Here is a 72089-nt window from a genome sequence, read left to right on the forward strand (position 1 = left end):
AAATGTTCAAAGTGAAAGGTAAGTGTTCTGCATTCTGACATATGAATTATTTGTTCATTGTAATCTGAATTATCTACACATATATGTTGGTTTATGTGTAAACCTATTAATTACATATATGTAAATATTTAAGTTACATATATGTAAAACAAGATTGTAAATGTGTAGTTAGTTAACTTACACATATGCAAAGCAAAGGTCTACAAGTGATAGGTTGTTTATTTTTAGTTTAGTTATCTTAAAACCAGTTTTCTTACATTCATGACAGTGTTTGCAATTTTTTGTTTCAGGCTTTTGATCTATTTGAGGCTTTCATATTGTTTTGGGAAGAAAAATAAATAGGGAAGTGAAAATGGTAGGTAATATGTAGGTTGAAAAAATCTGTTTAAATTTTGAACTTACGCGTATGTAAACATGTAGTTTTTTTTACATGCATGTATGTAAACATTTATTTACATATGTGTGAATGTAAATTTGAATTATGTCTTTGAGTTGATGACAATATATATAAAAAGTTGTAGATAGTACAACCGAAAATATTCATATGTATATATATGTAAATAAGTAAAAGTTCTAGAATACAATACGAATACTACACCCGCATTTATTAATTATTATGAATGTAAAAATGCTAAAAAAACATTATTGATCAGGATACGTACATATCTATACATAAATATTGAAAAGTTTGACTGTTTACTTACATATATGTAAATAATATAATATATAAACATGTAAAAGACTTGCATATATTATATGCTAATATACCAAAATTAATCAATATGATATTGAAACAGTTTAAAGAAAAAATAGTTTGAACATTTTTTTCGTAAAAATTAATGGTGGAGTGTTATAAAGGAGAGAGAATTAATAGTTAATTAATTAATTAACAAGAGAGAGAAACTAATTGAAAGATTACCATTTTACCCTTTTCATTTATTTTTAGATTATAAAAGATGTGTGGTCAATATTAGTTCTGTGAGTTCTGATAAAAAATGGGGTTCTGCAAAGAATCATTCCATATATATATATATATATATATATATATATATATATATATATTCGAATGTGGTTTGTGAAGTACTTAAATTCTGTTTAGTTTTGTTCAATGTTTGGTTTAACCCAAAAAATTCCAAACGAATAAAAGGACCAAATGATTGAATAAACCGAAAAGAACCGATGGACACCTCTAACGGTTTTAAATTGTTTTAATTATTTTTATCGTAATTTCATTCAAATTTAATATGTGAAGGGAATTTAATGTTCAAAAAATTGTCGAGGGACTTTTGTGAGACGAAACATATTCATATGCAAAAAATTGTTGAGGGGTTTTTATAAAAAAAATAAGAAAGTATGTTACTTTTTTATGATATTTCCCCTATTTTATAACATTGAATCCGAGCACCGAAAGTGTGTGTATATATTATTAAATAAAATCGAATATAATTAGGTTTAGAAATGATAATATGATATCTAAAGCACAAACTTGAATTTTTTAATTCTTGTTTATATAAAAGTAACTGCCTCAGTTTTGGTGGGATTGTTCTTTCCTGAAGGAGTAGTAGTTGGGATTTTTGTTTTATGCTGGATATTTATTTATAAAAGTTTCTAATTGATAGGGAAAAACCAAAACGAGTAATTGTTTATTGGATTAATTTGTATGATAAAAATATTCAAGATACATATTTTAAATAGCTTTTTTTATCTTGTAAAATCTATCATCTAAAGTGATTAGACTATGATCATTGATGGAAGATTATAAACAAGGTGGATAACATTATCTTAAGTAAAATTCAGTTTCAAAAACAGATTCTTTAAAGTTGCTTAGTAAATGTTTAAAAACATAAAAATTGAATAAACAGTTGAGACTTTATATATAATCAAACTATTTAAAATTTTGTCACTGACTCACTAGCACTTTGACATGGGTCGTGTTTATGCTAATAGGGGGGACATGGGTTGTGTTTGTGCTAACAGGGGGCATGTCAAAGTATCAGAACTATTGTTTTTCAACTTTGAAAGCCTCTTTTGTCCAGACACAGGGCCGTCCCAGTCAGCCTCCCTTTTCCTTGTTTGTTTCCCTTTGTAAGTTTGCCACTCTTTCTCCTCTTCCATCCTCCTTCAAAGTTCCTCCGGCACCAGTTGTGGTCTTCCATATTCTTGTCTACTCCTCCTTCACGCTCTCTTCATTGTTTTTGTCCTATGTGAGTTGATTGGTGTTAGAGGTGAACAAAATTTGGGTTGGGGAGATTTAATCTAGTGGTGTTTACGCTCCAGTTCACCCGGTTTTGAAAAAAAAATACTAATAGCATAATTCTTGAGTCCCTTTCAATTTAAACTCATACTTATTCTTGGTTTCTAAAGCAAGTTTCATAGCACTAGACCAAACAACATAATTCTCAGTCCCTTTCAATTTAATACTAACAATAGTCCATGCACTTGAGTCACTAGGATGCAAATATAAGGGATCACTGATATCAAGAGCTATTTTAGAGCTTTGATACCATGTAAAATGGTATGAAATCAACACAACACAAGAAACAGCGACAAAACATGTGACAAAACTTTATTGATTTAACCCAAACCAAATAACCCCCAAACCAAACCCTCGATCGTACAATATGTAAGATCTATAACAACTGATACAGAATACAGGATCAACTGATAAGAATATCAGTTGATCATAGAAAGAATGAAGAACAATACAAGATCCAATCTGGATCAACAATACAACAAGATGATGAACAACGAAGGATACAGAGAGAACAACTAAGACCAATAATTGCTCAAATGAAACCCTAAGGATCTTTTATATCTGATCTCAACATGAGTTTCACTTCAACCCTTCAAGTATCTGCACTCCAAACTTTAGCCCTTCACTTTTATCAATATACCCCTCAAACCTTTACTCTGCACACTTATAACCCGTGTTAGTTATAACAATAATATAACAATATGTAACAAACTTTATAACACGTATCAACATGTTTCACTCATGAATTAGCATATTGTCACACAGTATTTTAACACGCCCCCTTAATTCATGTGGCAAACATGTCGTAAATTCCAAGTTTTTCACAAAGAGAATGATGTTGAACTGCACTCAATCTATTTTATAAAAATGTCTGCAATCTGCTCATCAGTGTGAACCTTTTCAGGTTCAACAACACCAACAACAATTTTTTCTTTCATAAAATGCAAGTCTATTTCAAAATGTTTTGTTCTTTCGTGAAATACAGGGTTAAGAGAAATAGAAATAGCAGATTTGTTGTCACAGTATAACTTAACATGTAGATTGTACTTAACTTGTAACTCAGTTAAGACATTTAAGATCCACATTATTTCACAGGTGGCTGAGCACATTGCTCTATACTCAGCCTCTGCTGTAGATCTTGATGTAACACTTTGTTTCTTACTTTTCTAAGAAACAAGTGTATGACCCAAGAATATACCAAATCCAGTAATAGACCTTCTTGTTCTTGTGCACTTAGCCCAGTCAGAATCAACAAATCCTGACAAGACCATATCATCTGATTTCCTAAAACTAATGCCACTACCTGGAGAGCGTTTTAAATATCTCAATAATCTCAATGCAATATTGAGATGAGACTGACAAGGACTATGCATGTATTGACTCAAGAATTGAACTGCATAACTTATATCTAGTCTAGTTAAAGACAAGAGTAAATTGCCATTTTTGTCCTTGTGGTTTGGTCCAAATTGCCATTTTAGTCCAAATAGTTTATTTTTTCTTCTCTGGGTCCCTGACTTTTCCATTTTCTTGCCATTTTGATCACATTGCGTAACTTAGTCTAAAAATCTGGTTATAACCAGGGGTATTTTTGGCATAACCATTGTGTAGTGATAATCAGGGGTAGTTTACAATATAATTTATAAACTTCATAATAATTTAATGCCAAAAATACCCCTGATTATAACCTGTTTTTTAGACTAAGTTAGGCAATGTGATCAAAATGACAAGAAAAAGGAAAAGTCAGGGACCCAAGGGAGAAAAAAACTATTTGGACTAAAATGGCAATTTGGACAAAAATGCAGGGACTAAAATGGCAATTTACTCTAAAGACAAATATACCCGTTTACCAATTAATCTTTGAAAACCATTTATGTTTTGCAAAACCTGATGTTCCTTAACAGTTTTATTTTTCACCAAAAAACTTTGTTCAATTGGAGTTGTAAAAGGTTTACAACCCAGATATCCGAATTCATATAACAACTCAAGACAATATTTTCTGTGACAAACATATACTTCCATTAGAATACAGAATTTCTAAACCAAGAAAATATCAAAGTGAACCTAAATCTTTTATTTGAAAGTTTTCACTTAAACACCTTTTAATTCTATCTATTTCTGCTTTATTGTTTCCAGTAACAACAATATCATCTACATAAACCAATAAAACTATAAACACATCTTTATCAGATAACAAAGACAATGAGTGATCACATACACTCTGAACAAATCCCATACTAATTAACATTGTAGTTAGTTTTTCATTCCACTGCCTTGGAGCTTGTTTTAACCCATAGAGTGACTTAACTAACTTACGCACTTTTGTGTTATCTTCTGAAAAATAACCCTGAGGTAAAGTCATGTAAACATCTTCTGTTAATGTACCGTACAAAAAAGCATTGTTTATATCCAACTTATATACAGGCCAGTTACTATTAACAGCAAGTTTAAGTATAATCCTAACAGTTACCATTTTCACAACCGAAGAAAAAGTTTCTCCAAAATCAATTCCTTCCCTTTGATTAAAACCTTTGACCACTAATCTGGCCTTATATCTCTCTACCTCCCCATTTTCCTTGTATTTTATTTTATATACCCAATTACAACCTATAGGTTTTCTAACCTTAGGTAGATCGACTAAAACCCAAGTATTGTTCCTATAAAGAGCTTCCATTTCACTAGGCATCTATCCACCTAGCATCTTTTTCGGCTTCATTATAAGAAGTGGGTTTAACAGATTTATTTAAAAAAGCAATCAAACACATGTTATCATAAAACATATTAGCATAACTGACAACCTTTTCAATACCATACTTAACCTTAACCTCGACAAAAAAATGCATCAAACTTCCTAGGCATAGACACATTCCTAGAAGATCTCCTAATATTTCGAATCTGGCCCGTTTGGTCACCTTTAGGATCGACCAAGCCCATTTATATGACCATAGTAATATAAGGAATAACCCTATGAGGTAATACCTGATGGTCATGTCATTTGGTTAGTCAAATGACGAGTCAACTTTAAATACTATTAAAAGGTCAAAAATACCCATTTTTCGTAAAATAGTTTTAAACATATATAAGCAATACTTTTGGCATCTAAACTGATCATACAACATTATTAAATTTGTTTTGACATATCGGACTCGTCATAGGACTCATTCGACCATCCGGACCCATAGTTACGCATACGACCCGTTAAAGTGGTGTAAACCACTTTAACAAGTCGAAACGCGTCAAAACACCATTAGACACTTTCCAATCAGAATGTAAGGTTTAATAAGCCATGTTATACGAGATCCTTCACTCGTTTGGTTAATAAATCTCATTCTATCCGTTTTCCGCTTGAGTCGCGATACACACTAACTTTATAGTTATCCGAATTATTAGGAAATACTAGAACCATTTGAGCTTTGCATACACGATTGAACAAGACATCTACGCAAACCCGTGAGTATGTAATCCCCTCTTTATGTTTTCAAATGTTTTGGGGTGATTCATATGTGCTAACCATTTTCTCAAATAATATGTATGGCATATGTGTTTACTTAGTGTTTTTTGTGTATATAACTTATGAGACGAAACAAGAAACAAAACCCAAATCCTTGTAGGATCCTCCTATATTAATAGTTAGATTCTTAAAGGATACTTAAAGTACTATTTTAAATCCTTTATTGGATTTCTAAAAGTACTTTTCAATGTATGAAACAAAACAAAGAACAAGTAATTATGTGTAGAGTTGTGTAAGTAATTTACATAACGAAATGAATGTAATACGAGAAGAGAATGTGGATACGCCGCTGATACTTCCTATATATAAGTGCTCTTATTACATTACTCTTCGTAGCGTTACCAAATCACTTTAGGATTTTATGTTTTGATGAAACAAGAAACAAAAGCCAAATCCTTGTAGGATCTTCCTATATTAATAGTTAGATTCTTAGAGGACACTTAAAGTACTATTTTATGTTGGTGCATACATCTGTTGACTTCGTCTTGTATCGAGTCTTAGATTACATTGTATAGATTAGGGCACGTTTTACGAGAAATTAGCTAGTAGGATGATTTCGCTCCTAGATACACATGTATGTGATTTCGCCCGAAATCATATCTTGCTGATTCCGCTCCTAGTGTTTTGTGTCATCTCGGGCGAAATCAGAACACTATATATATGTGTTCTCATGAGCGAAATCAGGAGAGTCAGTCCTTGTATTCCATGCCGAAGTGCTGCCGGTGTGAGATTTGATTATAATCAACGTCATATCAATACAATCAGTGATTTAAGTGAAGATTTAGCTGTTTCTACAACAATTACTTGTTTTCCGCACCTGTAATTGATCAAACTCCTCAGATCGACTCATTCGGGTCAGCATAACGATCCTACAAGTGGTATCAGAGCACATGAGGAGGAGTTCTGCAGAGAATAGCTGGAATTCATCGAGATTTCTGACTTCTACACCTTTTTTCATCAGTTCAGGAAGATTTAACGGTCAAAAGTGGTTCAAAATTTCACAGACTGTGTATAATTGGATATAGACAAACCCTTGAAAGTTTTACACCTGAATTCGGATTAAAAATGGACAAAATTGACATCCGAGCTGATTCCGCTCGAACGGACAACTTTAATTCTGCCCGAATTTGGCTGATTTCGCTCAAGAATCTATGTTAATTTCGCTCCTGAAGACAGTTTCTGAGGTTTCGCTCTAAAGATTAATTCTGATTTCGCTCCAGGCTGCCAAAATACTAATTTCGCTTCAACAAGTCTGTTGATTCCGCTCCAATCATTGGTTAATTCCGCTCCAAGCTACAACATCTGATTTCGCTCCAGTGAACTTTGAGATTTCGCTCCAGACTGAACTTGGGTGATCTCGCTCGAATTGCTTCTGTGTTTAATTCCGCTCGAAATCAAGTGTTTTTGAAAAACGTGTTAGGTCATCATGAGTGAAGAGTTCTACAACGCGTTCGCTTCATCTCCGACTACTCCGGCTTCCATTGCTCAGACTATGAACTTGGAAAACGAAACCGGAACGTTACAAAAGCCCCCGAAGCTGATGAGTATCGAAGAATACTACGGGTGGAAAGACAGATTCGAAAATTGGGTTCAGGCAAACCATTTGAGGTCATGGGAATGTATTCTGAAGAAGTATGTTTTGCCATGAACAGATTTGCAGGTTATCAAAGAGTTATCAGAGTTTAGTGACAAAGAGCGAGATATGTACAAAGCCGAAAAGATGATGATCAGTCTGTTACAGCAAGCAATCAAAGAAGACATCTTCATTCTGCTTCAGCATGACAAAACTTCAAAGTCAATCTGGGATGCTCTTCGTGTTAAATTTGAGGGTAGTGAGAACATGATTAAGAGCAAGAAGGCGTTACTCAAGAAAGAGTTTGATTTGTTCAGTAGTCTACCGGGAGAAGACACAAAGAAGCTGATTGAACGTTACTGCCACTTGGTACGATCAATGTCGATGTTGAGTATTACAAAAGATCGTGAGGAGTGGGTAGACAAACTAGCAAACGCATTACCGCAGAAAGAGTGGGGAACGTATTTGATGATTCTGAAAAATACCGGGGTTTATGATGGATTAACAATTTCACAGTTTATCGAGAAAATTGAAAGTCAGGATCTGGAACAGCAAAAGATCGCAAGGATGAACAGTCCAAGTGGTCAACAAGATGTAAAGATGTATTACAAAGGCAGTGTTCCGGAAGCTGAGAGAAGCCCGAAAATCCAGACTGCATTTAGTGCTGGAGATTCTACAGAAAAAGCTGATCAAAGTTCCAAAAGCAGTAGTGGTTTTTCTTCATTTCCAAGTGTTAATCCGAAAGAGTCAACTACAAGTTTTCACTCTCAGAGTACAAAGACAGGAAATGGTTATGTGATTCAGTGTAACATTGCTTTGAATCTTCCAGAGGGTCAAAGTTTTTCGGAAGAGGTTGCAAAAGATCATATGGCTCTACTTGGTTCGGTGTTACTATCGTATGAAGGTTTAGTGGCTGGACGGATCGGGAATCCTATGCTCACAAAGGAGGATTACGATCAGATAGACGCCGAAGAGATGGAACTGATGGATATTAAGTGGTGTCTAGCTAGTGTTCTCAGACGAGCTGAAAAGTTCAAGCTTATTACTGGGAGAAATGACTTTCTTGATGCTCATGTATCTACTTTAGGTTTTGATAAATCTAAAGTTACTTGTTTTCGATGCAGGGAGAAAGGTCATTTTAAGAGAGAATGCAAAAACAGGGAAGCTAGTGGAGCTATCCGTTTGGAAAAGATGATTACTACCGGAAAGCTATATACCAACAAGTGGGTCAGCAACAACAACAAGAACCACAGGTGGCTCATGGTAGAAGAATCGAAGATTCAAAAAGAGCGTGTTTGGTAGATTTTGACTGGAATGATTACATATCACCTGAAAGCAAAGTCTGTTTAGTTAATCAAGATGATGAAAAATTACCTGAAGGCTTTAGCTGGGATATGTTTATGGATGAAAATGGAAATTTCAAAGCTTTCATTGCAAAGATAGTGAAAGGACCAGATATGTTCACTGCATGGATGAAATCGATTGGTGAAACTGTAAAATCTGTTGCGTCTGATGAAAGTTCACTGAGTGAAGATGAAAACTCATAAAGCTCAGATGTTAGTTCAGAAAAGGAAGTTGTTTTTTATCAAACACCATCTGTGTCTGGTTCATCAGATGACAATACTGAAAAATCTGTACAGTTTGATCAGTCACCAACTGATGATAGCAGTAGTGACGATGAGGAAGAAAAACATATTAACATTGCAAAATCTCATTTGTCTTCTGAAAGTTTTCATTTCTATTTTGCAGATCGCCTGGAGAAGCTGAAAGAAAAACAAGCTGCAAAAGAGCAAATGGAAATGAAGATTGAAAGTGATGCTGAAAAGGATGTTCAAACTGAAGAAGTTAAAGATGCTGCTGAAAAGACAGTGAATGAAGAAGAAAAAGTGACTGAAGCTGAGAAAATTGTCGAAATTGAAAAGATAATAGAAGTTGAAAAGATAGTTGAAGTTGTCAAGTCTTGTGAAAAGTGTCTTGAACCTTATGTGTAGTCAAAGATGAGATGATAACTGAGTATGAAAACAAGAAGGAGCAGTTATTGTTCAACCTCAACTATGTGAAAGAATCTTATGATGTCTTAAACAGAACAGTGACTGGTCTTCAAAAGACAAACTCAGAGAGAGAAGACGCTTTGACAATGATGAACGCTGTGATGATGTCAAAGCAGAAAGCTATCAATTTCTACATCGAGGAGAGTGCTAAGTGGAAGCAAGAGTTGGAAACCGAGAAAACCGAGAATGAGAGAATCAGACGTTTATTACAGAGTTATTCTAGTTCTGATTATCTTATTGATCGAATTTATCCAACTGTTGCAGGTTTCGAAGCTTTTCAAGATGTGAAGCCGAAGAAAAAGGATACTGGTAAGAAACCGACTGTTAGCTATAACAAGTGTCCGCCTCCGATCTGGGAAGGGTATTCACCTAGAAAACCAAACGAGGAGCAACTTGAAAAAGCAGTCAATATAAAGCTTAAAACCGACACAACTGATGAATTACCAGAAAATATTGACGTCACTTACACATCGTCTGACACTGATCATGAGTCTGAGTTAATCAAAAAGGTGGTCAATCAGGTGTTAGATACTGATGAGGAGTTTGAGTCAAAGTCAGAATCTGGAGGTTCATGTTCGTCAGTCGAAAACGGTCCAAAATCGTTGGTTAAACGGTCTTACAGTAAAGAATTTTTGTTATCAAAAGCAAATTTGGATGATGAAACATTTGAAGTTGCATACACTTTAAATGATTCTGACAAATTATACTCTGACAAAGAGTTTCCAATAAGAAGTGTTCGTTTTGAAATGATAAAAAAAGTTTTCAAAATGACAGAAATTAACATTTCTGAAATAAAAGATTTAAATTTTACTGGAAAACCTAAAAAGTACACTTCAAGAGTTCAACAACGTTTAAACAAGAAAAAAGGTTTCAGTTCTAGTTCTGGTTTTCAAAAGAAACCAAACCATAACGGTAAGCTCAAAAAGAAAGGCCTTGGTTTTATTCCACCAGAAAATTATAAAAATGAGAAAAATTCTAAAACAAAAACAGAATTTGTTTCAGGTGGAAGTGTAGAGGAAGAACAGAAGAAACCGTTCTGGAGACAATCGAATCAGGAGTTTCTTGCTGAGAAGAAGAGGAATGGAACTGGAGTGTTTCATTCAAAGGAGACTCGAACCTGTTTCAAGTGCAATGAAGCTGGTCACATTGCATGGAACTGTCCGAAAAATGCCAAAACAAAACAGGGAGTTTCTAAGAAACTAAAAGAGAAAGTTGTTGATGTTGAACCACCAACTGATAACTTCAAAATTTTTGAAAATTCTATTCATTAAGTTGGTGAGTGTTCAAAGAAAAGTGCTTACAAAAAGAAAGCAAAAGACAACCAAGTGTGGGTTGTTAAAAAGGTTGATGAGAAAGTTGGCGATGAATTGGTTCCACAAAGCCAGAAGAGCCACAGGTTGAGAAGAAAATTTCAGTAAGTGATGATGAGTTTCCATCACTGATATTTGAAGAGATTAAACAGAAAATTGGTAAAGTTGAAATCTCGGGTCAGTTTTACACCGAGAAAAATGATTTTGATGTCGAGAAAACATTCAATAGGAATGTTAAGAAAATTTTTGGGAAAATGCTTAATGGGAAAGCAAAGGGGGTTAAAGATTTTTATGCAACTAAAAAGGCAACTTACAACCCTACTGCACAAGAATTGAAAACCATCAAGTCTGAAAAGACTTGGATGGAAATTTGTTTCCCTTGAAAGTCTTGGGACTATGCCGGAGATCCCAAGTTTGTAATCCTGGATCAGGAATTGACATCATTCATGTTAAATGAGAATTGTATGAAAAATTTTGATTGTGTTTGAAATTTTACAGGTTAAAAGACTACGCCGGAGCTTCCAGGTCGGTAAGAGCGAAGCAGGAATCGGCATCTTCAAGTTGGTAAAAATATTTCATGTAGACGTAATATTCCTACATGTGACTTATTGTTTTGGTTATACTTACAAGTGGTACAGAGGTTGCTTAATTGCAAAACGGTAAATCGGGGACATTAAGTTGTACTTGATTTACTATATCTGATAAAAAGATGAACAATATGATGAACCATAACCCCGATTTTAACAAGTGATAAACCTATAAGTGCCTACAAGTGGTAAAAACAAACTCATTTTCCGGAAAAATCATTTTGATTAAAACAAACTTAAGTGTTTTGAAATCTAAAATGAGAAAATGGTTTGTTGAAAGGGGGAGTTCTGATTGTTTATGCCTAGTGAATGGCGATTTGATGCGATTTGATATCAGTTGTCAATTTTCTGTACAGTTTGTTTTCAATTTTCTTTAATGTGTTTGCATTTTTTGGGGAGTAGAATTTTTTAGAAAATCCAAAAACATTAGAAAATTTGAAAATATTGATAAAACAACAAAAACATGAATAATTTTAAAAACGAGTTTTGTTGTATAAAAGAGGAAATTATAGTAAATCAGTGGACTGTCACAACATGCTAAAGTATTGGAATGTTAAAAATGTGATAAACAATCTCACTGCGGATGTGTCAGTAGGTTTTTGCACATTTAGTAAATTGTGACGATATATAAACCTAAAATTCAAACTTGCTTATTCTGTGGGTAACAATTTCTTGGATATATAGGTAACCCCTGAAATCTTGTTTGAAAGGTCCCTTATTCTGAGATACTAGGTCTTTATGCTTAGTGATATCTGCGGTATTATCCCGGGACTTCTGCTGTATGGAAATACTGACCTAGTCCCCGGATAATGCTTTCTGCAAATGCTTTGAAATATAAGCGTCGCCCTCAGCAAGTTGATGAAACAATAAAATTGATAATCACTGCTGTTGTAATCAAAAGATCCTCTAAAGGGGACACACCGAAAAGTCGAAGCCGTCATCTCTCTGCGTATACGGAAGTATCGACCTGAGCCCTCACGGCCCTCGCATTATTACCCCTTTACAGATATCATCTAGGTATACTCACCTGTAAGACTGAATATTGGGATCTGGATACGGGAGTATATACAAGTAGTGGGACACACGGATAAGTTTAAGTGCTTAAAACATTAATATCGTATCTCGGATCATTTGAACTTTGTGTGAAAATTTAAGTGGACAAATATACTGACAATCTAGGTGAATTGTTTAGAACTTAAAATGAAATGTAGCTTAACGGTGTTGGTGACATGTCTCAAAAACTGATATGATCCTCTTACGCAAACTCGCAAAAATATTGTCTGTAAATATTTCTTTACTGCATTTATTTTCTTTCAGAAAAATCCAAAAAGATTTTGTGTGTGTTTTAGCATAAATTTTGAAAAAGTCAAAAAGATTTTCGACAACTGATGTTGGAGAGCTGATTTTCAAAATTCCGAGTGCTAAACATGTTGACCATGTGGTGAGGAGAGTTTATGTTTGAAACCTAATCATTTAAATCTGTTTTTCACAAATGGTTCATCATGTAGGTTTTGATTTGAGAGAGTTAGTGCTGGTGTATACCTCAATATTTGAAAATTGTTAAATATATGAAATTTATTTTGAGGTAGAGATCTTGCAGGAAGTTAATCTGAGCCAGGTCAATCGATCCTGAAGCTGAAAGATAGTCAGATGACGATCTTGGTACAATCTTCTGAAAAGTCAGGCTGATTGATCCTGAATAGCTTATGTGCTGGAAAGCCAGGTTTCCAATTCCTGTGAACTCTGAAGACAAAGTGTGAAAGCCAGACAAGATCCTGAAGCAGATGATGCTGAAGAACTAAAGAAATGCCAGCACATTGTTAAGGGGAGTCTGTTGTTATTGAAGATAGAGAAAGTGAAGCCCAAAGACTGATCAAGATTGAAGACTAGAAGACTCGACACTTACGACTCGTCAACATCTGAGGGGGAGTCTGTTGGTGCATACATCTGTTGACTTCGTCTTGTATCGAGTCTTAGATTACATTGTATAGATTAGGGCACGTTTTACGAGAAAGTAGCTTATAGGATGATTTCGCTCCTAGATACACATGTATGTGATTTCGCCCAAAATCATATCTTGCTGATTCCGCTCCTGGTGTTTTGTGTCATCTCGGGCGAAATCAGAACACTATATATATGTGTTCTCATGAGCGAAATCAGGAGGGTCAGTCCTTGTATTCCATGCCGAAGTGCTGCCGGTGTGAGATTTGATTGTAATCAACGTCATATCAATACAATAAGTGATTTAAGTGAAGATTTAGCTGTTTCTACGACAATTACTTGTTTTCCGCACCTGTAATTTATCAAACTCCTCTGATCGACTCATTTGGGTCAGCATAACGATCCTACATTTTAAATCCTTGATTGAGTTTCTAAGAGTATTTTCCTACGTATGAAACAAAACAAGAAACAAATGCCAAATCCTTGTAGGATCTTCCTATATTAATGGTAAGATTCTTAGAGGATACTTAAAGTACTATTTTAAATCCTTGACTGGGTTTCTAAGAGTACTTTTCTTCGTATAAACAAAATGATGAACGTGTATTTATGTGTAGAGTTGTGTAAGTCATTTAGATAATGAAACAAGTGTAATACGATAAGAGCATGGTGGATACATCGCTGGTACTTCCTATATATAAGTGCTCTTATTGTATTACTCATCGTAGCATTATCCAAATCAATTGAGGATTTTAGGTTTTGATGAAACAAAGTACAAATGCCAAATCCTTGTAGGATCTTCCTATATTAATAGTTAGATTCTTAAAGGATACTTAAAGCACTATTTAAAATCCTTGATTGGATTTCTAAAGTGCTTTTCTTAGCGTGAAACAAAAACGATGAACGTGTATTTATGTGTAGAATTGTGTAGTGTTATAACATGGAATCTAGAGTGATTTAGATAACGAAACGAGTGTAATACGATAAGGGCATGGTGGATACGTCGCTGGTACTTCCTATATATAAGTGCTCTTATTGTATTATCATCGTAGCGTTATCCAAATCACTTGAGAATTCTATGATTAGGTAGAACAAAGTACAAATACCAAATCCTTGTAGGATCTTCCTATATAAAGAGTTAGATCCTTAAAGGATACTCAAAGTACTATTATAAATCCTTGATTGGATTTCTAAGAGTACTTCCACAAGTCCTTGGTCAAATTCTATGTAATATGTTTATGTGTGGTGTGGTGTTATAACATAGAATCTAGAGTGGTCAAGGATAATGAGGCAAGTGTAATATGATAAGGGCATGGTGTATACGCCGCTGGTACTTCCTATATATAAGTGCTTTTATCATATTAGCCTTCGCAACGTTATCCAAAATCACTTGATGATTCTGTGTTATAACGAGACAAAATACAAGAGAAACAAAGAAATAAAGTACACTTTTCAATAACACAAAAATTACTTGGTATTAATCATATTGCCATTTACAAAACCTTTTTGTCACAAGTTTTATTATCAAAACAATGTATTTCAGATACTAAACTTTTTGCCATATATTGGCTTCGAAAATCTATTTTCATTTGACAACTCACGTAGTTGTCAAAGCATTGCAATTCCAAACCTTTTTCCATTAACTTGGCCAACAAAACCTATGTCACTCACCAACTTTATTGTTGACATTTTATTTTCACATATGTTTTAGGTATTGACATTTCAAGTATGCTACACGTAGGAACGCACTCGGGCTTTAGATTGCTTCTAAATCTAAAAACAATTATACTCTTTGTGTTGTAAAACAATATTATTAATATAATAAAACTTCTAGTACCATGTGTTGTGAGCAATTTGTAACGTGACTCCCCGACGATTTCGTCACGGGTTGCTTTTACGTGGTTGGGGTGTTACAGCAAACCACCCTGAAACATCAAGGCTCTAGCTGTGTTTAAGAGATGTCTGTGTTTCCTCTCCACCACACCATTCTATTGTGGTGTATAGGAACGTGATGTTTGATGAAAAAAAAACCTTTTGACTTACAGAAAAAACTCATTTGATTGTTTACAAACTCTGGTCCATTATCACTTCTAAACACCTTAACTTTTTTCTTAAATTGTGTTGAAATGAGTTTATAAAAACTACTCAAATTCTCAAAGACGTCTGTTTTATTTGCTAAAAAAATAACACCATACAACTCTGGAATAATCTTCCACAACTGTTAGAAAATACTTATAGCCTTCATAACTTGTTATTTTATATGGACCCCACAAATCTAAGTGTATGAAATCCCCCACACACTTAGTTTTGTGTTCAATAAATGGAAATAGAACCCTAACCTGTTTAGCCCTATGACATATCTCACAAGGTCCATGTTCAACATTTTTAACATCAAGATTCTCTTTCAACACAGCCAAGACCTGATCAGAAGGATGGCCTAATCTACTATGCCACAAATTAGATTTGACAAATCTATTAAAACAAACATTCACTGAATTACCATTACTACCAACAAAATACAAACCACTATCCTGACTACCAATCACCATGACTTTCCTTGATTTGGAATCCTGTAATACACAATTGTCTTCATTAAACACAACATATATCTGATTATCTATAGCTAATCTATGAACAGACAGTAAGTTCACATTATAACCAGGAATACAGGAAACATCTTTTAAAACTATATTATCCATCAATTTTATATTACCAATTTTCATAACCTTAACACTTGTTCCATTAGGATGGCCAACTTTGAGATCAAATTCAGATGCATCAACAATGTTAAACATTTCTTTATCATTGTTAATCATATGTTGACTAGCACCAGAATCTATAATCCAACTATAGCTATTACCAAAAAACATAGAACTCGAACAACTAACAAAATTACTAATATTAACAGACTCACCTCCCAAGTTTGAGTTTTGTAAATCAGTCCCATTCTTCTCACCAACTAAACTCAACAATTTGGTTATCTGCTCAGATGTAAAAGGAAAACGAGAAGTACTTATTATTACATTAGACTTATTATTAAAATTGTTTCTTATAGATGGATTATTAGTTCTTCTTTTAAAACCTGGATGATACCCAACAACTTCAAAACATCTATCAACAGTGTGCCCTAACATATTACAATGCATGCATTTTAAGTTTGGATTAGGGCATCTAGATAATCTTCTTTTAGGATCAAAACTTAGATTAGGCTTAGATACAAAAGACACACTCTGCCCTTTAGACCCGCTACTGGGCAACCTATGTGACTCTTATCTAGAAACAATAGAGAATGCCACTTTAACTAAGGGAAATGGTTCTCTTGTTAAAAGATTTGTTCTTACAGGCTGATAAACATCATCAAGACCCATGAGAAATTGCATTAATTTTATTAGTGTAGCAAAATCATTGTAATCTTTAGCAGCTTGACAAGAACATGAAGGCAGATGAAGCATAGCATCAAATTGCTTCCACATAGTTGTCAACCTGTTATAATATTCAACAACAGTGCTACCATTTTGACAAATATTGTTAATCTTTTTTATACAAATCATATATAACAGAACCATCAACCTTATAAAAATAACTCTTTTAAATCAGTCCAAACCTCAGAAGCCAATTTAGAAAAAACTTGACCAAGAAAAAGTTCTTCAGAAATAGAATTCAATAACCAAGTTAGCACAACAGAATTACACCTATCCCACTGATTAGCCAAAACATCATCATCCTTAGAATTCTCACATTTGCCATCTATAAACCCATACTTGTTCTTGGCTTCTAAAGCAAGTTTCATAGCACTAGACCAAACAACATAATTCCCAGTCCCTTTCAATTTAATACTAACAATAGTCCATGCACTTGAGTCACTAGGATGCAAATATAAGAGACCACCGATATCAAGAGCTATTTTAGAGCTCTGATACCATGTCAAATGGTATGAAATCAACACAACACAAGAAATAACGACAAAACAGGTGACAAAACTTTATTGATTTAACACAACCCAAAAAAACCCCAAGCCAAACCCTCGATCGTACAATATGTAAGATCTATAACAACTGATACAGAATACAGGATCAATTGATAAGAATATCAGTTGATCATAGAAAGAATGAACAATAGCACAAGATCCAATCTGGATCAACAACTACAACAAGATGTTGAACAATGAAGGATACAGAGAGAACAACTAAGACTAATAATTGCTCAAATGAAACCCTAGAGATCTTTTATATCTAATCTCAAAATAAGTTCCACTTCAACCCTTCAAGTATATGCACTCCAAACTTTGCCCTTCACTTTTATCAATATACCCCTCAAACTTTTACTATGCAAACTTATAACCCTTATTAGTTATAGCAATATGTAACAAACTTTATAAAATGTAGCAACATGTTGCACTCATGAATTAGCGTATTGTCACACGGTATTTTAACAGTAAGAATCAATGAGTTGTCAAGGACATGTGTGTCTTTTATAAAATATCATATTCTTCATTGACATTGGTGTGGCTTTACTTTACTCTATTTTCTAAAAGCGAAGACGCATTTTATTCACACCCAAACCATTTACAATTTGCAGTACCAAGGGGCTAGCAAATGACAGACCCATACTATCGATGCTCACAACCCAACCCAACCCAACCCAACCCAACCCAACCCAACACCCACTCAAGACTATTAGTTCACAAGATTAACTCTCTTCTATGTGAAATTGCCTCCAATGAACCCAGCTGAATTCCCCCATATTTGATATGTTACTTACTCATAGAAAACTCATGGATTGGATTTCACCGAAGATCTCTTTGACTAGTGCGCGTTTTCCCAAGAAAATCCAACCGTTTCTGGACCACCATATTGCCCAGCGCCCAACCGTGATTATGGTTTGTACTAATTGCTTTTTGTTTCCGTTCAGGTTCATGTTCGTGTGAACCCTTAGTAGGTCTCGGTCAGGAAACACAAAGATGGGGAGATACCACACCAATGCTCACTTTTTTTCCATACTACCGCTGCAATTATACATGATGTAATGTCACACCCGCCAAGCGGAAGCGTGCGAGTGTAATCAAAAAGGTTTTCGTAGCATATGTTTAAGCAAACACTTACATGATATAAAACCGAACGTTTACAATCCCAAACACAAGGATTCTAATACAAACCTACACTAAAGGCTAACATGAGACTCTTCCAAAGTTCGGTATCCTAGCATGCATGCAAACTCAAATGTAATCTCCCGCTTGGGTTTAACACCTGAAAAATATGCTTAAAACGTCAACATATTGTTGGTGAGTTCATATGTGTATTTCATTAGATGAAAACCCATTTTCATGAAAAAACATTTGTATGAAAATCTTAAAAACCAATTGAAGAACACTTCACAAATCATTTTCATGTAAGACATTGTATGAAAATCCAGTAACCATTCGAGGTCCCACCTCACAAAACATTTTAACGCAAAACAATTGTATGAAAATCTACCACCAATTCGAGGTCCCACCTCATAAACCATTTTCATGTATAACATTGTATGAAAATCTATTACCAAATCGAGGTCCCACCTCATAACCCGATCTCATGCGAAACAATTATATGAAAATTTATAAACCTTTGCCCAAAGCACTTGAACCCCGCCCCTATGGGAAATCACTTGACGACACAAATACTTTTCTCTGAACATTATGAAATCACATAAATATATATGAAACTAAAGTGTACGTGTAGCCAAATAAATGTACGATGGTCAAATTTAAGCCTAGCTAGGACACTGACGTATGTGCCAACATAAGCCTGTAACCAAACCATGATAAACGTTGCCTTGCCACAACGTGCATCATGATGATGCCCAACAAATTTCGGACGCAATTGCACTCCCACAGAACCACAATTGACCAAGAGCGGGGATTGTTAATCCTAATAGATATATTCGATTGTGCAGCAGTCACACTGACTAATGGTTACTAAATACCAACACAAGGACTTCCCGAACTCAAACCAACTAAACTTATGTGCACATAATTGATCTATTGTTTGACTCTATTCTCCCATAACTAAGACGCCGTCCGCGTAGATGAGGTGCGATAATAATGGACCCGTTCCGGTTTCCCGGCAACGGCGATGTATTTCTAGAGTTGTTTGATTTTTGAAATAAAAAACTGAAGAGTTAAGAGCTCACTTTTTTCTTATAGGAATCAAATGACTTCGTAGGCTTAAAGTAAAGAGTATATTTTTCCTTAGATAATTTATGATATCAAAAGTCGACTCGCTCTGTGGTAATTTACGTGATAGAAATAACAAAAGTCATTTGATTAGATTAGTAGAAGATTTGAACACTAAATGTGGGATATTAACACGATAAACCCAAAATATTCTAGTGATGGACTCAATCCGGCAAAAGAAATCAGTCCCGACTAAATAAACTTAATAGATATACGAAGACGAGAGAAATTGTGACCCTTTAGAAAAATTCCCCAGTCCGCAAATTATAATTTTTTGTCGAGTAAATATTCTAGTTATATATGAAGAGATTATCCCAACAAAACTAAACCATAAAAGCAACTGCAATGAGAAGCAATTCAAATGATGCTAATAATTAACACGATCAAATCGACATCCATACATTCATACGGTGTACTGTTTTTTACTACACAAAACGGAAAGGATTATCGATCAATTCGAGTACTATTCAAGAACAAGTTGTACTCAATGCAGTTTTTCTTGTACACTGCCGTTACCCTTGCTGGACCTTGCAGGGGCCACTTTTGCAGGTGTTGAACGTTCCGCTTGAGAAAACTGAATCAAGATTTGCATTAAAAAGGTAACAATCCCCAACCCGGCTGCAGTGAATGTGAGACCCTTCCATGATGATAAAAGATTAGACCATTGCAAGAACTTGAAGGTCCCGAATACAAGCAGACATGCCCAAGAAACAACCACCTATTGCATACACAAATATTCGGGTTATGTTTTAGGTTTTATGTGTGGAATAAATAAGTTGAAACTGAAACGGGTCAAATGGGTCGAGTTGTTTAATGTTGCTAAACTGCAATTTTAATGTGTAAATTAGGGGTGTGAATTTCTGACATGACACGAACCCAACACCATATTCATGGGTTTCGGTTTAGTCTAAACGGGTTCGGGTCAGTTTCAGGTTGAACCCGCGAACCTGTTTAGCTAAACGGGTTGAGTTCGGGTCAGCCCGGTCGGATTGGCATGTTGACCCGTTTAACCCATTTATATTATCTTATATTTTCTTTTATACAATACCTTTTATGTCATAAATTAGATTGAGTGTGTATTTTATGCCATAATTATAACTTAAAAAGAGAAATTGACATCAGATTTTATAATTTAAACGTGATCGTATTACATGCGTCTGTATTTTTTTGTCCTAATTTTAATAGTAGTATATTATTTGCAGAAAAAAATAAAAAAATTCGGGTTGAACGGATCGTGTTCGAGTCAACCTGCGAATATTCAGGTCGTGTGCGGGTTCATATGTATTATGACACGATTTTCGGGTTCGGGTCGTGTTCGGGTTCATCTAAAATTTTCGGGTTCGGATCGGGTCGTGTTCGGGTCAACCCTAGACTGTAAATACCTTTAAAAACCGTTGAAACCAACCGACCCACCCAAACCTAGGTGAGTCGGTCAGTTTGGCCATCTGAGATCCAGATGTTCGCTGGACGGTGTTCACGGTTTGGCAATTTAACGGTTTGGTTTGATTCAAAAAACTAAAAGAAACTAATGCATATAACCTACTATATGCATACCACACATTAATTATAACATAATAGACACAGCATTTAGGTCAACACGGGCTGTTTTGACCCGAAGAAACATATACGTTACCCGTCCTGACCATTTTGCCACCTGTAATTATAGCGGTGATTCTTACCACAAGAGATTTCAGTGGTCGGCCGATATCAACGAGTTCTGAATCAGGAAAGGAGTCTGCTATTTTATGCTGGTCTAGTAAATCATCCTGTAGATATAAACAGTAGAGGGAGCATAAATAAGGACGAACAATAGAAACTTGAAAATATTCAGTAATCTATAACATATAGTGAATACATACAATTACAGAAACTAAAAGTATAACACGTACCTTGGTAACAAAAATATCTTTACACCATTGTGCAACACCTTCGTCGGTTTCTGGCAGATCCTTCATTAAATGGCGCTTAACTCTCACATCAATCTGCAAAAGAAGGAACATGTCAAACGGGGACCATTTGACTCGTACGATGATACGAGTAAAATGAGTTGCCCGGTTTGTATTTTAACACATACAAACTCCTAAATAGATGTAATTTTTTTTCCAAAAATGAAATATTATCTTTTCTTCATGTATAATAAAACAGAAAATTGATGATATAATTAATTGGCCAAATTGAACACATGTTGCACAATTATACATCAGTTAAATTTGATACTGTCATCCTCCTAATTTATCTACTTTAATCATTGAATTCGACAATGTCGTCTTCCTAATCTATCTAATTTAATTAATATTCAAATGTATCCTTATATTTATACTCATAACTATCTTCATTTTTAATTTTAAATCTTAAATCATTTTCTACATAGTTTCTTAAATTATACTACAAAAACAACATAGTAACATAGTAATATAAATTACTAAAAATGGTCAAGAAAGTGTTTCGGGTCAACCTGACCAAACTAGAATTACACTTTACATAGCCAAAACTTAACGATGAAAAAGTCTTACCGCAGAAGACTGGCCTTTAAAGAGCCCAAGCATTGTTGGAGGGGTTTTATTTTTGGGGATAGCAACCGTCATATCTATAATTGCAGGAGCATATGATCTCATCTCACTCACCGAAGCAACAAACCCCTGAAAAAACATATTAACAATCTAAAATGAATAAATATGACTTTTATAGTGATAATGTGATATTATGAAATTTAGAAGGATATATAATAACAATAATAAAAGTAACGCTGGTCGCATCATAATCTTACCTTTGTTCTTGGAATTAATACATTTCTAGGAACAGGTAATCCCGTTGAAGATGCATATTCTTGAGCTGCTAAAAGCTTTGCATTAGTAAATCGAGTCCCTTCAACAAAAAGGGCCAACCAAAAGGGTTGAGGGTAGTCTTTTAGGCGTTGAAGACCTGCCTGTAATACACATATTCAAAATGTGAAAAAACACACACACACTAAATAACCTAAGTTAAGTAAATAAGTGTGATAATAATAACACCTTTAGGGTACTTTCATCTTTCGCCCACCTTCTCTCGAGAAAAAGATACTCCGAAAACCACATTGACCAACCTATGACCTGCATGTGTTCGATAGTTTTATCATTGTGAATTGTAATATTATTCTTAAAATAGTATCTTCTCGACCTATAATTACATAATCAAAGATTAAACAGAGGCATACTAGCAAAGATTACATTTTTTGTTCAATGAACCAAAAAAAAAAAATTTGAAAAGGAACTGCATAATATTAAAAAGAATTATTATTTAGTTTATTTGAATACTTACAGGAAGAAACTTCGATGATTTCTTCATGACAGCCAATGTGCTACCAAGACAGCCTGATCTCTGTTGCAGCACAATTAAATAATATTAGCAAAGAGCATAGCCTTTACTGAGATGGCAATGACAAATGCACAAATAAATAAGGAAAATTTCATTAACTTTATCCTTCCAAAAGTTCAAAATTCCAAATAATATCATTAACTTTAGTCTGTTTCACTAAATAAATTAACCAAAAAAACAACGTTAATACTGTGAATTATTTTGATGCGTGATATTATCTTTGTTAGCTGTGCATTTAGTAAAAGGATATAATATGAAATCGCGCGAATAATAATTAAACATCAATAAGGGGTATATCGGATAATCACCTGAGCAAACACCCATCCAATGAGCCAATCAATGTCACTTCTATGATTAGCTATCACAAGCGCGTGTTCCTTACCTGAAAACTATGGTTAGCCAATGTGCAAAAATAATATTCTTCACTAAACAGACGAAAGTAACATGTTACAAAATCAGTATCCAGCTTACCCATCATATTTAGTGTTTCAGGATCTGTGTATAGGTTAACCTGCAGCAATAGGACGCCAGAAACTTTAATAAGACTTATTAAAAGATAACGTACATATATGTGTGCATGTGCGTACGCGTGTACGCACTATGATATAATATGTCCACAAACTAATTCAAACAGGAATCGATTAGCTCATATTAGAAGGAAACATAAGCAGAAATAACATGTATAACAGTTCTTTTAACATGTATCGGTTTTAAAAAAATGAGATATCTATAGGTAGTTATTAATTAAAAGATGCGGAACATAGTAAAAAATGTAACGGCTACAAAAAGTAAGCATGCATCTTATGAGATATGGTAAAAGAAGATATTAACCTATATATTACAAGTAAATAAAATGGCACTAGTTGCCGATTTGCAGCTAGCCAACAAGAGATTTAGCGGCGAGGTCCTTATGATGTTCCCAATTACTTAAGAAGTGCTTTTGTAAACACTAGGTTATCGACTTATTGCATTCTTTGAAAAGCTGAATACCATTGGATAAAAGAAAGTGTTCATGCTTATTGTTTATTTTAGTGTGAAAAAGTTGCTTTCAATCATTTTGGGATTGCTAGTTTCGAACTGATCAGTCTTGTGCAATCAAAAGGATGCTACCATAGGTACACCACCTGACGTCATCATAGGTGCCGGGCAGTATGACAGGGTAAAAATGGTCATACAGGCCGTATGACACTTTAGTGGCGTGCGCTGTCACATAAGTCATTTCTGTGTCAGTTTAACACATCACACGGCCTGCATGATGTGTCATTAAAACACGTAATACGACCTGTATGACCATTTTTCACATGTCATACGGCCCGTATACAGGCAGTATGAAAAAGCGATGGGTGTGGGGATAGTGTTACATAAGAAAATCTATCAATCACTGAATCCACCATTGAATCAAGTAGTTGATTTAGCCCCAAACTTCCCGAAAGCATCATTTTTTTAATCACAAATACAGTAGAAACTCATAATCAATGAAATCAGTAAACATAACAGAGCCCTAATTTACTTCAAATGCATGAAGATATGCATAAACAAATTAACAATCAGTATTATAAAAAAAATCAATAAAATCAACCTCATAACCACTGAAATCAGTAAACATAACAGAGCATAATATACTTCATATCAATGAACACATGCAGAAACTAATAAACAATTGAATAAAATATATAAAAAAATTCAATAAACTTAACCTCTCCTAAACTCGTAATCAGTAACCATAACAGAGCCCTAATTTACTTCATATACATAAACACATGCATAAACTAATCAATAACAAAAAAAAAAAAAAAAAAAAAAAACTTTAATTATAACATAGCCCTAATTTACTTCATATACATGATCACATGCATAAACTAATCAGCAATCAAATTAAATAATAAAACGATTAAAATGAAGCTGACCTTAACTCCAGACCACCAATCAACGATCCACACAAGCTCCAGCCACAAGAGCTCGGCTACCTGTCTGTTAATTCTCCTAAACAAGCTCTTCGAGAATGGCCGTATTGTTACAAATATAAGTGCCTGTAGAACGTAGAGAGAGAGAGAGACAGTGTTGTTGTATAAGTTTAAAAGAGTGAATTGTTGTGAAGAAATGATGGAACCTGAAGGAGAGTGACGATGAGACCGGAGACGAAGAAGAGGACGCCGATAGGAAGGATGATGACAGCTGCTGCTGAGATTGCCATGCCGGACGCACTCGAACTCTCTCTGTGTGAGAGAGAGAGAGAGAGGGATATATAGAGAGAGAGAAAGTAAACGTTTGCGTGAAATTATGAATTTAGATATACCAGAAGGAAGGGTGTCCAAGTGTCTTAATTTGTCCTCTCCCTAATTACTATTATTACTATATATTAAATTATTATTATTATTATTATTATTATTATTATTATTATTATTATTATTATTATTATTATTATTATTATTATTATTATTATTATTATTATTATTATTATTATTATTATTATTATTAGAGTTAAATGCTTGTTGGTTCCTGTGGTTTTCAAAAATTGCAGACTTGGTCCTAGTGGTTTACTAATTGCACGCGTGGTCCCAAAACTTGTCAAAAATGAACTCGGTTGGTCCCCAACCCTAACATCAGTTAAATTTCTCAGTTAAGTCCATGTTAAATGACCAAAATACCCATCTTCATCACCAACCTCTGCAATTTTTGAAAACCAAAATACCCATCTTCATCACATTCGCCACTTCTCACTTCCGCCACCATCTCACCCACCACCACCATCTCACCTCCGCCACTTCGCCACTTCTCACCTCCGCCACCTCTGCAATCGAGACAAAAGTAATGTAAAATTATGAATCAGGACACAAATTGGCATTGTTTTTTTGAGAAAACTAGTGTAGATGATTGATTGCTGCTGTCAATGAAACAGATCTACCATACGTTGAATTTAAATATTGACATTTGATGTTGATTTATTTCTATATATTCTGAAAATTAGTATAATGTTTTATATCATGCTCCTGAAATTTCAGTTACTAATAAGCTAAACAGTTCGTGTGAGTTTAACATAGAATCGTGTATAGTTTGGATAAAATTTATGTCCGGTTAGGTTGAAATGTTACAATTAAAATGAATTTTTTCTATATGATCACCAATTGGAATTTGAGAACAAATTTTCTGGCAAATTGGTTTGCGATTCGGTGCTCTTATCATCACGAGGTTTATGTGTATTAAGTAGCAATGCACCTATTTTTTGATTGTGTGAATTCTCTTTCTACGGCAATTTTGCTATTTTTTGATGGTGGCGGTGGGTGAGATGATGGCGGAGGTGAGAAGTGGCGAAGGTGATGAAGATGGGTATTTTGGTTTTTAAAAATTGCAGAGGTTGGTGATGAAGATGGGTATTTTGGTCATTTAACATGGACTTAACTGAGAAATTTAACTGATGTTAGGGTTGGGGACCAACCAAGTTCATTTTTGACAAGTTTTGGGACCACGCGTGTAATTAGTAAACTACTAAGACCAAGTCTGTAATTTTTGAAAACCACAAGGACCAACCAAGCATTTAACTCTTATTATTATTATTATTATTATTATTATTGAGTATACGAAGTTTAATTTCGCTAGGAAGGATAAGAAGCAATAAGAGGATGACATGTGACAAAGATGAAAAAACATAAGGAGGAGCATTTTGGTCAAAACTCACCATCTTAAAAAAAACCCAGCATCTGCAATTCATTCCTCTTCCCCGTATACTCAAATCCACCATTTTCAAAACTATAAACTACCACATCACAACCAACACCACCACCTCCTCCTCCACCACCACCACCACTACCACCTACGATCGCCACCATCTTGCCGGAAACTAGATCTGAAACCACCACCACCTTCAACCACCTGTTGGGTTTTTCAGATCTTACACTATCATTCCACCATCCACCGCCACCGCTCCACCGCCACCAGTTTCCCCATGGTGTATCAGAGTTTTTTTTCGGCCCACCATCGTTAATCAGAGTTCTTTTGTAAGTTGTGTTATTTTTTATTTTCATTGCGTTTTAGTTATGAAACCTCAATTGCGTTTTTCACTTCATTATGTTTTAGTTAGAGTTCTTTTCATTTTTGTTCTTCTGGATGTTAAAGCAGAGACATGACCATGCTAAAATAGAAGCATGATCATGTTGGAACAAAGGCATGACCACATTAAAACTCATTGCATTTTAGAACCTGCAGTGCAAAGAACATGATCATGCTTAGACAGAGGCATGATCATGTTGGAACTAAGGCATACCCATGTTAAAACTACACTGCTTTTTAGAACCTGCAGTGCAAAATATTGATTTTGGTTTTATTGCGTCTTACAACCTGGAGTGTAAAAAACATGATCATGCTAAAATAGAAGCATGGTCATGTTGGAACAAAAGCATGACCATGTTAAAACATAAACATGGCCATGTTAAAACTTCATTGCTTTTTAGAACCTGCAGTGCAAAATATTGATTTTTAGTTTTATTGCGTTTTACAAGCAAAGAACATGATCATGCTAAAATAGAAGCATGATCATGTTGGAACAAAAGCATGACCATGTTAAAACATAAACATGGCCATGTTAAAACTCCATTGCTTTTTAGAACTTACAGTGCAAAATATTGATTTTGGTTTTCATTGCGTTTTACAACCTGAGGTGCAAAGAACATGATCATGCCAAAACAGAAGCATGGTCATGTTGGAACAAAATAATGACCATGTTAAAACATAAACATGGCCATGTTAAAACTCATTGCTTTTTAGAACCTACAGTGCAAAATATTGATTTTTGGTTTCATTGCGTTTTGCAACCAAAGAACATGATCATGCTAAAATAGAAGCATGGTCATGTTGGAACAAAAGCATGACCATGTTAAAACATAAACATGGTCATGTTAAAACTCCATTGATTTTTAGAACCTACAATGCAAAATATTGATTTTTGGTTTCATTGCGTTTTACAAGCAAAGAACATGATCATGCTAAAATAGAAGCATGGTCAGGTTGGAACAAAAGCATGGCCATGTTAAAACATAAACATGGCCATGTTAAAACTCCATTTCTTTTTAGAGCCTACAGTGCAAAATATTGATTTTTGCTTTCATTGCGTTTTACAACCTGGGGTGCAAAGAACATGATCATGCCAAAATAGAAGCATGGTCATGTTGGAACAAAAGCATGACCATGTTAAAACATGAACATGGCCATGTTAAAACTTCATTGTTTTTTAGAATCTGTAGTGCAAAATCTTGATTTTGGGTTTCATTGCGTTTTAGAACTGCAATGTAAAAGAACATCAAAGAACATGATCATGTTAAAAGGGAAGCATGATCATGTTGGAGCAAAGACATGACCATGTTAAAACATAAGCATGACCATGTTCAAACATAAACATGACAATGTTAAAACCCATTGCGTTTTTAGAACCTGGATGTTGGAACAGAGGCATGACCATGTTAAAACAAAGGCATGACCTTTGTTAAACAAAGGCATGACCTTGTTAAAACAAAAACATGGTCATGTTAAAACAAAGGCATGGCCATGTTAAAAGAGAAACATGACTATGTGAAACCCATTGCGTTTTAGGTACGTTTTCTTCAGAATTTGAGTGCAGAGAACATGGTCATGTTAAAACATAAACATAATCATGTTAGAATAGAGGCATGGCCATGTTAAAACATAATCACGGCCATATGAAACCCGATTGCGTTTTAGAACCTGGGTTATAGTGTCTTGTTCTATCCACTGTGTTTTACGAATCTAGGTTTTCGAATTTTTTTTTCAAAAGTATAGCAATAGTGTGCTCGTTTTAAAGATAAAAAACGCTCGTTTTTATGGTGCAATTTTTATAAAAAAAATATTGTCGTATGAAAAAGTTATTAACGTTTTAAAAACGATGGGAATTGGAGGAGAGAGAAACTATTGTCTTGGATTGACTAGAATACCCCTAAACAAACTCACGCGCCTCTTTTCTTCCCTTCAATTTCCCTGATTTAATCTTAGCCCTTGATTAATTAAATGGATGGTCAAGATCACTTCCTAGCCTTCTTAGCCAAATAAACTTCCTATTGTATCTCCACCCTAATAATGTATTAACCAATAATACTAATTATTATTTCAGTTGGATAAGTTTGGTGTTAACCAATACTGGTATCGAAAATACAGGTACGGTCCGGTTCATTATCGGTACATGAAGGTACAAATCGGCACCAGCCTGATATAGAAAACGCCAAAAGTCGTTACTGGATTGAGTTTGAAAATCTTTTAGTTCGGGAAATTTGGTACTGCTACACGGTACCATTTGCTCATCCCTGATTATGGGTGTTGTACAAAAACAATGGTATCGTACAACTTTTTCTTCTTGATTTTCTTCAACTTTTAATGATTTCTTTTTTTAGTTTCAGGTGTAACACCCCGTGTTACCGAATGTCAAAGTCAAAAGTCAAGATTGACTTCTTTGACTGTAAATAGACTAACTACGGTGTTTTGATGTCTATTTTATGTTTGTGATTACGTTAGATGTATTATGTGGAGTATATGCTAAAATCGAATTAATCGAAGTCTATTTATCAATACGAACCGCTTTACGATTGTGAATGATAGGAAGTAACAATGCGATAAAGTCAATTAACCAATAATCGAGCTAATCAAATCGTCATCAACCTCGAGACTCGAATTATGCGAATTCCGGTGTTGATATACGTGTGTGTGTGCCTTATGTGTTACTTGTGCATGCTTACTTTATGTTATGTGCGGCAATCAATCGAAACTCGAATCGAAACTCGAAACTCGAAACTCAGTCAAACTCAATCGAAATCGAATTATGATAATTGGTGGCGAAAAGACAGCACGAGATATAGATGATTGTATGTTAGATATAGTGGTTGGGATTAAAAGTAATTTGAATAGGAAACTCTGTTGTACACGCATCATCCCCAATCGAAATCGAAATATCAAAAATCGTCGCACCGAACGCTCAAAACAGGCAGCTGAATGATCAGGCTCTCAGCCGATCGAACGGCCCAGCCGATCGGACTGCTGTCCGATCAGACAGGCTGTCCGACCGGGATGCCTGGCCGATCGGCCAGCCCTTTCCTCTTTTGGAAGCCTATAAATACCCCTGTCATTGTCATACTTTCTACTTTTGGAAAGCTCTGACCGACCAGCTCGTGCTCTCATCCTTTTTCTCAGATTTCTCCCGATTCCAGTAAGATTTCATCCTAAACCTTGTACTTTCTTGATCTATGCACACTCCTACACCTTTCTATCTTTCAAATCTTGATTTCTAACCGTGAAATCATCAAGATTCAAGTGTTCTAGGATGATGTCATCATGGTGTCCTCGAGGAACTTCATGTTTTGGCTTCAATCCACCAAGAATCACTTGGATCTAACCGATTTCCACATAAACAAGCAAAGATCTTCCATAGATCTAAACATTTACATGGTGAAAAGGATTGAAAGAATGTTTTCCAACTTTCTTTCAACTCTTTTACACTCAACGCCTTCAAACCGGTAGAAACGGAGCTTGAACCGACTCACTAACCATTCTAGTAGTTGTGCGGTTCAAGATTCGGGTTCTATCTACGAGGTTCACCGATTTCGGGTTAAACGTTAAACTCTGTTCCGAATAGTTCACCGGCCGGATTTGGGTGATTCCTGTCCGAGCAAGAGAAACCAGCAAGAACGAGGGTTCTATGGTTCAACTTGTTGTCAAAACACCTCGAAATAACGTCAAACAAACAAAACAGCCTAGTGTTAGACGAACAGGTTGATCAGGTCAGAATGCTGACCGATCGAACTGACTATCCGAACGGACAGCCCAGCCGATCGGACAATCAGCCAAACAACCAAGCCAACCGATCGGCTAGCACATGGCCCCACACCTTAACAATTTCATGAAGTCTAGTGTTGAACGAAGTGATGTTCGATCGGACCACGGTCTGATTTGAATTACTCTTCGGATCATGAGATACTATGCTTCAACACTTAATCGATTTTCAACATGATTCAACGCATTGGAGTGCCACCCGATCGGTCGAGCCGTCCGACCAGGTGACACTTTAATAAGAACTTGTTGTTGAAGTACTTAACCGATCGGTTAAGCCGGCCGATCGAATGAACCGTTCGATCGATCGACCTGAAAGGTAAGGAAACTTCAATGTTTTCAAATACTACAACGAAAACTTCAAAAGTCAAACCATCATACACAAACACATCCTTCTCAAAGGAAGAAACAATCCACTCGAACAGTCCATCCAATCGGCCTACCGACCGACTGGACAGACTGTCCGAACGGACTGGTTAACCGAACGATCAAGCCGTCCGATCGGACCTACCGTCCGATCGACCAGGCTGTCCGACCCTCCAACACTTGTTTTCGTTTTACACATTGCTTATCGTTATACTATCGAACTATTCAGGCTAACCCTACTCTCAAGTGCTCCCTTCAATCCATCAATCACTGTGAGTATACTCGATCCCTTTTTGCTTTTAGCACTTTTGGGTGTTACATACGTTACTTATACGAAATCACATCGAACACACTACTCAAATACTTTAAACGTTAACCCTTACCGCATGTATTACGTGACTAAATGAATGCTTGTTGTTATGTTTACACGTGGAATGCTGTCTACCTGCCTTAACGACGATAGTACTATAGTTTGGACTCAGCACCCGTTTACACGGGGGTTGTTAAGGACAATTACTTGCATGGATTACGGTGGTAATCATGTATTGCGAACTGCCTCGGGCAGTCAACCCGCAGTCATTGGTGTCGATAGATCCATGTCGATAATTAACATGCTTCGTTTTCCTCTGTGTACGTGCTGGTTATGCGTAAACTATTCGAACTCTATTATGCTATTATCAAACTTGTATGCTCACCTTTACATTTTATGTATTGAGTTTATTTTAACGTATGTGACAGGCAATTAGGATGCTTATCTGCTAGGAAGGCGAGCTTAGAATAAGCGTCTAGAGAATAGTTGTCTGTAGAACTTGCAGATCGAGTCTCTAGAAGCCTTTGAACACTATTTATATTTGAAATCTGAGTTGTCGGAACAGAGTATTTGACTTGATGCTATCTGTAATAATTTGTTTACTATTTAAGGTACGGTATGGGACGTATTATATAAATTGAATAGTAATAATAGTTGTTATGGAAACTTCTGGATAATCTGTTTCGCTCAGTGCCATGCCTCGATGATTCCGCCATCGGTTGGGGTGTGACAGGTTGGTATCAGAGCCATAACTATAGGGAATTAGGCTAGACTCGACCTAGTCCGGGTCGAAGTCTTAGAGACCTAGACTATAGTTAGGAACCAACAGACCAAGCTTATGTGCTATGTACCCTGCTTATACTCACTTACACTACACTATCACCACACACGAATTTTCAATAATGAGAAGGCGAATTAGTCAAGATTAGGTGTGAAAACCGCAAACTCTCGACTAGATTGCCGGATCAATGATTTCTTCATTCTTTCTAATAACGAACGCTTGTTCAGCGGGAGAATTATACCAAATCAGGAGTGAAATCCATATTTTGATGAATAATCTCCTCAATTTCACTAAAACAAGGAAGAAGTTACTAAGCCAGGGGTGAAACCCTAACCTTGACAACTTGTTCCGACTTTTATCTATCTCACCAAAGCCTCACGGACTCCAACGACCTGAACTCACGAGTATGACCTAGGGAATACGTGCTGAATGCCCAGGAATCGAGGCTGAAACACGATCCCGAAAGTCAAAATGTGACGACAAGTCTATTGAGAATAGTCGAATCGCTTTGGGTAGTCAATGTCTAGTAGCCGCAGACAATCCGCTTCTCGATTTCCATGTGTTTCGATTCTGAGCCCGCAACTGCTAACTCTGATAATTCATCGATTTTATGTGTTTTATGTGAATATTATCTGTTTACGTGTTTAAAATTTTGTGGGATTCCTCGATTTTTACTATCACTTCGATCGACACACACAACACGCATTGCTCTTTTATCTCAAAACGATGACAAATCGCTACGAATCTTTTTGAAATTATGCTACGATATACTCTTATACTATACTCGACATGCTATACGATTATACTACACTACTCGACATACTATGCGCGATCGATATATACGAACGACACGCGAGCTTTGAATGATAGGTTTCTGTATTCTGACTGTCTCTGAGATTCAATGCATATGTGCTTCCATGTTTCTGTGTTTCTGTGCCCTACGCGCTTATGTGCTTCTGTGATTACGTGAAACTGTAGTTATGTGTCTATGTGTTTATGTGATATGTACTTCGACGTGTTCCTAAGCTTTAGTAAGTAGTAGACGTGTGAGGTGAGATTCGATTTTGATGTGTCTGAGACCTACGACGATGTCTGTTGCAGACAATGTCGTCATTTGGACACCGAACCCCACTTACTCGCCAAGAAAAGAGAGACAAACGTCTTGCTGCTATCATCGCCAAGCAAGTAGCGAAAGCTGTGAGCGAAGTGTATGAGAACGTCAGCAAATCATCTGAGGAGTCGAGAACTGAAGCACCCAAAGATGCTACCAAGACTGTCTTCAGCTTTAAACAGTTCAAGGCATGCGGACCAAAGGAATTCACCGGAGAAGATGGCCCGACAACTATGTTTCAATGGTTTGATTCCATCGAAGTCACTCTGCGCCAAAGCGGCTGTCCTGCAAATCTCCGTACCCTAAACGCAACCGGCGTCTTCCAGTCCCGAGCTCTAGACTGGTGGACGGCCGAACGAAACAAACGCGGAAATGATGCAGCTTATGAGCTTACTTGGGAAGAGCTGAAAGCCATCATGGTGGACGAATTCTGCCCTCCCCATGAACGCCAAAAGCTGGAGGACGAGTTTTGGAACATCAAGCAGAAAGATGGTGATAACGTAGCCTTGACTGCTCGCTTTAAACAGCTCAGCATCATCTGTCCCGATCAAGTCAAGACGCTAGACATGGCCATCAAGAAGTACATTCGAGCTCTACCCGATTGTGTTGCCGATTTTGTTCACGCCGCGAAGACCTCATCGATCGAGGAAACCTACTTGCTTGCCGCCGAGATCAATGACAAGCGAGTAAAGGCTGGTTTCTGGGATAAGCCCTCCAAGTCTCTGCATCAAGCTACCACTGCATCGACCGCCGAAACCGCCACTGCTCAAACATCCAAGTCATCACGTCGCAAGAAGAAGCACAACAAAAGCAGCACCAGCAACAAGAACTGTGCTGTCAGTACCACTGCTGCTCCCCTGCAAGCCGTACCGGCTCAGCAGCAGTCTCATCATCGACCAACACCTGTTACTCAAGCGCCGCTAGCAAAGCGTGCTTACACAGGTCCCCACCCGCTCTGCCCGACATGCTCATATCACCATCCGGTGGGTCCGGCCTGTCGTTTTTGCGCGCATTGCAACTTGTACAGCCACTTTACTGCTAATTGTCGCTATGGACCTCGTCAACCCCCAGTTCAAGCCACTGCTCAGCAAGTTCTACTCCCAGTTCCGCAAGGCCAACACCCAGCTCAAGCACCCGCGGTCAATGCTCGAGTCTGTTTTGCATGTGATGACCCTAACCACTTTGCAAACATGTGCCCGAATAGGGTTGTGAAGCAAGAGCCCCAGCAACAGCAGCAGCCTCAGCAGCAGTAACAAGCGGCACGCGCCAGAACCTTCAACATCAATGCTCGCCAAGCCCAGGCCGACAACAACATGGTTAATGGTACGTTCCTTGTGAATGGTATTTATGCATCGTGTTTGTTTGATACTGGAGCCGATAACTGCTTTGTGTCGTTTGAATTCGAGAAGCTCCTTAGTCGTAAGCGCTCTTATCTCCCCTCGTCATTCGAAGTTGAAGTCGCTACTGGAAGAACTGTCGCCGTTAATTCTGTTCTTCGTGATTGTACTCTCGAGCTCAACAATCACATCTTCCCAATTGACCCTATTCTGATGCAGCTCGGAAGTTTTGACATCATAGTAGGCATGGACTTTCTTCGCAAAAACCATGCTGAAGTTGTGTGCTTCGACAAGATGATTCGATTCTCGCTAGCGAATGGTGATTTATTGTGTGTTTACGGTGAAACTGCTTCGAAGGGTCTCAAGCTCATGTCATGTGTCCAAGCTAGCAAGTATCTCCGCAAGGAATACAGAGCTTTCTTGGCCAACATTGTAGTAGCGGAGAAGGAAAAGAAAAGGAAAACAGAAGTTAAAGACGTCCCTGTGGTCCGTGAATTTCCTCAGGTGTTCCCTGATGATCTTCCTGGACTACCGCCAAGTTGTGATATCGACTTCCGTATCGACCTCATTCCTGGAGCTAACCCCGTAGCCAAAGCCCCTTATTGACTCGCGCCATCCAAAATGCGGGAACTCTCGAACCAACTCCAGGAATTACTTGAAAAAGGCTTTATTCGCCCGAGCACCTCTCCTTGGGGCGCGCCAGTCCTCTTCGTTAAGAAGAAGGATGGGTCGTTCAGGATGTGTATCGACTATCGGGAATTGAATAAGTTGACCATCAAGAACCGTTACCCCCTACCTCGCATCGATGATTTATTCGATCAGCTACAAGGTGCTACGTGTTTCTCGAAGATCGATCTACGCTCAGGCTATCATCAGTTACGCATCCAGGAATAAGATATACCTAAAACCGCTTTTCGCACTCGTTACGGCCACTATGAGTTCGTTGTTATGCCTTTTGGTTTAACCAACGCACCCGCGGTTTTTATGGATCTGATGAATCGCGTGTGTAAGCCGTATCTTGACTGTTTCGTCATCGTGTTCATCGACGACGTCTTGATTTATTCCAAATCGAAAACCGAACACGCGCAACATCTACGTTTGGTTCTCGAGTTACTCTAGGGGAACCAACTCTATGCCAAGTTCTCCAAGTGTGAATTCTCGCTGGAGGAGGTTCAGTTTCTGGATCACATCGTGAATAGTCAAGGTATCCATGTCGATCCTGCGAAGATTGAAGCAGTTAAGAGCTGGATTACGCCATAGAACCCATCTGAAGTCCGTTCTTTTCTCGGACTAGCGGGCTATTATCGACGATTTATCGAAGGATTCTCTAGGATCGCTGTGCCGCTTACCACTCTTACGCATAAAGACAGGTCTTTTGTTTGGGGAACTGAACAAGAGTCTGCCTTCCAAACCCTCAAGCATAAGCTTTGCAACGCTCCTGTTCTCACGTTGCCCAATGGGAACGACGGTTTCATTGTCTATTGTGATGCTTCCAACCTTGGTCTTGGTTGTGTTCTCATGCAACGGGACAAGGTTATAGCTTACACTTCTCGACAGCTCAAGATCCACGAGAAGAATTATACAACCCATGATCTTGAGCTAGGCGCAGTTGTTTTTGCATTAAAGATTTGACGACATTACCTGTATGGTACCAAGTGTACGATCTTCACCGATCACAGGAGTTTACAACACATCTTTGATCAAAAAGAACTCAATATGCGTCAACGCCGATGGGTAGAACTCCTCAACGATTACGACTGTGAGATTCGTTATCACCCAGGCAAGGCAGATGTCGTTGCCGACGCGCTCAGCAGACGGAGTTATTTGCTCAGTATTCGTAATACTCAAGCCCAACACAATCTCGAAACCCTCATCCGTGAAGCCCAACATGCCTGTTTTAATGAATGCACCCTGAAGAAAGAGAGAATCTATCACGATGGAGCTCAGCTTGTAAGCAAATCGAATGGGATCTTCTATTTTCTGGACCGAATTTGGATCCCTAAGCGGACCGAATTGCGAAGGATTCTGATGGACGAAGCCCACAAATCCCGATATTCTATTCATCCTGGTGCCGATAAAATGTACCAGGATCTTTGTTATAAGTACTGGTGGCCGGGCATGAAAAGGGACATCGCCCTCTATGTCGGAAGATGCCTGACTTGTGCAAGGGTCAAGGCTGAACATCAAAGACCCTCTGGCTTACTCGAACAACCGCCAATCTCTATATGGAAGTGGGAGAGTATAGCTATAGATTTCATAACCAAACTTCCGCCCACATCATCAGGTCACGACAGCATTTGGGTTATCGTTGACCGTTTGACCAAATCAGCCCACTTTTTGCCAATACGAGAAGACTACAAGGTAGAACGATTAGCCCGAATCTACACCGACGAAATCATTTGTAATCATGGTACGCCTCGTGACATCATCTCTGACCGTGATGCTCGGTTTACATCGCGATTGTGGGAAACGTTTCAAGCAGCTCTCGGAACTACGCTTAACCTGAGTACCGCATTCCATCCATAGACCGACGGACAGACTGAAAGAACGATCCGTACTCTTGAAGACATGCTCCGTGCGTGTGTCATAGACTTCGGTGGTAATTGGAACAAATACCTGCCGTTAGTCGAATTCTTGTACAACAACAGTTATCATGCCAGCATCCAGATGGCACCATTCGAGGCTTTATATGGAAGGAGATATCGATCGCCTATTGTGTGGCACGAGATCGGTCACTCGCAATTAACTGGTCCTGAGCTATTACAAGAAACGACTGACAAAGTCCTCCAAATCCGAGACAACTTGTTGAAAACACGGGATAGACAGAAAAGTTATGCCGATAAACGACGCAAGCCCCTTGAATTTGACGTTGGCGACTACGTACTCCTAAAGGTATCACATTGGAAGGGTGTGGTCAGATTCGGCAAGAAAGGGAAACTAGCGCCTTGATATGTTGGACCTTTTAAGATTCTGGAAAGAATCGGAAAAGTCGCCTACAGACTCAAACTACCGGAGGAACTTAGTAACGTCCACCCGACTTTCCATGTGTCAAACCTCCAAAAATGCCTGGCTGAGCATGATCTGATTGTGCCTCTCAACGACCTTCAAATAAACGAAACGCTACACTTCGTGGAAAAGCCTGTCGAAATCATGGATCGTCAAACCAAGCAGCTCAGACGCCCGCGCATCCCTATTGTGAAAGTCCGTTGGGAAGGCAGACAAGGCGCAGAGTTCACTTGGGAACTCGAAAGCGACATGAAGGTGAAGTACCCATAGTTGTTCAAATGAAAGTCTAGAGAGAGAAAGTAGCAAAAGATGATTCACGGTGCTGTGCAGTTTTCAGCCTAATTTCGGGACGAAATTCCCTAATCAAGGGGAGGCTGTAACACCCCGTGTTACCGAATGTCAAAGTCAAAGTCAAAAGTCAAGATTGACTTCTTTGACTGTAAATAGACTAACTACGGTGTTTTGATGTCTATTTTATGTTTGTGATTACGTTAGTTGTATTATGTGGAGTATATGCTAAAATCGAATTAATCGAAGTCAATTTATCAATACGAACCGCTTTACGACTGTGAATGATAGGAAGTAACAATGCGATAAAGTCAATTAACCAATAATCGAGCTAATCAAATCGTCATCAACCTCGAGACTCGAATTATGCGAATTCCGGTGTTGATATACGTGTGTGTGTGCCTTATGTGTTACTTGTGCATGCTTACTTTATGTTATGTGCGGCAATCAATCGAAACTCGAATCGAAACTCGAAACTCAGTCAAACTCAATCGAAATCGAATTATGATAATTGGTGGCGAAAAGACAGCACGAGATATAGATGATTGTATGTTAGATATAGTGGTTGGGATTAAAAGTAATTTGAATAGGAAACTCTGTCGTACACACATCATCCCCAATCGAAATCATAATATCAAAAATCTTCGCACCGAACGCTCGAAACAGGCAGCTGAACGATCAGGCTCTCAGCCGATCGAACGGCCCAGCCGATCGGACTGCTGTCCGATCGGACAGGCTGTCCGACCGGGATGCCTGGCCGATCGGCCAGCCCTTTCCTTTTTTGGAAGCCTATAAATACCCCTGTCATTGTCATACTTTCTACTTTTGGAAAGCTCTGACCGACCAGCTCGTGCTCTCATCCTTTTTCTCAGATTTCTCTCGATTCCGGTAAGATTTCATCCTAAATCTTGTACTTTCTTGATCTATGCACACTCCTACACTTTTCTATCTTTCAAATCTTGATTTCTAACCGTGAAATCATCAAGATTCAAGTGTTCTAGGATGATGTCATCATGGTGTCCTCGAGGAAATTCATGTTTTGGCTTCAATCCACCAAGAATCACTTGGATCTAACCGATTTCCACATAAACAAGCAAAGATCTTCCATAGATCTAAATATTTACATGGTGAAAAGGATTGAAAGAACGTTTTCCAACTTTCTTTCAACTCTTTTAAACTCAACGCCTTCAAACCGGTAGAAACGGAGCTTGAACCGACTCACTAACCATTCTAGTAGTTGTGCGGTTCAAGATTCGGGTTCTATCTACGAGGTTCACCGATTTCGGGTTAAACGTTAAACTCTGTTCCGAACGGTTCACCGACCGGATTTGGGTGATTCCTGTTCGAGCAAGAGAAACCAGCAAGAACGAGGGTTCTATGGTTCAACTTGTTGTCAAAACACCTCAAAATAACGTCAAACAAAGAAAACAGCCTAGTGTTAGATGAACAGGTTGATCAGGTCAGAATGCTGACCGATCGGACTGACTGTCCGAACGGACAGCCCAGCCGATCGGACAATCAGCCAAACGACCAAGCCAACCAATCGGCTAGCACATGGCCCCACACCTTAACAATTTCATGAAGTCTAGTGTTGAACGAAGTGTTGTTCGATCGGACCACGGTCTGATTTGAATTACTCTTCGAATCATGAGATACTATGCTTCAACACTTAATCGATTTTCAACATGATTCAACGCGTTGGAGTGCCACCCGATTGGTCGAGCCGTCCGACCAGGTGACACTTTAATAAGAACTTGTTGTTGAAGTACCTAACCGATCGGTTAAGCCGGCCGATCGAACGAACCGTTCGATCGATTGACCTGAAAGGTAAGGAAACTTCAATGTTTTCAAATACTACAACGAAAACTTCAAAAGTCAATCCATCATACAAAAACACATCCTTCTCAAAGGAAGAAACAATCCACTCGAACAGTCCATCCAATCGGCCTACCGACCAACCGGACAGACTGTCCGAACGGACTGGTTAACTGAACGATCAAGCCGTCCGATCGGACCTACCGTCCGATCGACCAGGCTGTCCGACCCTCCAACACTTGTTTTCGTTTTACACATTGCTTATCGTTATACTATCGAACTATTCAGGCTAACCCTACTCTCAAGTGCTCCCTTAAATCCATCAATCACTGTGAATATACTCGATCCCTTTTTGCTTTTAGCACTTTTGGGTGTTACATACGTTACTTATATGAAATCACATCGAACACACTACTCAAATACTTTAAACTCTAACCCTTACCGCATGTATTACGTGACTAAATGAATGCTTGTTGTTATGTTTACACGTGGAATGCTGTCTACCTGCCTTATCGACGATAGTACTATAGTTTGGACTCAGCACCCGTTCACACGGGGGTTGTTAAGGATAATTACTTGCATGGATTACAGTGGTTATCATGTATTGCGAACTGCCTTGGGCAGTCAACCCGCAGTCATTGGTATCGATAGATCCATGTCGATAATTAACATGCTTCGTTTTCCTCTGTGTACGTGCTGGTTATGCGTAAACTATTCGAACACTATTATGCTATTATCAAACTTGTATGCTCACCTTTACATTTTATGTATTGACTTTATTTTAACGTATGTGACATGCAATTAGGATGCTTATCTGCTAGGAAGGCGAGCTTAGAATAAGCGTCTAGAGCATAGTTGTCTGTAGATCTTGCAGATCGAGTCTCTAGAAGCCTTTGAACACTATTTATATTTGAAATCTGAGTTGTCGGAACAGAATATTTGACTTGATGCTATCTGTAATAATTTGTTTACTATTTAAGGTACGGTATGGGACGTATTATATAAATTGAATAGTAATAATAGTTGTTATGGAAACTTCTGGACAATCTGTTTCGCTTAGTGCCATGCCCTGATAATTCCGCCATCGGTTGGGGTGTGACATCAGGGGTAGGGATGAGCTCGGTGGCAACCGATACCGAAAATACCGGTTACGGTACCGGCATATGAAGGTAAAAATCGGTTGCGAACCGGTACTAGGAACGCCAAAAGTCGGAACCGAATTGGTAGTAAGGATCCTTCCGTTTGGGAAATTCGGTACCGGTACCCAGTATTATTTGCTCATCTCTGACCACGGGTTTCATACGAACAACATCATTAACGTACAACTTTTTTGGGTGATTTTCTTTCGATTATTTTTTACTGTTTTTTACATTTTCTTTTTATTTTTGTTAGTGGTTCCGCGTGCAACGCGCTCGTAGTGATTTCAAAACACATGTAAACACAGACTAAATAACAAAAGAAGTTTGCCGCAACGCGGCTAGGATGATAAACCTAGTGTGGTGAATTTCGCCACTACTAAATCTAAAGAATTTGTTGGCCGTTTAAGAAAAAGATATCCTAAAAGGGTCCTTGCGACGGGAAATACAAACATCATTAGGGTGTGCATTAATATAATGAAAAGATATATTTGAATATTTTAAATAGCATCGAAGTTTTTATTTGAAATGTTAAGTAATTAAGTGTTGAAAAATTTAACGGATCAACAATGGCTAGTTTAAAATCGGTGTATAATAACTAATCATATGCAAGCTTATGCAAGTAACTTTTCAATAAAGAAAATATTGTTCCAAAAGATAACAAAAGAAAGTGCATATATTTAAAAAAGAAGACACGTCCGTAATATCTTCTGCAAGTTATTTTCTACATTTTAGTGATGTAGAAATGAAAGGGTTTCATATTTTGGAAACAATATTGTGAAACAAAGGTGTGTGAGATGATAATAAATATTGCGTACTTCTACCATAAATAGTAAGGATGAAGAAACCATGTCTTTAGTATTTGGTTTTGTTGCTCAAACCAAAAGAGGATGGAGTGCATAATTGTCACGTGACACTTAATAGCCTAAGAGAAGGACATGTAGACAAAGTTGATTTTGATTTATTATAATTTATAGATTATAGATATAGATTCGTAATATAAAGGGTGAAGTGGAAACTTAAAAATTGAATATTTTATAACTAATGTATCATTATAATTCTTGCAAATTAATAAATATACTAATTTTATATAATTATTTTATATGATTTAGTTTTGTTAGTTTTAGAAATGTGTATTTTCATATATGTTAGACAAATAGTAAAGGGGTGCTTGTATATATCACTCCAAAAATAGATATCAGGTCATGTGTCACATATATGACGAGTTATATAGAAAGACGAAAAACAAGTCATATAGAAAGACGAAAAAGGTGATAAGAGACGTATGAGTCATATCATTATCACATCGGTCAATTTTTTGTCAAGTCATGTTGAGCCAGTAAAATTATGACGATGTGGTAGTGGTTGGTGGTAGAGAAAATGATGGTGGGTAGAGGAGGCGGTGCATGAATGATCGGGTGGGGGTTATGAACCTAACTGAAAGGACAAAGGGGTAAAATTTTCATTTGTGTCCAGGTGAGAATTAAGTTTCCGAAAAAAGGATCATGTGTTAGGTTAGGTGATGTTGACCCGAACCCAACATTAATTGCCACCCCTAAATTGTGGATTAGAGTATTCAGTATAACATTTAACTCTTAAAACCTTTTATATGAATTAAAGACTAGTGTTAGACCAATATATGAATCTCGTATAAATACATGGTTAGTCACGTTGAGGTGAAAACACAATGAACAAAGGTAAACAAACAAGAAAGCAAACAACCAAACAATGCAAAAAATTTAACATGGGTTGGGCTATCCTAGTAGTTGGCCTAGTTCACACACCAAAAGAGGATACAATATTAGTAGTTGGCCTAGTCCACACACCAAAAGAGGATATATCATTATCGGTGTTTATTTCATACATTGAATCCTATATGATAAAGTAAACTAGGTTTATCGCCTTAGCCGCGTTGCGGTAAACTTCTTTTGTTATTTAGTCTGTGTTTACATGTGTTTTGAAATCACTATGAGCGCGTTGCACACAGAACCACTAACAAAAATAAAAAAAAATGTAAAAAACCGTAAAAAATAATCGAAAGAAAATCAACCAAAAAAGTTGTATGTTAATGATGTGCGTATGAAACCCGTGGTCAGAGATGAGCAAATAGTACTAGGTACCGGTACCGAATTTCCCGAACCGAAGGATCCTAAGTACCAATTCGGTACTGAATTTTGGCGTTCCTAGTACCGGTTCGCTACCGAATTTTACCTTCATATACCGGTACCGTAACTAGTATTTTCGGTATCGGTTGCCACCGAGCTCATCCCTACCCCTGAAACTAAAAAAAGAAATTATTAAAAGTTGAAGAAAATCAGCAAGAAAAAGTTGTACGATACCGTTGTTGTTTATACGGCACCCGTGATCAGGGATGGGCAAATGGTACCGTGTAGCAGTACCGAATTTCCCGAACTAAAAGATTTTCAAACTCAATCCGGTACCTACTTTTGGCGTTTTCTGTATCAAGTTGGTGCCGATTTTTACCTTCATGTACCGATAATGAACCTGATCGTACCCGTATTTTCAATACCAGTATTGATTGATACCAAATTATCCAACTTAGAAAGTAAAGAAAATAATTATTATTATTATTATTATATTAATATATTATTATAATATATTTAAATCATCACTGTTCATTTCATCTTGGTTATTAACTAGATTTTAACCGTGTCGCGCGTTGCGGCGGCAACGTCACGTTTGTGACTTTGTTACACGCGTTACGATGATAATACTAACGTGCGGTGCCCACACATGACGTGATGCGTTTTTGACTTTGTTACTTACGATATGTTAGTGGCATTAACGTAGTTAGGCATAGATAAAAAGAGTATGATGTCTCTCACGTTGCGATGTAAAGTCGTAAATAAAAGTAATTTAAACTAAAGAATTGAAGTGTTGGAGAAGATGAGGTGTGAAGTTATTAAGTAGGAATACATGGGGGGTCAAAGTTGTTAAATACCAAAAGTTAGGGGTCAATGTGTCATTTACCAAAAGATTGAGACTTCTATGGGTTTTCTTCCATATAATCTGCAGTAGAAATGAATCTCGCGCCTCTCAGCAAAGAATTGCCACTTATACACATATCTGAAAGCAGAGAAAGCCATATGGCTATATTTGCACCTTCTTCTGGTGTGATCTGGCCCGCCAAACCAGTCATATCAGTCATTCAGTCTTTGACCCAAGCCGGGCAGTAGTAGTTGATGTAAATCTTCTCCCAGTCTCCGGTGACGAAATCTGAATCTATTGTTCAATCAATTTAGTCGTCGGAGCCTAAGTCGGAATCTATTCTTCAATCAATCCGGCGACAGCGGGAATTGGTTGTGGTGGTTTGGATTTGGGGGTGGTGTTATGGTGGTGTGAGGTGTGGAGGTGTGAAGGTGTGCAGACAAGGAGATAGAGAGAAAAGGGAGGTAAAGGGCCTTTTAGTTATTTCACACCCACTTAACTGGACAAACTAAACCCCATCCATGCTAGGGAGTATCCGAGAACGAATTTGCAAAACCTGGAGACTATAGCTGTAATTTTAAAAGGAGTAAAAAATATGGTATTGAAGCTTGTTCGGTTCGTTAGAAACATTTTAAAACTTGTTAATAAATATTTAGTCTTAAATTAATAACACATAAAAATAAGGGGCAATATCGTAATTAGACGAAATGGGCTCAATATCCAGCGAAGAAGACAAAATAATAGATGGGGCAATATCGTAATTAGACGAAATGGTCACCGACCATGTGTTTTAGTATATAGAGTAACTAGCCTAAGATCCCGCGAGTTTCGCGGGTGGCTTAACACAAGCATATAATATCTACCGGCATTGAAGCCCATGTAGATCATCATTTTTGTTTTAGACCTTTCCAAACCGACATCGTCATTCTTTCCTTGATCACACACGTTGCATCTTGATATTCTGGATAAAGTGTGTAAGATCCATAGATTGTAGAAATCCACCAACCTTGTTCAATGTTACAAAAGAGACTGTTCTCGGCATCGTACTTTTAATTGTAAAGCCAAAGAGAACATCCCTCCGGATCAAACATGTCCCAAAATCCAAAAGTGTTTAAAAAAATACATTAGTTTAACATTTCAAAATTTAACATAAATTATTACAATAAAAAATTAACAGGTAAAAATATTATAGCTTTGATCGCAACCTCATGGAAGTTAGTCTTGGTTTTGGAGTGAAGTCTCTTCCAGTTGTCCAAAACAATGTTTTCAGAACCGGGGACGTCGAACCGTTCTTCTTACTTAATATAATAGTGACGTGACAACTTCGAACTATTTACCTAAAATTCAAAAGCTTAAACTAAAATGAGAAATAAGTCATATGATTAATCTCGTCCAAAGTCGCGAAAGTATAAAAATACATAGAAGTAGTCGATTTTGAGTTTGTATTTTATATTCAACAAAGCAAATGGATTAAAAACAATAAAATCAGTTAAAAGTCATGTGTTGAAAATTACCTATAGCGTATCCAAATGATTATAATCTCTCATATTGCTTTATTAGAAAAAGATTATTACTTTAATAGTATTTGTTTGTGATATGTTTAATACACTAAGTACTTATAAACCTCCGGAAATGTTGATATCTGTTTAGGGTCAATTCGGACTGACCTGAAGTGTAACAAAATTTTACCTCTTTTGACCCATCACCGGTTGTTTTCTTTTTTTTTTCCATTTCTTCGGACCAGTTGTCGTTCCATCAATTCATTGGTAGGAGGTTCAGTGGCTAATACAAGTGCTCCCAGTGTACCCATTATCATATTTACCCATAGTAGCAGCTGAACAACAATTAGAGGAGCATTTCCTACAAACATAAAAGTAAATTAAAAATACATATAAATAGAAATTCCACCCTCTGTCCCTCTCCCCCTATAGAATAATTGCATGATTACCTGTCAGGCATAAAAAAGAGATTATATTGGTGGAGTGAATAATTTATAGCGTTGTAATATAAAGATGCTAATTTTTAAGTTACAATATTGTTGATTATGGATGGTAATTCAGATTACGATCTTTTAATTTTTTTTTAAATTTTCATGGCAATATTTTGCTATTTAGGCTCTACAATTTTGTCTGTTAAGACTATTTGAGTAGAAAACACGTTATATCAGTTAGTTGTTTAAATATGATTAGATTAAACAAATCTCATTCTTTGAAGAGAAAAATACATGCAGGTTTCGACTTTTGAGGTCAAACATGAACACATTATGCAGATCTCTTTGACTTGTTTCGGAAGACATTTGAGTGTGTTGTATTAAAACTAAAATGATCCTCAATGAGAGGATTAGTACAATATATACAAAAGGATGACCTGAAAGTAAACAAAGTTCTCCCGTTACTGATTCAACTTTAATAAATATGTCAAAAACTTGAGTTTGGTATTTATCTCAGTTTAGACAAAATATGTGTATCTCAAGCATTGCACACTCTTTATTGGGGCCGAGGGGTCATAGTTTTAGTTTTACCAAAAATTTTAAATTTTTTTTTTGTGTAAGATATTAGATTTTTAATAGTCCGACCCTCAACGATTTGGATTTTGAGAGTTCCCCACTGACTTTTCGTTCAAGCTCCGCCACTGCGACCAAAACACTTTATTCTAAATTTGTGTATCTAAAAGTTCAGGAGTATATATGTGATTGTCACGTATTTACATTAAAATCCTTTACAAAAATCACTTCTAAAACATATATGTTTTGACCCAATTGTTTGACTCATAACATAGATAGGATCATAAGCCAAAAGATTAAGTTTAAAAATGATATACTGAACCCATGGAACCTGTAGCAGATGATCTCTTGTTCTTATTTTTCATTTTTTTTCAAGCACAACCTGAGTTTCCATAAACATGTTCAACCTGTGAAACTCAAGCTCTTTAGTAAATTCCATCCTTTGCTTCTCCAACCTCACCATCTTCTCTTGCTTCATATTCTCCATCCTCTCATAAACCTCTGCAAACGTAACAATCGCCCTCGCCAATACCTTATACGCCATATTCTCCGTACTCTCATAAACCTCTCCAAACTAAACAATCCCCCTTGCGAATTACTTATACGTAAGGTAGCGACTTAGCGACGATTGCGAGAATATGATATATGATACCTAAGATGACGTTTACACTAGGTAATGGCGGCTGACGACTTTTGCAATGCTGATGGGTAGAAGAGGTGATAATGGCATTGCTTGCTTCACAGTAGTGACAGGTAGTTAATACTATAGATTATATAAAAAATATCAGCAGGTAGGATTGAAAAAATAAAGGCAAAAGATTTATATTAATGAAGCCATTTCTAAGAGGTTGGAAGTGCAAGCCCTTGATAATGTATGCAAATCACATAGAACGTGCAAGCCTAATCCAAAATTAATCAAAAACCATGTATTAGAATATTACCTTTGAATATTCTTGTTCGGTAAGCAATGCCGGAAACAAAGATGAATAATAGCAAAAAAGGTAAAGCTGAAGCAGTAAAAATAAAAGAAGTCTTACCTAGAAGTCGTTTTCCCAGTGCCCAAATTTATGCCACCTTTTTCAGATAAACGACAACGTAAAATTGACCAGTGGCGGTGCAGCAGAGTTGATGTTCCGACAGTGATGGCGAGGCTCTTTTCTAGGAACAGCGCCCTAGGAAAATCAAGAAGCCAAGAGCCATTGTTTAATAATTAAGTTATATATAAAGACCTTTTGATTCCAAAATTATATTATATTGTACTCTATATTAAAGATGAATACACTGCTACACATATCATTAACTAAAGTCTATTCATATTGAATACTTGGTGTGCAACATTAGAAACATATATATTGAAATCTTACCATGTAATGCAATACGAACAATGCTAGTCTTCAAAAAGAACACCTTCCAGTCCCAAACAAACTGCAAGCCAGAACCAACACTGTCTCATAAGCAACTGTAAATGCTAACCTCTATTCTGAGCTTAAAGGGTTGCTAGGAAGTAGCCCTATTTGTCCTCCTTTTCAATCTGCTTCCACCAAAAGTTGAAGCTGATTCAGAGCCCTGCAAAAGGGAAGCTGAAATCCAGTTAGCAAGTCAACATACACCAAAAGAAACAATCTCACATCTCGAGAAATTTTAATTAAAAGTGACTTACACTTCGTTTGCTTTGCCTCCCGCCATTCCATGTCTAGTTTGAAATGCGATAAGATACAATTAACTATGAGCAACTCAAAATTGAAATAATAAAAAAAATCAATGCTCACCAAATGATGAATGATATTTTTGTATTGAAATCTATATATATATTTTTTAAATTACCAGAACCTTTGCACTTCCAAAGTCACAGAATATGAGCTGGCAAATCACGTTTAGTCATCATAGCCCCCTCAACGCCCGATAAACTTCATTCGCAATGTAATAGTTGGATATCTAACTGTGCATAGCAACAATATGCAATAAAAAGCATTTGAAATAAAATGAGTCAGTTCTTGCTTATGGTATCTTGAAAACCATCTTTAGTCCATTCATAAAGACCGACCAAGATCTAGATCAAGTAAGAATCAAGTGAAAACTGAAATAATAAAAAATAATCAATGCTCACCAAATGATGAATGGTATTTGTGTATTGAAATCTATATATTAAAAAAAATACCAGAACCTTTGCCCTTCCAAAGTCACAGAATATGAGCTGGCAAATCATGTTTAGTCATCATAGCCCCCTCAACGCCCGATAAACTTCATTCACAATGTAATAATTGGATATCTAATTGTGCATAGCAACAATATGCAATAAAAAGCATTTGAAATATAATGTGCAATGCTTGTCACCAACATTTTGGTTATTTTTTTGGAAGATAAGGACCATATCTGTTGATAGGTACAACAATTTTCCTAACTTTAGGCTGACATTGATTTTCTCTTCATTTATTTCACTTTCCCATTGATTATGTAGAGCTAACATTGGAAGGTCCCATGAGACCCGTTGTAGTGGCAATGTTGAGGCTTGATTGCCTGCAAGAATTGTGCATTCAGTGTAAAGTGTTGGTGCAGTCATCTGTCGTCTTCGTCTTATGTCGAGTCTCGGGTTCGTTACAGATCTGATCAGGCAAGAAATCAAGAGTTTTGAAGGCTGGCCGTTTGAAGGAGAGCTGGTCGTTTGAAGAGGTTTCCGCTTGAAGCCTTACCGTTTGAGAGGGTTCCGTTTGAAGAATCATCGTTTAAAGGCTGGTCGTTTGAGTATGTTCAAACGGTCAGGTCACTAGTATAAATACCATTCAAACGAGTTCATTTGTAACGGTTAGGATATTTGATACCGAGGTGCTGCCGGTATTTTCTTATACTGTATTCACTGTTATATCAATAGAAAAGAGGTTTAAAGTGTATTCAAGCTGTTTTCTAGTGCGTTTCTTAGTATTCCGCCTCTGAAATGTACGAGAGCTCTTCCGAACGACTCATTCAGGTCGCGAATCCGGTCCTACAATTGGTATCAGAGCTCAGGACGAGGAGTTCTTGCCATATTCAGCTTGAAAATCTGTTTTTCTACACCTTCTGTTTCAAAGCCGATACTTTCCACGGTCAAAATCAGCTCAAAACTTCACACTGTGCTCGGAATTGATAATTGACAAAGCCTTGAAAGTTTCAGATTGAAAATCGAAGTAAAAAGTATAAAAATTGCATGTCCGTTTGAAATTGTTCGACAAAATAATGACGTCATAGACCTTCCGTTTGAAAAAGTGATCCTGTCGTTTGAAACAAGGTCTATCGTTTGAACTGATCGTTTGAATCAGGATTCCATCGTTTGAAATTGGATTCAATCGTTTGAACAATACCTTCCGTTTGAAATCAGTTTCTGTCGTTTGAAGAACACACCATCGTTTGAAAGCATTCTCCATTTGAACATATCGTTTGACATTAGACCCTGTCGTTTGAAATCACATCAGGCCGTTTGAAAGTTTCCTGTCGTTTGAAAGTTCACCGTTTGAAACCAACTACCGTTTGAACTGTGTAGTCCGTTTGAAAACTGTTTGGTTTGTGAAACATGGATACGGAGTTTTACAACGCGTTTGCAACACCGTCAAGTCCAGCTGTGATTGCTCAAGCTATGAATCTAGAAAACGAAACGGGAACCACTCAGAAACCCCCGAAATTGATGAGTATCGAAGAATACTACGGGTGGAAGGATAGGTTTGAAAACTGGGTTCAAGCAAATCATCTTAGATCATGGGAATGTATCTTAAAGAAGTATGTGTTACCGAGAATGGAGGTGAATGTTATCAAACAGATATCTGAATTCACAGATCAGGAACGGGTGATGTACAAAGCCGAGAAGATGATGACCAGTTTGTTGCAGCAAGCAATCAAAGAAGATATATTCATTCTGCTACAGCACGACAAAACTGCTAAGTCGATATGGGATGCTCTTAAAGTCAAATTCGAGGGAAGTGAGAGTATGATTAAAAGCAAAAAGGCATTGCTTAGGAAAGAGTTTGATCTTTTTAGCAGCTTACCAGGAGAGGATACTAAGAAGCTGATTGAAAGATACTGCCACTTAGTGCGATCATTGACAATGATTGGTGTGATAAAAGTCGTGAAGAGTATGTGGATAAGTTGGCTGATGCGTTACCTCAGAAAGAGTGGGGAACGTATTTGATGATTTTGAAGAATACCGGTGTTTATGATGGATTAACAATTGGACAGTTTATCGAAAAGATCGAGAGTCAGAATCTGGAACAGCAGAAGATCGCTAGGATGAACAGTCCGAGTGGTCAACAGGATGTGAAAATGTACTACAAAGGTAGTATTTCGGTTCCTGAAGCTGAGAAAAGTCCGAAAATCCAAACTGCGTTCAGTGCTGGGGATTCATCTGAAAAAGCTGATCAGGGTTTGAGCAACAGTAGTAGTGGGTTCTCATCATTTCCGAGTGTCAATCCCAAAGAGTCAAAGACAAGTTTTCAGTCTCAGAGAACAAAGACAAGAAATGGATATGTTATTCAGTGCAACATAGCTCTTAACCTTCCAGAAGGTCAAAGCTTTTCAGAAGACACTGCGAAAGACCACATGGCACTTCTTGGTTCTGTATTGTTATCCTATGAAGGTCTTGTTGCTGGTCGGATCGGAAATCCTATGCTTACAAAGGAGGATTACGATCAGATAGACGCCGAAGAGATGGAACTCATGGATATCAAATGGTGTCTTGCAAGTGTTCTTCGACGCGCTGAGAAGTTCAAAGCAATTACCGGGAGAAATGATTTTCTTGATGCTCATGTATCTACTTTAGGTTTTGATAAATCTAAAGTTACTTGTTTTCGATGCAGGGAGAAAGGTCATTTCAAACGGGAATGCAAGGGAAGAGAAGCTAGCGGTGCACAGAATCCATTCGGAAAAGACGACTACTACCGGAAAGCTATCTATCAGCAAGTTGGTCAATCTCAAGAACCACAGACGGCTCATGGTAGGAAGATTGAAGACCCCAAGAGAGCATGTGTAGTGGACTTCAGCTGGAGTGATTACATATCATCTGATGGCAAAGCAGCACGCATAATCGATCAAGATGATGAGAAACTACCTGAAGGTTTTAGTTGGGATATGTTTGCTGATGAGAAGGGAGAGTTCAAAGCATTCATTGCCAAGATTGTTAGAGAGCCAGATTTGTTTGCTACATGGATGAAGTCTATCGGAGTGAATGTGGCAAGTGAGGATGAAAAGTCTGTTACATCTGATGAAATTTCAGAAAGTACTGATGAACTTTCAGAAAGATCTGGAGAAATTTCAGAGGGTTCAGATGAGAGTGTACAGAATGAGGTTATTTCAGAAAAAGCAGTTGTATTTGATCAAACACCGTCTGATTCTGGTGTATCAGATGCTGATTCTGAAAAATCTGTACAATTTGATCAATCACCAGTTGACAGTAGCAGTGATGATGAGGAAGAAAAACATATAAATGTTGCAAAATCTCATCTTTCTCCTGAAAGTTTTCATTTCTATTTTGCAGATCGCATGGAGAAACTGAAGGAGAAAAGAGCTGCTAAAGAACAACTAAAGAAATCTGAAGGTGATGTTCAAAATGTTGAAAGTGATGCTAAGAAGACTACCGAAGTTGAGAGAGAGAAAGAAGAAGAAAAGGTGACTGAAGCTGAAAAGGTGATTGAAGTTGTAAAAATAATCGAAGTCGAGAAGATTGTTGAGGTTGTAAAGCCTTGTGAGAAGTGTTTGAAAGCTTACAAGGAATGTGTAGCAAAAGACGACATTATAGCCGAGTACGAGAAGAAGAAGGAGCAGTTACTGTTCAACCTCAACTACGTGAAAGAATCGTACGATGTCTTGAACAAAACAGTAACTGGTCTCCAAAAGACAAACTCAGAAAGAGAACAAGCACTGACGATGATGAATGCGGTCATGATGTCAAAGCAAAAGGCAATAAACTTCTACATAGAAGAGAGTGCTAAGTGGAAGCAAGAGTTGGAGACCGAGAAGATTGAAAATGAGAGGATTAGACGTTTATTGCTTAGCTATTCTAGTTCTGATTATCTCATTGATCGTATTTACCCAACTGTTGCAGGAATGGAAGCTTTTCAAGACGAGAAGCAAAAGAAGAAGAAAGATTGTGGTAAGAAATCGACTGTTAGCTATAACAAGTGTCCGCCTCCAATTTGGGATGGGTATTCTTCTAGGAAACCAAACGAGGAGCAACTTGAGAAAGCAGTCAATATAAAGCTAAAAACCGACACAACTGACGTTTTACCAGATAACATTGATATCACGTTTACCTCGTCCGATACCGATCATGAGTCTGAGTTAATTAAAAAGGTGGTCGATCAGGTGTTGGATACTGATGAGGAATCCGAGTCAAAATCTGAGTCTGGAGGGTCAAATTCGTTAGTCAACAGTCAAAATTCGTCGGTTAAACGGTCTTACAGTATAGAATTTTTGTTATCAAAAGCAAATTTGGATGATGAAACATTTGAAGTTGCATACACTTTAAATGATTCGGACAAATTATACTATGACAAAGAATTTCCAATAAGAAGTGTTCGTTTTGACATGATCAAAAAGGTTTTCAAAATGACAGAAATCAATATTTCTGAAATAAAAGATTTAAATTTTACTGAAAAACCTAAAAAGTACACTTCAAGAGTTCAACAACGTCTAAACAAGAAAAAGGGTTATAATTCTGGTTCTGGTTTTCAAAAGAAACCTAACCAAAATCGTAGCTACAAAAAGAAAGGATTAGGTTTTGTTCCACCAGAAAACTATAAAAATGATAAAAATTTTAAAACAAAAACAAAATTTGTGTCAGGTGGAAGTTCAGATGAGGAACAGAAGAAACCATTCTGGAGACAGTCAAACCAGGAGTTTCTTGCTGAGAAGAAGAAAAATGGAGCTGAAGTGTGTTATCAAAGAGAAACTCGTACCTGTTACCGATGCAATGAAGTTGGTCACATTGCATGGAATTGTTCGAAAAATGCAAAAACAAAACAGGGAGTTTCTCAGAAATTGAAAGAAAAAGTTGTCGATGTTGAACCACCAACCAATAGACTTAAAATTTTTGAAAATTCAAAATATGAGGTTGGTGAGTGTTCGAAGAAAAATTTTTACAAAAAGAAAGAGAATGACAACCAAGTGTGGGTTGTTAAGAAGGTTGATGTGAATGTCGGCGATGAATCTGGTTCCACAAAGCTAGAAGAGCCACAGGTTGAGGAGAAAATTTCAGTGAATGATGATGAATTTCCATCACTGAAATTTGAACAAGTTAAAAAGAAAATTGGAAAAGTTGATATTTCAAAACAGTTTTACACTGAGAAAAAAGAATTTGATGTCGAGAAAACATTTAATGGAAGTGTAAAGAAAATTTTTGGAAAAATGTTGAATGGAAAAGCGAAGGGGGTTAAAGACTTTTACGCAACTAAAAAGGCAATATACAACCCCACTGCGCAAGAGTTGAAATCCATCAAGTCTGAGAAGACTTGGATGGAAGTGTGTTTTCCGTGATAGTCTAAAGACTACGCCGGAGATCCCAAGTTTATATCGTGGATCAGGAATCGGCATCATTCTAGTGTTTGAAAAGTTTGTTTGAAAGATTTTGAATAGTGTTTGAAGTTTTGCAGGTGAAAGGACTACGCCGGAGCTTCCAGGTTGATAATTGAGAAGCAGGAATCGGCATCTTTCTGAATAATTTGACAAGTGGTAAAGAGGTTTCTGTAGATGTTTAATTCCTACAGCAAAACCTACAAGTGGTATTTTTGATCTACAAGTGGTATTTGTGGTTATACCTTGAAGAATTTACATTTACAAGTGGTACAGTGATTCTGAACTGCAAATGATAAATCAGGGACATTAAGTTGTACTTGATTTATTATTCATATGAGATTGATAAACAAGATGATGAACCATATCCCCATGCTTTATAAGTGGTAGGTGGTATACACAAACTCATTTTCCGGAAAAATCATTTCGATTAAAACAAACTTAAGTGTTTTGAGATCTAAATGAGAAAATGGTTTGTTGAAAGGGGGAGTTCAGATTGTTTATGCCTAGTGAATGGAGATTTGATGTGATTCGATGTCAGTTGTCAAGTTTCTGTACAATTTATTTTACTTTTCATGTTTCTAGTAGGTCAAGAGTCTAGTAGTTTTCAAATTTCCTTTGAAATGTGTTTGCATTTTAGGGGGAGTATAAAATTTCAGAAAATCCAAAAAATATTAGAAAATTTGAAAAAGACAAAAACATGATAAAATTCAAAAATGAGTTTCGTTGTGAAAAGAGGAAATGATAGTACATCAGTAGGCTGTCACAACATGCTAAAGAAATGAAAAGATAAAATGTGATAAACAATCTTACTGTGGATATGTCAGTAGGTTTTTACACATTTAGTAAATTGTGACGAGATATAAATCTAAAAGTTCAAACTTGCTTGTTCTGTGGGTTAACACAAACTTGGATATATAGGTAACCCCTGAAATCTCGTTTGAAAGGTCTCTTATTCTGAGATACTTGGTCTTTATGCTCAGTGATATCTGGGGTATTATCCCGGGACTTCTGCTGTATGGAAGTACTGACCTAGTCCCCGGATAATACTTTCCGCAAAGCTTGAAACATAGTTTCACCCTCAGCAAGCTGATGAAACAATAAAATTGATAGTCGCTGCTGTTGAAATTAAAAGATCCTCTAAAGGGGACACACCAAAAGTCGAGCCGTCGTCTCTCTGCTGAACGGAAGTTCTGACCTGAGCTCTCACGCTTTCGCACCTAACCCCTTACAGATATCATCTGTGGTATACTCACCTGTAAGACTGAATATTGGGATCTGGATACGGGAGTATATTCAAGTAGTGGGACACTCGGATAAAGTTTAAGTTCTTAAGACATTTATATCGTATCTCGGATAAGTTGAACTTTGTGTGAAAATTTCAGTGGACCAATATACTGACAATCTAGGTAAATTGTTTAGAACTTAAAATGAAATCAGCTTAACGGTGTTAGTGACATGTCTCATAAACTGATATGATCCTCTTACACGAACTCACAAAAAATATGTTTGTAAATATTTCTTTACTGAATTTCATATTTCTTTCAGAAAATCCAGAAAGATTTTCAGTGTGTTTTAGCATAAAATTTTGAAAACTCAAAAAGATTTTCGACAACTGATATTGAAAAGCAAATTTTCAAAATTCCAAGTGCTAAACATGATGAGTAATATTTGAGGGGGAGTGTATGTTTGAAATTAAATGTTTTCATAATCTAACCTTATAGTGGTTCATCAGATTGGATAATATGTGAATGTTCTGAGAGAGAGTCTGAGTTGGTGCAGAGGTATATGTTTGAAATATGTATATGAAAGAAATTTATTTTGAGGTAGAGTGTTTGCAGGGATTCGATGAAAAATTGTGAGTTGAAAAGCCAGACAACGATCCTGAAGATGTTGCTGAAGAACAAAGAAATATCAGCAAATCGAGAAGGGGAGTCTGAAGACAGAGAAAGAGAGAAACTCAGAGGACTGATAAAGACTGAAGTCGTTGAAGACTCGACACTTAAGACTCGTCAACATCTGAGGGGGAGTCTGTTGGTGCAGTCATCTGTCGTCTTCGTCTTATGTCGAGTCTCGGGTTCGTTACAGATCTGATCAGGCAAGAAATCAAGAGTTTTGAAGGCTGGCCGTTTGAAGGAGAGCTGGTCGTTTGAAGAGGTTTCCGCTTGAAGCCTTACCGTTTGAGAGGGTTCCGTTTGAAGAATCATCGTTTGAAGGCTGGTCGTTTGAGTATGTTCAAACGGTCAGGTCACTAGTATAAATACCATTCAAACGAGTTCATTTGTAACGGTTAGGATATTTGATACCGAGGTGCTGCCGGTATTTTCTTGTACTGTATTCACTGTTATATCAATAGAAAAGAGGTTTAAAGTGTATTCAAGCTGTTTTCTAGTGCGTTTCTTAGTATTCCGCCTCTGAAACGTACGAGAGCTCTTCCGAACGACTCATTCAGGTCGCGAATCCGATCCTACATAAAGCATGACCAATCTTAGGGCTTTGATGTTATCTTTCACAAATCTCATGGTAGCAACAGCTCCAACCTCCATTGCTACCTATATGAATCTTACCAGTCACAATATACAATGCAATTAATAGTTTTCAAACAAAATAAAAAAAGAGTTAGGCTTACACAACGATTTCACCATTTATCTTATCTTTCACTATTCAGAATTAAATCATAGCAATAACCTCACTCATGTGTACAATGAAATTACCAAATACTAACAAAAGGTTAAAGCTAAATAACTTCCATATAATACATAAACCATTATAAGTTGGAGAGTTAGGCTTACACATGGATCTCCCTCTTTTTGACCTCATCTGCAGTTAATCAAGATAACAAAATCACTAATTCAAACACATAAACCTTATAAATCAATAAAAACATATAATCAAAGTAAATAGATCTAAAGATGCTCAACTATCGAAGTCGATTACCACAAAAGGGAAAAAAACAAATAGAAAATCCCTAGCCTCTTATTATGATTTCTTGAAAGGTGACGATCTTTTCTTTTTCTATAATAAATAAAATGAATTAAAAACAGATCTTGATAACATTGTATTGTTCTATGAAAACCCTAGACAGAATCATTTTCTCTAACCCACTCATCTCACATCAACATACGTGGCAGTTCTGTATCCTCTGATCGGATTTTGTTCAGTTTTTGTGCAAAATAATAAACAATAGGAGGTGCGACCTTACCTGCCATTTCAATTTCAAGAAGAGAGATTTAACAGTTTACTTGGAACACAAACCATCTTTTTCTCTAACTGAAACGTTGGATGATGAAGGTGAAGGAGGAGCCACCGACGCAGGCGAAGCCAGTCGTATAGGTGAATCCGAAGATTGTCGGTGAATTTGATCAGTTCCGGTTCCTCCAACACCAACAACACCAGAAATCCATTCGTGGTTCCGCTTTGTAGATGCTGAAATTTCAATAAAACTACAAAAGTAAGAAATTTATTTATTAAATGGAAAATTAATAACATTATCTTCTGTTGATATTTCCGGTACCTGACTGAGCTTTTCTCGGCACCGATACACCAATCATCTCGTTGGCAGCCTTCCAAGCCGGCGGCGTAGCCGCCAGAACAGCTCTAAAAAGGTTATTATCAGAAGGAAAATTGTTCCGGTGGTGGGAATTGAAATGCCAAAAATGATTTATTCTCTACATTCTAAAATCAGGTATCAGAAACAAAAGGAATTGAGCCACAACTCACCTGAACCCTAAACCTTGTTCAGATTTTCGCTTCTTCCTCAACCGGGAGTCCAAGACCGAGGAAGCTGCTACCGAACGCCACTGCCGCAAACTCCGTCTCTTCATCGAGCCACAACTCCATGCACTACAACGCAACAAAGCCATCTCCCAAGACCATAAATCAACTTAGCATTTTCAAACCTTCAATTTTCACAATTCCTCTTGAATTCCACCCAAATTCAAAACCATTGAAAAAAATCTAAACCTAAAAACAATCTAACCGATGAGATTCATTAAAATCAAAGATCTGCATTCAAACAGAAAAAACAAAGACTAATTACACATCAAATATGACTAAAAAATAAAATTATTAATCATCGTGTTCTTTATAACAAAAAAAAAAAAAAGAATCTAAGAACAAAAAAAAAACCTAAATTTAAAAACAGATTACGAACCTAATTACAACTTATGAACAGTCGATTGTAGCCGATAACACTGACAACTTTTGGTGATGTATGATCAGTCGATTGTAAGCTGATAACACAAATAGAGAATGAGAATGCTGAACGCCAATTAGGGTTTCGCAGAATCATCGGTCGATGGAGAAGATCAAGGGAAATATATATGGCAGATCCTCTAGCATCAACAAAAAATCGATCTAGGGTTTGTAAATCGGACAAAAAAACAATAAAATTCTAAACAACTTTGAAAAAAAACCGTAAAAGTTGAAAAAACATACCTATAATAAGAAATTGGAAGCAAGAATCGATGATTAACACGGATTATGTTGATTCTTGATGATTGTTGATGCAATTCTTTGTGGTTATGAAGTCTTGATTCCTTGCGAAATGGAGTGAACGACCAGAATAATGGATATAAATATTCAGATCGAAGATTGTAGAGGTATGCGGCCATGGTTGAATTAGGTTTTAGAGAATAGGGGAAAAGAAGATAAGCGTATGAGGAGAATGGTTTTGGCGGACAACTGAAAAAAAAAGGGTCTCAGCATATGCCACGTGACAAAAGTTATTTTGCTTTATTAGAAGTAGTAGATATATAGTAATAATTAATGAGGGACACATGTCATATTATTATGCATTCTCATAATTGATTTTCCGTCTTTTTTTCTCTAATTTAGTTAATGTCCTTAAATTACTCATAATCTTTTATTTTTTTTTAAGTAATAATATCTTTCCACAAAATAATTAAAAGATAATTATACAATTGAATTTAATATAAACTTAATTATTAATTTTACACTCACACACAAAGTTTATCCCTACTATAACAAATTAAATAAGTATGGTCTAAAAAATATATATAGCTATTGCATTTCGGTAATATTTATAATTTTATATAAATATCATAGGTTTTGTATTTTTTTTTCCAAATAGTAAATTTCTTTACACCTATTGTCTGTGTGACTTGAACCCAAGACCTCCCTCTCACAAAGTGTTTAAAGTTTTACCTTTACCAATGGACCACCACCCCATTGATTATAAATTTTGTAATTAATTAATAAAAACATATATAATTGTTTAAATGTCATACTAAATTTATCAAAAAGTTGGTATGTAATACACGAATCTAATTTATCCGAGATCCATACCCAATACTAATTTACCAAATTTCATTTTCATTCTATAATGCAGATTCAAACCTATAGGTAAGTTTTATTTTTTTTTTTTACGTATTCTTTTTGTTTAAGTATTATTTATATATTTTCTAATTGATAGGTGATAAACCATAATTATAAATAAGTTTTTTTATTTTACGTATTCTTTAGGTTCAAATATTATTTATATATTTCCTAACTGAATTCATTTGATTACTTTACAAATTTCATAATGTTATTAAAATTATTAAGGTTATGTTTTTCTTTTATATTCAAACTAAAGAAAATTTAGTTCATTCATGATTTTATTATTATTATTATGTGGTTTTATAACCAAGATATCACACAAATGAAATTACATAAAAGATAACCGGCTTACAACCTAGCGCTATCATGACGTCTGATAAATGCATTTTTACAAATTATCTACAAAACTGCATAAAATACTTTTATTATTATTATTGTTGTTGTTGTTGTTATCATTTTGCGTCATATGTTATAATTCAGTGAGTCAAGATTTATTTGCCCTCTTATTTTACTCTTTTTCAGATTTTATTATTCAATCTTAAAGTTTTAATTAAAAAATCAATAATATCTTATCACAATAACCATTTTATCATATTTTAATCTTCATTATTAACTATATTTATTTTATTCATTCTAACCTACTATATATTATTATATTACATGGTATTTTACACGTTTTATAAGAAAAAATATGGAGTGTCATGCACATTAAATAGATTAATAATTTTTATCATCTCAAGAAAAAATATGGAGTGTCAGACCTAAACCTTTTTTAGTTTTTGTTTGTATCAAATAAACTGCCTCAGTTTTGGCGGTATTGTTCTTTCCTGATGGAGTGGTAGTTAGGGTTTTTGTTGCAAGCCGGATTTTTATTTATAAAAGTTTAAGTTTATAATTGATAAAGGAAAACCAAAAGATGTCAATGTTTATTGGATAAATTTGCATAATAATATAAAAATGATTTTTCATGATATGTATTTTAAATAGTTTTTTTCTTGTAAAGTATATTTAAAATCTACCATCTAAGTGAATAGAAAGTAAGAGGTTTTTATGATTATTGATTAAAGATTCTAAACAAAGTGAATAACATTATCTAAAGTAAAATCCAGTTTTATTAACATATTTTTAAAGTCGCTTAGTAAAATGTTTAAAGGCAGAAAAATTGAATAAATAGTTGAGGCTATATATGTAATTTCTAAAAAAATAAAAAAATAAAATAAAAAGAAAAATATGAGTTATGCTGATGCGTTTCTACTAAAAAATAAAGAAGAAGAAAAAATTAAAATCAAAATTTGAGCTATGGTGATGCGCTTCTAAAAACATTAATATTTTTGGTAACATAGAATTAAGAATATTATATTTTTTTAACATTACATTTTTTGTAACTAATGACAAGTCGCTTTCTAAACTAAATTGGACTTTTAGTCAAATAACTAGTGCCCGGTCATCCACCTTAAACTAACATACTTTTGTTTTATTAAGTGTCTTGAATTTATTCTCATTTTTAACCCTAAAAAGTTATTCGCTTTCGTTTTAGGCGCAACTATACAATTAATTATATTTATTACAACTTTATTTTCAATATTCCTATCAACTTTTTTAACGGTTTAAATTACATCAAATTCGTCTTCGACGGGTTTTGAACCCCTTAACATCAAGGGCCTTATTTTCAAAGGTTTTGTCAGTTAGACCCAACCACTCACCCTAATATTTCTTTCAACTAACGGCTACCTTCTTTGGTTACCGCTCATTGTAAATTTTAAAATTAATGAATCTCTTCGTTTACTCTTTTAATTTTGTTCTCTAAAAAAGGTGGTGACTGAGGTGGAGTTTTTTTCTAAAAGGGTGTTGTGGAAAAACTTATTTACCAAAATAGGTACTTTGGAAAATATTTACCAAAATGGGTGTTTTTAAATAGTTACATTTTCTCTCTCCTAATTTTATTGGATAAAAGTAATTTTCTTTTAAAATATGTTATATAAGAAGAATTAATTAAAAGTTTCTAATATAATTAAAAAAATTGCTTGTTTCATGAAATTTTATAAACGGATTATTTTCTAATTCTTATATAAATGTTTTCTTTAAAAAAATTATAATGTTTAACTAAATGAAACTTTTATACTCTTTCACATATACTCTCTTTACAGTTAACACTCGTTCTTTATAAAAAAAATTGTTTTTCCTTTTCTTTATTCTTTAATATTAAAGTACGTTTTTGGATAGTTTACATTTAAAATATATAATAAGAAACCAATCTACTTTCTGAAACCATTTTTTGCATATTAAATCCCTTATTTTAAAATACAAATGTATAAAAAATTACATTTTAGTTATAAAATTCTACATCGTCTATATATATTTGCATGCGAAAGAATAAATATCTTTAAATTATTTTAAAGCTAGCTACGTATATCAATATAAATTGTTTTTATTGTTTTTTTTTCATTTAAGCACTTTATTAAAAAAAGTTAGTATGATTATTAAAACACATTAAAAAAATAAAGACAAAATTATAAGATAACTGTATATAACAATTAAAAAATCCGTTTATAACATTTCTTGAAACAAGCAAAATGTTTTTTTTAATTATATTGGAAACTTTTAATTAATTATTCTTATATAACATATTTTAAGAAGAAATTATTTTTATCCAATAAATTAGGAGAGAGAAAAAGTAACCATTTAAAAAACATCTATTTTGGTAAATATTTCTTAAAGTACCCATTTTGGTAAATAAGTTTTTCCACCACACCCTTTTGGGAAAAAACTCGACTGAGGTGGTGTTTGTTTTTCTAAAAAAGATTCTGTTTGCGCCACGCAGATCACGCGCATACATTGCCATCAGCAGACTGTTTGTTTTTTTAAGACATTTCATTAAAAAACGTCTGCACAAATTCTTCTTGGTGCAGACTTGGCCCAATCACTTCTAAGATCTTCTAAAGTCTGCAGAGGGTTAAACACCACCACCCACCACAACCGTCCACCTAGGGGCGGACTGATAGAATGGGTAACCTCCTTTGCCCCTTGACGCTCTGGTAACGCTCCGACATAGTGTAAATTTTGGAAACATTTGACGTTTTTTCGATTTTGTTACCCCATTTTATTGAAACGTTACCCCTATGCGAATTTTCTAGATCCGTCACTGCGTCCACCCTCACCACCGTCCACCACCCACCACCGTCCATCACCACCACCACCGTCCACCACCACAACCACAACCCACTTTGTCGTTTCCTATTTCTCATTGTAATATGATGATGTTGCCACTATTCCTCGCATCTACATTCGTTGACAACCTCCATTCACGTCGTTGTCGTATTTCAAATAGTCAATTCATGGTTTCCCTAACTTCAATGTTATGTCAAAGTACTACGTTTATGACTTTGCTCGACGTACAATCATTTTGTTTGAGAAATTAAAGATTCCAACTACTTAGGCTGCTATTTATTACAATTGTTTTTTATTCCCTATTTCATTACAACTCACTGTAATGAGTTTGTTATCAATTCCTCTTAAAAAAATCCACATCCGTTATCATCATTACAATACAGCATTAAAAAAATAATTTGCATGTTTAGATTACATATTTACATGTATTCGAAAATAAATAAAAAAATTCCACGTGTAAGTCTATCATTTACAAATGTGTAGGTACGCATTAAGAGTAATTTTGAGAGGATAGATAAAATAAGTCTTATTGGATTTTAGTTGGTTCTTTACCGATTTCCTACGATTTTCACAAAAATTATGAGTACTCAATTGAACCTCACCCTCTCTCACTATATAAAAATTCCAAATTTTTTTGAACGGCTAACGAATTTTATTAGAGCGACACCAGTTAACCAAACATTAACCCGGTAATTTACAAGGTCCACAAAAATACAATACATCATACACCCATGCTACCTAACTCAAAATTACACCAATCATCCCACGTTAACGATGAACATTTCGCTCTATTTCGTATCCATAGAAAGCCAAATGATTTAATCTCCTCCTTTATCCTTTCGAAATTCGGCTGCTTGTTTCTAAATACCATATCATTCCTACACTTCCACAAGACCCATAATGCAATTTTTACGAGTGACGTCACTTTTCGCCATTTTGGGTACCGTTTCTGCACACAGTGACGGATTCAAGAACTTCTTTTAGTGGGTTCATTTTGGTAGGTTCTCACTATTTTTTCCAAATCACATACAAAGTTCTCACTAGTTTTTTTCCAAACTGAGTGTGGGTTCATGTGAACCCACAAAACAGGGCTGAATCCGCCACTGTCTGCACAACCACTAGATCCTTTGTCTTTAGCAGGGCCGGCTTAAGGGGGAGTGAAATAAAGCAAGAGCTTTAGGCCTCCATTTTCCTTAGGCCTCAAATTCTAAGAAAATATATTATATGTTGGTAATTTTAACTCTTAGATTGTTAACATTGAAGTTTATGATCTATAATTATGCGTATACAAAGATGATATATGAATAATAGGATTCATAGCAATTTTTTTCGTTTACAAAAAGGGCCCCAATTTTGCTATTCGCTTTGTGACTAGAAAAATTTAGAAAATTTTAAGCCGGCCCTGGTCTTTAGCACAACAAAGAAGGGTCTAACTTTGCACCATTGAGCTATGAATTCCCAAACTTGCTGAGCCAGCCTACATGCCACAAATAAATGGGCTGCAGTTTCATCCCCCTGATCGCATATCCTGCATCGAACCGAAGGCAAGTGGATGTTTTTCCAAGCCAACTCCACCGCTGTGGGCAACCGATCCAAAACAAAAAAATAACCTTTAAAGGAACCCACCCATTCCATATGAAGTCAATCCCCAGGTCCACAAAAACAGCCTTTTCAATTTCATTCCTTAAACTACCAACTGAGAACTGACCCGAAGAGTCCAGCTTCCACATCCAAGAGTCCTTGCCCTCGCTAAACTTATATGACAGAACAGCCATGGGGGTGGATTTAAAAAAGGTTTTTTTTTTTTTTTTTTTTTTTTTTTTTTGCGGAAAAGCTGGCCGAGAAAAGAAGATAGTATTCTGGAAGGAACGTTCGCTATTTGATGAACCACTTTATAGTATTATAGAGAGGAACAAGAATGCCACTATAGCAGATCGTATGTTGGTTGTGGATGGGATAGTTAATATGGAGTACGAGTGGGTTCCGCCATCTCCTCGGAACTTCCTGGTTGTCGAACCCACTCGTACTCCATATTAACTATCCCATCCACAACTCTTTTCTCGGCACTAAAAATACAACCCACCCATTACATCAAGATCTTTGCATAAAGGTTGGTAATTTCACAATCAAATAAGTGATCAATAAACTATGGACATATCAAGAAGAAACCCACCTAAGGATAAGTTGGCATGTCCTAATTTATTTCTTTGTGAATACATAGGTTAGGTGGGTGTACAAACCTTGAAGTGGTATATAAGTCGGAGCTTTTTGTAGATACTTTTTCCTCAACCATAAGGAATAAATGGGGACATTTGAGGATGCGAAGCACTCTCATGCATGTGTGCGCCATTTCAACAGACGATGAACATAATATAGTGTTTTGATGACGCACATTGCACACTTGCATCACTGCGAGCCGATTAAGAGCCACCTTTGTGATTTTGAGGTTTAGTTGGGCTCGAAAGCTCATTTACTACCTACGACCCGATCAACAAGATATGTCTGCTATAATTGCAGTTGCTACTGATGCGGGTCGATCACAATTTACTACTATCAGGCAGTGGTTACCCATGCGAGTTACGTGTGTAACTACTATGGCGCTTAGCAACAGTAAATTCCAATTAATGGGCAGTAACAACTTGCTACCACTCAGTATATGATGACAATTCCTACACTTGGTGGTAGTAGTGATTAGTAGGAAGTCGCTACTACTCAGTTCCTATTGACGAAGGTTCTTAGCGACGGGCTCTTGTAAAAAGTTATTGTTGGTTACAACAATGGCGCAGCTTTGAAGGGGCCGCGCAGGGGGGGGGGACTTTTCGCTCAGTAGTGTTCATAGTTATCAAAGGCGTGAAGCGCACTCAAGGCGCTTAGGCTCCGCTTAGGGCCTAGGCGATAGGCGCAAAAAAAGCGTTGGCCTGAGAAAAAAAAAAGCGCACTTAAATAAAAAAAATAAAAAAGTTCATTAAAGCAATAAAGTACTCAAAACCAAAACAAAAATGTTCATACTCCATTTAAAAAGTCTCAGATAACAAAATACTCAAAACCAACATGTTAATATTCGAAAACAAATAGTTCATTAAAGTAATAATAGAGTAAGCAAAAAAATACTGCAGTAAAGCCCTATAAATACTGCAGAAAAAGTGGAATTTACGAATTAATACAAACTGAATATTACTAAACGAGATTTTGATCTTTAGTGATATCATTTGTTAGTAAAATCCCTATAAATACTGCAGAAAAAGGGGATATTACAACTTAATAAAGAAAACGCCTAGGCGCCAAAAGCGCACGCTTTTGATAACAAGTTATTGTTGGTTACAACAATGGCGCAGCTTTGAAGGGGCCGCGCAGGGAGGGGGGGACTTTTCACTCAGTAGTGTTATATATGTAGTTTTCGTATAGAAAATTTTGGGTATACACGTTTTCAACCCCCCAGTTCTAGAAATTTTGTGTATATACATTTTCGACCCCCCCCCCCCCCCGGTCGAAAACCGGAAAACGTCAAGCTTCGCCACTGGTTACAAAGTCTATCATGAATTGAAATAACGGTTTCAATTGTCCACTTAAATCCATTTTAATGGAGAGTTTGATTTTGTTCATTACAAGGTTAATGTACATGTCGATTTCCCTTTTGTGCAACTATAAAATGTAAATCGAAAATATTGTAGAGCACTCTCTATTCGTGCCTGCCACTACTTATTTTTCCGGTAAAACAAAATACTAAAAAGCTTGGTGCTACTATCTTGTGTGCAGGAGCCAGGTCCGGCACAAGAAAGACTTCGATTGTTGTACCTTAGGGGAGAGACGTGTTCATCTTAGGAGAAGCACATAATTTATTGATTTTCCATTTAGAAGAGCCTATAATTTATTTGTATTATAAGGATCCCATCTTTGTTCATGAGCATTTCCTGTGTATACTCAATACTGTATAGACCACATCCCTGGATCCTTGTCACAGCAAACCTGATCGTGAATTTGTAGATGGTGAAATTGCGTAGGGGGGTTCGCTTTCAAAAGTTTTACTTGAAAAATTATAAATGAACCACCAGTAACAGGAGATAGGGGAAGAGAACATAAGGTTATTTATATTTTTTGTTTTTTAAGAAAAGAATCAAAGTTAAATTCATAAACAGTTTTACTTCAACAGCCTTACTAAAATGATACAATAAATTGACACGTTTATAAATTGCTAAAATTCATAAACAGTTTTACTTCAACAGCCTTGATGCCAAGAAATTGTTAAAATGATACAATACTTTCTATAAAATGATTCGTTTTTGACCCGGGCCGACTTGACACGTTTTAAAATGGATCTCGCCTGGAGCATGTTATGCTAATGAGGCAATGAATCCATGAAATGATACGATAAATTTTTTTTTCCTAAAACGACTCATTAGACTTGAACCAATATGACCTGTTGATTGACCTGACCAGCGCGTTTGGCCACATAGGAATCATATATAAGCTGAAGAGCGTTTTGATAGCAGTGGGTTCGGGTCATTCGAAACGGGTGTGCCAATGACCATGGGTTACGGTTGCGGCAAAATGATAGCCCCTTAAGTCATGTTTTCATTTAATATTTTTAAGTTATATTTTTGTGTTTTTTATTTGCATGAGTCCATGTTTTGTGCAGTTTTTTATTTTCCAACATGTGTTTTATTTTTATTTTATATATTTAGATTAGTGGAGTTAGTGGGTAGTTATTAGTTTTAGGAATTCCTTTATGTAATTCACTTTAGTTTTCGAATGGAAGTCAGTGAGTTTATGTTTGAGAAAAGAATTTTGTTGATTTATCTCTTGAGTGTGAGAGTTAAATTAATTGTCTATGCTAGCTCAATTTTGGCAAATTGGGTGGTGTTCTTAGACACGATTTCTGAACCGAAGTGGTGAATCTGTATCTTCGGTTACGACATCGCAGCCCTACCGTTTGTTTGGTGGTGTTTTCTGTATCCAAACAAACCGTAGAACTATCTTAAATTTTATTGTTTGTTTTGAACCGGTGATTCGGGGTCATACTCCTATCACGTTTAGCTTGCAGGTTTTTTTTTCCTTGAGATTAGGGAGTTTCTGGATAGACAAAAAATGGTTAACCTTGAAGAGGTAAACTGTTGTCATTCACAATGAGACATGTTACATTACATGTTAGGACTTAGGAGGCGTAAAAAACAAACTCGTACGGACTAAAGGAGCTGAAGTAATACATAGTTGACTATGTCGGTCAACTTATGCTTGTCTACACAGTCAGTTTGAACTTGGTAATACACTAGCTGTGATGAAAGCTGACTATTTGGTTGTCTGCTTAGGTAATAATCAACATAACATATGCTATTGTCTATGTTAGCAATCAAGGCTAATTATCAAGCAGAAGACTATGTTCACACCTTAATGCTTTAAATTGAACAAACTTCAATTAAACGTTACTCATGAATCTATAGGAGATTGATGTTATGAACGCCAAAACGAAAAGGTACCAAATGGTGTTATAGGAACTTGGAGGAGGTGGATATATTACTTTTATTTTTTATAAACCTTGTTAACGATTTTTGCAACTTGAAAGACTTAGGGTCTGTTTGTTTACCTCTTACTGGTTCAGCACTTAATGGTTCAGACTGTTTGTTTCGTGAGCAGATGTCTGAATGGTTCAGACATTTGCCTCTGAATGGCTAAGTATTATACAGAGTCTAAATGGTTAAGACCTCTAAGCTGAATTGGTCAGACATTTGCTTCTGAAGGGTTAAACATTATACTGCCTCTTAATGGTTCAGACCTCTTACTGGTTCAGCACTTAATCATTCAGAAGTTGCCAAACAGCCCCTTATAATAACATAAAAAAAAAAAAAAAAAAAAAAAACAGAAACAGATCACAGACAACAAGTCTGTCCACACGTTCAAATGGATGTTAACAAATCTATTAAGAAACCTAAAACTAAACCCACTACATCACCATCAAAATCAAGCCCTATAAAGACAGATATCGATCATCAGAAACTAAAAACAATGAACGATCCCATAACCTCTTCATGTAAAATCTCATCGGAATAAAATCATATTCGCGTACCCCCTGAGCAAATGAAATTACACTTAGTTAGCAACACTTACATGTTCATACAAGAAAATCATACAAATTGTACAGAAACAAAAGTAAAATCAGAGAACAGTTGGATCAAATATGATCAATAGGTACATAATCAAACCCTAACTATCGATCATCAGAAACTAAACAAAAAACTAATCCATAGGCTCTGTGATACATCTCTTCTAAATTCAATCAATAATCTATGTATGTACATCAATCATCAAAAACTAACAACAATCTATAAATTTTATGGAAAATCTATATTCGCATGACACTTGCGCAAACGAAATTACGCTGAATTAGAAAATCTAATCCGATCGCCTATCAATAATTTACACATTCAAACAAGCAATTCATCGAAATTGTACAGAAACAAAAGTAATAACGGAGATCACTTTTTGACCGATTGGTGCAGAATTATCCATAGGCTTTGTGTATGTAAATCTCTACACACATAGTATAATGTTTCGACCACAAAATCAAGTCCTAACAAAGACGATATAGATCATCAGAAGCTAGCTAACAACAACAATGACATCTGAATTCAATCATATTCGCATATAACGCTTGCAAGAACAAAATTATACTTAATCAGCAAAACTAATATGATCGCTTATCAACAGTTTACATATTCATACAAGCAATTCATCCAAATTGTACATAAACCATAGTAATATGAGAGCACTTGGATCAAATTTGATCGACTGGTACAGAATGAAACCCTAACTATCGATAATCAGAACGTAACAACAATCCATAAGCTCCTTATGTAAAAACTCATCTGGATTCAATGACATTCGCATAACGCTTACGCAAACAAAAATCACACTGAATTAGGAAACTGGAAACCTAAACTGATTAATTGTCAACAATTTACATAATCATACAGGCAATTCATAGATATTCTAAAGAAACAAAAGTAATATCAGAGAGGACTTAATCAAATTTGATCGATTGGTTAACTACTGATCATCAAAAACTAACATACAAACTACTCCATAAGCTAAGTGTATGTAAATTTGTAAATCTCTTTTAAATTCAATCAATAATATATATACGCAACATATTCTATATTGATCATAAGAAACTAACAACAATCCATAACATCTTTATGTAAAATCTCATCTGGATTCAATCATATTGTACAAATATCGTCACGAACTATCAAACCTAAGTACCTAACCCGATCGAATATCAACAATTTACACATTCATACAATCAATTCTTTGAGATTGTAGAAAACAAAATTAAAATCAGAGAACACTTGCATCAAACTTGATCGATTGGAACATGTTCTATACCGACCACCAAAAACTTACAACAACCGAATAATCGCTAAATTCTTTATGCAAAATCTAGTCCGAATTCAATCATATTCGCATAACGCTTAAGCAAACGAAAATCAAGCTGAATTGTCAAACCTAATCCGATCAATTATCAACAATTTGCATAATCACACAACAAATTTATCTAAATTATACAAAAACAAACAAGAAAATCAGAAATCACGGATCTCAAACTTGATCGACGTTACAATCACGGAATATGTGTTCATGCTGTTACCTGTTGCTAAACTGAGATCGAACGATCGGAGTTAGGATCCTAGATAATGCCATGCGTAACCGAGGACAGAAGAGGAGAGTGTAGACGGTGATGCATACATATAAACAAAAGTAAAATCTCATCTAAATTCAATCATATATACATAACGCTTACCAGTTTACGCAAAACCAAATCACACTGAATTATCAAACCTAATCCGATCAATTATCAACAACTTACACATTCAAACAAACAAATCACTTCGCATAACACTTACTCAAACGAAGTCACGAATGAATTATCATCGAAATTATACGAAAAAACAAAAGCAAAATCCGAAATCACGTATCTCAACTCGATCCATTGGTACAGAATCATAAAATGTGTGTTCGTATCGTTATTCGTTACCTGTCGCCAAATTGAGATTGATTATCAACAATTACACACTCATTCATCGAAATTGTACAAAAAAATCCATAAAATCGGTAGGTAAAATACTAAAATCTCATCCGAATTCACTCATATTTCGCATAACGCTTAATCAACAAACCTAATCCAATAGCTTATCATAAATTTACATATTCACACGACAAATTAATGAAATTGTAGAAAAAGAAAAGCAAAATCAGGCATGACGTATCTGAAATCGATGAGAATATGTGTTACCTGTGGCGAAGTTGAGATCGGATGATCGGAGATAAGATCCGAGAAAAGGCGAGGCGTAAGCGAGGAGAGATGTGGAGAGTGTAGAGGGTGACTTGACGGAGGAGATGCTGAAAGGATCCGACGAAGAGGCTCAGGCTTCTCAACGGCGGTACGTAGAGCGTCAATGGAACCGCCGAGAAGGCCACGGTGAAGAATAATTGCAGCATTTCTTTATTATTTACACAGATGACAGGGAAAGAGAGAGATTGATTCGAGTTTTATATGTTTAACTAGTTGATGCCTCGCACATGTTCCGGGACGATGGCCAAATAACGAGCGAGTATTAGTCAGCTTATTGACACGGAAAATAATTAAATCAAGTCAACCAATTAAAACAAAACACTTTTATAGTTTTAATAAAAAAAACTAAAACAATGGCAATATTGTAATTTTTAACTGAGAGAAAGTTGTATTTTTTTACTAGGGTAAAATCGTAATTTGACAAAAGCTAAAGTAATGGCAGTACTGTAAATTTGAACCTGGGGCAAAATTGTAAATTTTCACAGGTGCAAATTCGTAATTTTTAACTTGGGGTCACAACGTAATATAAATTTGAACTAAGGGCACAATCATAATTTTAAGCTTGAGGCAAAAGCACAATTTTATTTTGAACCGAGGGTAAAATCGTAATTTTGAGTTGGTGGCAGAAACATAATTTTATTTTGAACTGGGAAAAAACGTAATTTTGAATTGAAGGCAAAATCACAATTTTTAAACGGGGAAAAATCACATTTTTGAACAGAGGGCAAAATCGTAATTTTTAAGTGGGGGCAAAAACAAAATTTTATTTTGAACTGGGGGCGAAAAGGTAATTTTGAGCTGAGGGCAAAACCACAATTTTATTTTGAATGGAGGGAAAAATCGTAATTTTGAGCTGGGGACAAAAGCGTAATTTTATTTTGAGCTGGGTGCAAAACCGTAATTTTAAAGAGGGATAAAAACGTGATTTTAGAATTGATATAAAATAATAAACTGGTTGGTCCAATGGGAGAGTACCATGCAAAGTCGTAATTTTGAATTTAGGGCAAGATCGTAATTTTGAGATGGAGACAAAAAGCGTAATTTTATTTTGCGCTGGGGGCAAAAACGTAATTTTAAAATGGATATAAAACAATAAACATGTTGCTCCAATGAGGGAGTGCCAGGCAGCTGCGTGGCACTATTCCCCCATTTGGTTTTTGTATATGTAGGTAATGTAAAGAGGGAAATGATAACCCTAACCTCCTGATTTTACTTATTTTTAAAAGAGTAAATTTCAAGTTTTTTCCTTTATGTTTACACCAAATTGCAGGCGGTGTCCTTTGGCGCAAAAGTTGACAAGTTTTGTCCTTAATGTTCCAAAATCTTGCACGTTTTATCCTTTAAGCCAAACCCAGTTAGATTTTTTTGGTTAAATCTCATCGTTTGCCTTGCACATAAGGACATTATTGTCATTTTACCTCCCTAAACACTATTGAGTAAATAAGAGGATAATCAAGGGACTAATTGTGTGCGAAATATAAAATAAAATATA

General features: G+C 36.2%; 2 protein-coding genes and 2 long non-coding RNA genes across 4 annotated transcripts; all 4 read right to left on the bottom strand.

Annotated features, from left to right (window-relative positions):
• Positions 1-14497: 14497 nt before the first annotated feature.
• Positions 14498-17829, bottom strand: LOC110900632. The gene is made up of 7 exons (XM_035982156.1): positions 17803-17829; positions 16806-17134; positions 16563-16704; positions 16136-16202; positions 15948-16057; positions 15561-15791; positions 14498-14620 (listed from the first exon to the last, which is right to left on the bottom strand). The coding sequence occupies exons 1-7, from the start codon at positions 17827-17829 to the stop codon at positions 14498-14500; spliced, it is 1029 nt and encodes a 342-aa protein (XP_035838049.1).
• A 1949-nt stretch (positions 17830-19778) lies between these two features.
• On the bottom strand, positions 19779-25078 carry LOC110897582 (1-acyl-sn-glycerol-3-phosphate acyltransferase 2). Its single transcript, XM_022144350.2, has 11 exons — positions 24897-25078; positions 24694-24816; positions 23258-23297; positions 23095-23168; positions 22730-22789; positions 22444-22521; positions 22200-22358; positions 21946-22071; positions 21322-21414; positions 21112-21198; positions 19779-20150 (listed from the first exon to the last, which is right to left on the bottom strand). Exons 1-11 carry the CDS (start codon positions 24978-24980, stop codon positions 19917-19919), a joined length of 1158 nt encoding a protein of 385 aa, XP_022000042.1. The 5' UTR covers positions 24981-25078; the 3' UTR covers positions 19779-19916.
• Positions 25079-45885: 20807 nt separating this feature from the next.
• On the bottom strand, positions 45886-48216 carry LOC110897583. The gene is made up of 4 exons (XR_002568738.2): positions 47873-48216; positions 47577-47778; positions 47250-47384; positions 45886-47112 (listed from the first exon to the last, which is right to left on the bottom strand). It is a non-coding gene; the product is annotated as an uncharacterized LOC110897583 (long non-coding RNA).
• Positions 48217-68114: 19898 nt separating this feature from the next.
• LOC110897584 lies at positions 68115-70781 on the bottom strand. Its single transcript, XR_002568739.2, has 2 exons — positions 70538-70781; positions 68115-68314 (listed from the first exon to the last, which is right to left on the bottom strand). It is a non-coding gene; the product is annotated as an uncharacterized LOC110897584 (long non-coding RNA).
• Positions 70782-72089: the final 1308 nt, after the last annotated feature.

This window comes from Helianthus annuus, chromosome 13 (genome assembly GCF_002127325.2).
Source record: "Helianthus annuus cultivar XRQ/B chromosome 13, HanXRQr2.0-SUNRISE, whole genome shotgun sequence".
Classification (NCBI taxonomy): Eukaryota; Viridiplantae; Streptophyta; class Magnoliopsida; order Asterales; family Asteraceae; genus Helianthus; species Helianthus annuus.

Coding starts and splice junctions, on each gene's coding strand:
- LOC110900632 (XM_035982156.1), bottom strand. CDS start 17,829: ATGGGTCTGTCATTTGCTAGCCCCTTG. Junction 16,705..16,805: donor GTTTGGACTGATTTAAAAGA/GTTATTTTTATA, acceptor ATATTATAACAG/GTTGACAACTATGTGGAAGC. Junction 14,621..15,560: donor TATGTCATAGGGCTAAACAG/GTTAGGGTTCTA, acceptor GTTATAACACAG/AATCATCAAGTGATTTTGGA.
- LOC110897582 (XM_022144350.2), bottom strand. CDS start 24,980: ATGGCAATCTCAGCAGCAGCTGTCATCATCCTTCCTATCGGCGTCCTC. Junction 24,817..24,896: donor TCATCGTCACTCTCCTTCAG/GTTCCATCATTT, acceptor TACGTTCTACAG/GCACTTATATTTGTAACAAT. Junction 20,151..21,111: donor GACCACTGAAATCTCTTGTG/GTAAGAATCACC, acceptor TGTATGCAATAG/GTGGTTGTTTCTTGGGCATG.